A 72,089-nucleotide genomic window follows, 5' to 3' on the forward strand; every position below is an offset into this window, starting at 1 on the left:
GACAAATATGAGAATTGTCCCAAAGAACTTATGTTCTAAGGGACGAAGGAAAATAATCTAGACTACAAGAACAATCAGAAATAAAAATATAACCGTCTCCCGGGCAACGGCGCCAAATTTTGACAGGCTAAAGTCGTATCACCTGATCAAACATAATTACCTAAGTCCTCTAGCTTATGCAGATAGGGAAGTAGGGTCGAATCCATTGGGAAACAAGGCTTTCTACTCCTAATTAATTATTATAATCTAAATTATCAAGTAACCAAAATGTTGTTATGGAAAGATATTAAACTACGGAGAATAAGTTTTAGGGAGAAAATCAATAATAAAGAAGACTAGGGCATAGGTTCACCAATAATTAATACATCAGGGTAAAACATAATAATCAACCATTAACATTGCATAGATAACATGGATCTAACAGGCTCTCGTAATTTATTAGATCTAAGTCTTAATGAAAATAGCCTCTGCTCGATTCATCAATTTAATATTGCTATACTTTTACAAGCCATAATTGTAAAGCGTTAAAACAATTCAATAAGATAATGTCATGCAATATGAATAATCAATATTAGTCAATCATCAATGCATCAATTAACCAGATCATAAAGGGCTCTCGCTACGTATTACGACCACAGGATTAATCTACCGGTATTAAATCTCATCTCTCGAATCTCGAATTAATATTGTCTAACTCATGCGTAAAAGATCTGCGCAAATCTAGTCACAGAGCATTAAATCAATCAACAGGAAATTAATCTAGCATTGATAATTCACGACAATAAATTACCCCTTCATATTAATTATGGATCCCCACAAACCCTAGAAAGTAAACTACTCAGACATAATTAAATCTAGAACAATCATAATAATAAAATAAGACATGAGGAATTGAAAGAACGAAAATACTGAAATCAATATAATAGAAATCGTACCGAATCGACGGAATTACAAAGTAGTCAAGAACAAGGTAAAGTTGAGAGAAAAAAGTCTAGAGAGAGAAGAATACTAAGTAGAGAGAGAAAGTTAAGAGGAAAGAGTAAGTAAAAATAATTATCCTAAAACGTACTTAAACGAAAACAAAACAACCCTAATTAGAAACTAAGTGCTTCGTCTAACAAAGCTCTCTAGAAACACACGCCCGATCGGGCGCGCCTTTTTGCTCGTACTCCTTATGCAGCAGCTCCGCCCAATCGTGCTAAGCCTCGCACGATCGGGCGCGCCATAGGCTACGCTCAGCCATAGTTGCAGCATCCGCCCGATCGGGTCCATGCTTGCCCGATCGGGCTCGGCTTCCCTTCGAGACTTGGACTTCGATTGGGCTCGATTCCTCGGCCCAATCCGGATCTCCTCTTCGGATCTTGAATACTTGGTCCAAATGCCTCGGTATTCCAAATACCGAACCCTTAATCACCGGCTTGATGACTCTAGCCGGCCTTGGGCTTCAATGACGGTCGTGCTCCTTTCATTCTCGTAGTTGCTCCATGAAAAACCCGAGAAAATGCTCCAAAGATGCAATTTTCTGCAAAACTCAACAAAGACTACAAAAACACTAGAAAACACCAATTAGTAATAAAAGTGGCTCGAAAGAGCCAAAAACACTACTAATTATGACCAAGGGACGGGGGTAAATCACTATATAAAATGGACATATCAATTAGACGATATGGAAGCCCCATTAAACAAACAAGAACACGCTTTACCCGTCCACAAATCTGCCGTAAACTCTGTCTTTAGTGATGAGCAAGAGGATAGTGTCAATGCCGAGAGTAGAGATGACGTTATCGACCTTACGGCGGAGGTCATTTAAGAAGAAAGTTTAGATGAGGGGTACAACTCTGAGACAATCAATCAATCAATCAATCAAAGCCTTAATCCCAAAAGTGGGGTCGGCTAACATGAACCAAATTTGAATATCGGCAGCCCCTCATTCTACTAGCTGGCAGCAAAGTTGCAAAGGCAAAAATATGTGATAAGTTTAGGAAGACTGCGTTGGAAAAAGATTACTGCCGCCGTGCCAAACGGTTTTATAAGCTTCTTGACGGGTATGATCTCATCCTTCCTGCTTCTGGATCTTTAGTGTTGGATTGCCCTGCTGGTCATGTTGCTATTTTCGCTAAGCACTTTGATTTCGGGCTACGATTTCCTCTCCATCCCTTCGTTGCAAAAGTTTTGAAGGATTGGAATGTATGTTTCGTTCAATTAACCCCTCCCGCCATCCGTGCCGTTATTGCTCTTGTATGGGTTATGCTGTACAGAAATTATCTACTAACCCTTAATGCTTTTCGATGGCTGTTATTTCTGAAGAAGGATGGTCAATCTGAAGGGTGGTGGTCTTTGTATACTTCTCCTCATAAATATATTGTACATCCTAAAATATCAAGCTGTAAAGGCTGCCAAGATAAGTTTTTCGTCATGTCGATTCCAAATGACTTTCCACTCAGGAGAACATTTTTTCGTCCTCTCCCCAAATTAAATACTATTGCCGAGAGGTATCTCAACAAACATGAACTTAGGGCTGTCAATCATTTTTACATTGAGGAGTCTGATGACGACAATGGTAGGACCCGTCTAACTCCTAAGGTGTGGATGCCGAATGTGGGATACATTCTCGGCAACGCTCCCTTATCTCATGCCGGTCTATGCTGTAATGACAGTTATGGTATTAACTCACTATTTTTCATCATCATTTCATTTTTTTTAAAGTATTAAATACTCAAATACAGTTATATATGTGCAAAAAGTGTTTTCAGTTAGTTATTCATGTTATCTTCTTCCTTTCATGTCAAGTGTTGACAAGCTAGACAAAAAGCAGCTTGGGTTGTCAGCTGACGGCAAAATTGTTATGAGGCGCTGTCCTAAGGCTCCCAAGCCTAGCTACAACACCCTTCCAAACTACTGCAGCCACGTCTCCCCTATTAACCCAAAGAAAAAAGCTAAGGCAATGGCTGACTAGAGCGTTAGGAAGAGGAAGCTGACAACTCTTGGAAATTGGCGTGGTGGTGTCGTTGGAACCAACAGTCCTAGACAAATCGACAAAAGAGCTCAACGCGGGGTGCTGAGAACCAGGAGAAACGCATATCTCCAAAAGAAAACTCGGGGTGGTGAGAACCAGGAGAAGCGCATATCTCCAAAAGAAACTGATGTCCAGGAGAAGACGGTTGTCCGTTTTACCGTGTCAACTCTTCTACCCGAAGGAGTGATAATTCAAGACATCACTCACATACCGGAATCTGTTTCTCTACCCCGGCCTAACGCGGCTAGTCAGCCTGAAACTCAGGCAAGAACTACTGCTGTCGACGGCTTTGATGTAAGTGCTCTGATGAGGTCATGAAACGCTTTTCACCGATGAACCTATGCAAGGAGGGAATCTCGGTTATCGGCTTTTGCGCAATCTGGCGCCCCCGGTGGACAGGTCTGTTGGTGTCGTCGGTCCTTTTGCTGCTCAACACATGCATGACTTGATGAAGGTATTATTTTCACTTCCTTGTACTTTTTTATCCCATTTTCTTGTTTATTACTTTTCAATTGTTATTATCTTTACTTATTGTCATTTCATTATCTAAACAATTTGTTACTTGTTATTTAATGCTACGTATACTTTATGTAGGCTGTTATGTCTGGCACCGAACTTGTGGAGATGTACCGCTATTACCAAGAGCAGCATCATCAAGCATCCTCTACTCAGGGAGCCTTGAAAGCGGCCTTGGACAATGCTGATAAGGTCATCTCCAAGATCAAAGAGGCCAAAGAAAAAGATGACCTTGAAATGGTGGCTCTCAAGGATAAAGTTGCCAAGCTTGAGGGATTTGAGCAGGAGGTCCAGATGTTAAAGGGTCAGCTTGCTAAGAAGGATAAAGTTGTGGAGCGCCTTCCCTCCCTTGAGAAAGAGCTTTTTGATGCCAAGTTTACCATCCATAACCTTGAAGATAAGATCTAGAATTGGAGGCCGACAAACTTGGCATTTGGCAAAGAGCGGTAGGTCGTTATTTGGTCTCCAAAGAATTCTGCACTCGGCTTCAAGACCGATATGACGGGGGATGGACTGCTGCTCAGAGATGCATCGCTCAAGTTGCCGGCTGGAAAAAAGACAACTGGGCCAAGGTTGAGAAAGCTTTTAATGACGGAGCTCATAAAATTCCTTCCGGCTTTGAACAATAAGAATTTTCCGAGGAAGATCTTCTCAATTTTGCGCCAACAGCTGATGATGGCCTCCCGACCCCAACATTCTAGACTCTCCACAACCTGAAAACTTACAAGCTTGAAGGGGCGAGCAGTCATCACCGACGTCATCTTGTGGATCTTGTGTTATAGGGACTTATCAGCCATGATTTTAAACTTTTAATCATTTATTTTTGTTGAATTATTTTTTTGACAATGTTGTTTATCGGCATATACCCTTTTTTGTGGTGATGTCTGTCGATTGTCATCCTTGTTTTTATGTTTCGTAAAAAATTCATCTTCTACCAACATATTATATAACTGCCTTTCCTCTACTGTCTATGCCTTTTATTAATTTGTCTTTTTATTTAGCAATATTATTATTAGCCATTCATCAAAACGAATATTACTATTACAACTACATCGATTTCGTATGTAATCATCACTAATAGTTCAGCAATTACTAGCATTTAACTTTTTGGCTTGGTAATTATCATTTATAATATATATAATACTTATCGACATCCTTGTCCCTTGCCCCCCTTAGTGTACGCATTTGTGGTACAGATATGTGCACTATTGGTTTGCTTTCATGGTTCTGCTATCTTTCCAGTTGTTGCTTCAGAGTATAATGTCGACACTTACTGCACCATTTTCATAGTCAATTAAGTACCCTTCTCGGCAATCATTATCAAAGCTATGCCTCAAGTCATCATATACTTTGAGTTGATTTGGCCGGTAATATAATTTGAACCAGCAACCTCGCGAGTTAATGAATACAATTGATCAGGTTGGAAGCGCATTAACTTCACGGAAGCGGTTTTGAGCTGTCCTTCCCACTTAACGATGTTCTGTTAAGTGGAGGATACCTGTTTCACACACCAAATAGGATAATTTACATTTATTCATCACTGATATTGTTCACATATTTATACATCAATATCAGTTTTATACTTCAAAAAAGTAATTTTCACCAGTTATACATAATATTTCTTTAGCATTGCTGCATTCCAAACATTCTTCAACGGTTTCCCAACCATTGCTTCCAATTAAAACGAGCCCTGCATCACCATATCCTTAATTCGATATGGTCCTTCCCAGTTTGCTGTTAACTTTCCATCTTCATTTCCATTTCTGTTGCAGCTGCCATACGCAACACCAAATCTCCTATATTCAGACGCCGATAGCTGACCGCTGCCTGACCCGTTTGTTATATGCCCTTGACATTCTGTCTTTGTAGGCGGCTGATTTAACAACTGCTTTTTCCTGTACTTCCGGTAGGAAATCTAGTTGTTGTCGTAATAACAAGTCATTCTATTCTTCACAGTAATGCTGAATTCTAAATGTCGACAATCCTACCTCTGCAGGTACCACTGCCTCTGTCCCAAAGACTAAGGTAAAGGGTGATTTACCTGTGTCTTCTCTGATTGTCGTTTTGTTTGCCCACAGTATTTCAGGTATAAGATCAGCCCATAACTCCTTTGCATCCTCAATTTTCTTTTATATTGCCATTATGATTTGTTTATTTGATGCCTCCGCTTGGCCATTTGACTGTGGATGACATACTACAACATATGCAAATTTGACCTTGTACATTGCGAAAAGATCCTTTACCAGTTTACAGTCAAACTGAGATCCGTGATAAAAAAAACCATCGCCATCGGCAACCCAAACCTTGTGAAAATATTCTTCCAGATGAACTTCTTCACCTCAGATGCTAATATCTTCGTTCTTAGCTCAACTTCTATCCATTTTGTGAAATAATCTATGCCAACTAGGAGAAACTTTCTTCCACCCGTTGCTGATGGAAACGACCCTACTATATCCATTACCCATTGTGCAAAAGGAACTGGATTAAGTATTGGCATCAAATCATTTGGTGGCAGGTTGATAGCTGGAGCAAACTTCTGACATTAATCACACTTTTTCATATATCGAGAGGCATCCTCATGTATTTCCTCAATGAGCTTCATAGATTCAAAATATGTTATGCATCACTGTAATGGCAACGAGATCCCTCTTTTATACAACTGCCCCTGATGCATATTGATCATCTTATTGCGCTATTAGATTTTTTTTTTTTGCCTGATGCTTTTTGCAGCCTAGCTCTAAAGTCCATGTACATTTGAAGGGAGCCATCGATGACTCGATGAACATAAGGTGAAGGGGCTGCTAAAATTGGAAGGGGGTTGCTGGTGAGCACAAGGTGAAAGGGGCTGTTGAAATGGGAAAGGGGAAGGGTTTGGAGGAGATGAATTTTAGAAGTATAAATATATGTAATCTAAATATTACAAATTCGATATTACATGTATAAATGTTAATTAAATTACAAGGATGAATTGTGTTTTTGTTTAGATTAAATAATTTAATTTTGTACAAAACTTAGATTAAATTAGCTAAGTTGAGACGCTTCATTGTTCCATTAGAACCCTACATTATTTTAGTAGTAGAACCCTTCATTGTACAAGTATAACCCTGCAAAAATAATCAAAGAGTTCTACCCTTCATTACAGTATAACCCTACATTATTTTAGTGGAACCATGGAACCCTACAATGTTTTAGTGGATCCCTTCATTGTGTGAGTGTTAACTTGCAATTCACCCTATATAGTCATACCCAAATTTGTTTCAATGGGACCCTACAATGTTTAAGTGGAACGTTATTCTTGTACACCATGTCAATGCAAAACTTTGACTGAGAATATCTTTAATTATCAATAAGTAAAAATTATAACAATTGAATATTAATAAATTATTCATTTAGACGATTCCATCAAGTACCCACATGACTATATATATTTTTATGTATAATCACACAAATTAATCATAGTGAATTGGATTAATAATGCAAAACGTCAAAACATTTCATTTATGTAAACACAGAGGAAGTAAAAAAATATCATGATCGCTTCATGGAAAAGTCGCTTTGACTAATTATGCACTATTCAATCACTATTTTTGAGTTACTTTTTTTTTTTACCTAGAACAAAATGAATAAATGTCATTTGATTGCTCATAAATGTAATTATTTATTTATGTAATATATCATTTGATTACTCATATAGCTTTTTCCATACATAAGGGTACCAAATCATAGAAGGGTACGACTAACTTACAGAAGGGTACTACTGATATTATATTTGATTCAACTATTATTCAAAATATAAGATCAAATGGTAGATAAGAACAAAGTACCCTTTATTGTCACATTAGTACCACTGCATATTAAAAGGATTCCATTAGAATATTGTAGGGTACAACTGAAATACATACATCATTGAGTAAAATGAAAGTACACTTGTCATCTACGATGGTACAATTGGTACATACTAGGGTACCATAAATTATATAAAAATCATCTACAATCTACAATAAGAAACTTTTTGCAACATTCTAGCCTAATCAAAAGCTAAAGGAGTTGAAAAGAAAAACTCAGCACTGGAACAATATAGGGTACCATTGGAAAGCAAGCATCTTATCATTGGATACATATGAAACCCTAAGATTAACATTTACAATTATTTACCAATATAAAGTTAGCAAAGGAAGGAAACCACCCTTTAATAAAATTAAGGAACCATTTCATCACTCCAAGTAAACGTGAATAGAGTGTGTCCTCTAATAAAAGAGTGCAAAGAGTTTTAATAAATCAAAATTAAGGGAACCATTTAATCAAATAAAACATGTAACGACCATCTTTTGATATTACATATAAGCCATACATTTTCCACTATTTACCTTATTTACCAATTTAATTTAAGCACGGGGGACTATTTAATCAAATTTAAGGGAACCATTTTGATGAGTGACATTTATGGCACTCATTTGATTTCTTTTAGGATGATTTTCATTTCATTTTTTAGCTCTTTTCCTTAGTTTTTCTTAGTTTTGCTCTTTATTTTGTTAGTTTGTGCTTTTCGTTGTTAGTTTCTTTATTTTGTGCATTTCTTTGTTTATTTGTTGTTTTTCTCTATTATTTGTTTGTTTTCATTTGTTTTTAGGTTGTGATCGAGTTTCCAAAGATTTCTGAGCTTCCCTCCTACATTTCTCATCATATTGGATGCCTTGTGTTAGCATTTGGAACTCCAAGTTTGGAGGAACTCAAGGGGCAAGTCTAGAGACCGGTGCACGTATGCGGTGGGGGCATCATCTTTGCCACAAACCCACCAAGATACTCATTTCAAGACTGCATACTTTGATGTTCATCACCATCACCAAGCCATGCGCACAAGGTTGATCAAGGTCGAAGAAGGGGAGTAGGAACACCTAGATTGGTGCGGGCACACCCAGGGAAGGTGCGGGCGCACCCACCTGGGTCTTTGCCCGTACCCTGCTCTGTGCGACCTCCTTTCTCCCTTGTGTGGCCGCATCTCCGTGGGTCTATTTTTGGACGATCTAACCGACTTTTCCTTGTATATATAGTATTTTCCTTCTATTTTAGAGAGAGAATCATTAGAGAAGAATTAAAATAGAATTAGAATTAGTTTTTGATCAAATTAGAGAGGTTTTTAGAGAAAGAAACTCTAGGTTTTAGTGAGAGAAATTCATGGTGGATTGTTGATGATTGAAGCTTTCTTTAATTCCTTTGATCTTTGATCAATATTGTAAGATTTCCTTTTCTTTAATTCAATCTTTAGTTTAATCTTTAGTTTGATTTCAATTGTTTTGTTGAATGTTCAAGTTTGATTGAAGTTTGATTGATTTCTGATTTGATTATAGTTTGTTCAATTTGATCATGATGAATTTGTTGTTTAGCTTTGTTTTGATCTTGATTTCTATGGATTATGAGCAGTTAGATTGCTAGGGTAATGGTGAAGCATGTATGAGTAATGTATTGATGCTAACTAGGGAAAATTGATGGAATTGATGATGTGATTAAATTTGGTTGATGATCATGTGCATGTGTGTGATTAATTAAAGTGTAGCTAACTTTGATTGTTGCACTAGATTGCATTGTAATTTCACATTGATACGGACCATTGTTTTGTGGCTTGCATTTACACGATTGAAGTGTCTTATGATGTTTCCTAACTAGAGTTTATCGTAGTTGACGCTAGTTAGACATCTAGGAGAATAGCTTGATATGCTCTATTAGTTGCATGATTGATCTTCCCTCACATTGCTTGACTTAGCCAATTTAACTTCCCAATTAGTTGATTCCAATATGACTACATGTGGATCCTAGCCCTAGTGCTTATTACATTTGATTTCTTCTCGTTTATTTGCCGTGTTTGTCTTAGTATAGATTTCACACCCTATCTCTAGACTTCGAGATAGCTTGACTATAGACAATAGACAATAGCCCACCATTCCTTTGGGTTCGACCCTTGACTTACCGTTATACCTATATAGGGGTGTGTTGAGTGCTTATGAATATTGTTTGACCTTGGGTAGGGGTTATCCCCAACGACCTAGCTTCGACCCTCGTCAAAATGGCGCCGTTGCCGGGGAATGGTGTCGTGATTGTATATTGTTGTTGAGTTTATTCCACTTAATTCAAAATCACAAAAAGATTTTCCTTTAGGCTACACTTGTAGTCGTGCTACTAATAATTTCGTTTGAGATTGTGTGCAAGTGAACATGGGAGAAGCTCATAGAGTGATGTTGAAGGAGTTGGTCACGCCGGGCGCTTACAAGTATGAGAGCGAGATTGCTCCATTATTGATCCCGGATGGTGATTTTGAAATCAAACCGGCTATGATCACCTTGATTGAGAGGAAACAATATGGTGGCACAAAAAGTGAAAATCCTCTCAACCATCTCAAGGATTTTGAAAAGTATTGTAATACAATTATGGTAGCCGGAGTTGCTCAAGAATATATAAGGCTCAAGTTGTTTCCGTTCTCTCTCATTGGAAGAGCTTTAGAGTGGTTGGACAAGGAGGTAAAGCCGAGGTCCCTTAGGACGTGGGATGAAGTCACAAAATCTTTCTTGTCTCGCTTTTACCCACAAAAGAAGACGGCGGAGGCTAGAGCCTTAATCCAAAGTTTCAAGCAATTGCCTAGAGAGAATCTCTATGAAGCATGGGAGAGGTACAAGGATTACCAAAGGGAATGCCCTCACCACGGAATTCCAACCTATCAAGTCATACAAAATTTCTATGGTGGTTTGAGCTCTCAAGGTAGATCGAGCCTTGATGCCGGAGCCGGAGGGCCGATTATGAACAAAACGGAAGAAGAGGTTGTGGATGTAATAGATGATGTGGTAAGGAACTACATGGATTGGCATGATGTAGAGAGGGAATCGACAAGCACAAGTGGCTCAATCGATCAATCTAATGTCGTCAACAATTTGTCCACATTGGTCTCGGAGTTAGGAAATGAGGTGATTTCTCTCAAGACCAAGCTCGAGAGTCCTTCACAAGCTTCTAGTCTTCCCTCCCAATTTAAGGGGATAGGTACATCTTCCTACTCTAACCCTCTTTTTGCTTCTTGTTGCATGATAAGAGATTGCTTGATTTGTGATTTATGTGGAAAGAATGATCATAATGCTTCTAATTGCCCCAATGTTCCTTGTGATATATATGATGGATATGAGAATGTGCATGTGAATTGTGTTGATAATAATGATTTTGGACCTAGATTTAATGCTAAAAAGAATGTTGGGAATAGGAATTATCACAATGATGGGAGCTATAATAATTATAACCAAAAGAGTGGTAACCATAATAACTTTTGTTGTAATGATCAAAGCCATAGCCAAGAATATGAGGATCATAACCAAGGTTATGGTAGCCATAATCAAAATTCCGGCCAAAATCATGGTAGGAGTAATTAGAGTAATCAAAGTACAAGAGAATTTCATAATGATGTTCAAAGAGATACCCCACCCCAAATTACTCCAAAGACTCAAAGCCAAGGTGATGATTTCTATGATCAACAATCCCAATTGAATAGGCTAGAGAATTTCATGATGGCTCAATCCGAGATGTTGAATGAATTCACATTGTCTTGTAACAAAATGTTTGAGGTCTTATTTACTCATGGAAAGATGCTTGAGAACCAAATCAATGAACTAGCCATCCCTTTGAGTCATTGTGCTAGTCCTCTTTCTTTACCCTCACAAGAAGTTGACTCTAGGGAACCGATGTGTGCTATGACCACTAGGAGTGGTAAAGTCCTTAAGGAGAGTGTTCCTAGAAAGAGTAAGGAGAGTGAAAAGGAGAGTGATTCGAGTGAAGGGAATAAGCATGAAGAGCCTAGCAAGATGAGTGAGGATTCTAATTATAAGCCTAAGGAGAAAGAGAGGAAGCAAGATGAGGTTTACAAACCTAGACTCCCTTACCCCCAAAAGAACAATAGGCATAAATTGGATGAGCAATTTGGGAAATTCATCGAGATGCTTAAGCAACTTCATCTTACTCTTCCTTTCACCGATGTTGTAGAACAAATGCCAAACTATGCTAAGTTTCTTAAGGAAATTTTGAGCGGTAAGAGAGATTGCAATATGGTGGAACCGGTGAATTTGGGGGAGTGTTTTAGTGCCTTTATTCATAATGACTTACCCCAAAAGTTGAAATATCCCGGAAATTTCTCCGTACTTTGCAAAATCAAAGGAAAATTGTTCCACAATGCTCTTTGTGATCTTGCTGCTAGTGTTAGCATCATGCCTTATTCCGTTTTTAAGAAACTTAAGCTAGGTGAGCTCCTTCTATCCAACATGACCCTTTAATTGGACGATCGGTCTATTAAATTTCCAAAGAGGAGAGTTGAGGATGTTCCTCTCAAGATAGGAGAGTTCACCATTCCCGTTGATTTCATTATGCTTGAGATTGCGGAAGATGACCATATCCCTATCATCTTAGGAAGACCTTTCTTATCCACCTCGGGAGCCTTGATAGATGTTAAGGGAGGTCGTATTACCTTGAGAGTTAGTAAGAATGAGGAAAGTTTTGATTTGAAACCAATGCATGAGTCTTTGTCTCTTGTGAAAGGAATTATATGTGTTAATTCCCTTTGCTCCATTGATAATGTATGCATGATTGATTCTTCAACTAACTATTTTCTTGAGAATTATGATGATGTGCTTTTGAGTTGTGATTGCAAGAAGGTTAGTGAAGATAGAATGATGATTCCCAAGCTTATGGACGAGGAGGAAGTTGACATTCCTCATTGGTTTGAACTTTATCCTCAAGATGAAGGTGATGTCTCCATGAGTTTAGATGGTGAGGAGCCATCTATAAAGAACAACAATGCAAAGAAAAAAGCTCGAGATTCTAAGAAGAAGAGAAAGAGAAAGAAGTTGTGGAAAGAAAAGCTTGCATTTGAAAAGTCTTTGTATGAAATCTCGTCAAGCGACAACGAGAAGTTGCTAGAAGTTAAGGATGAATTTTCTCTTTCCGCCACTTTGAGGAAGGTGGTGTTCTTTGACCCTCCATGATTTGGAGGAAGGGTCGAGCTTAGGACCATAAGCAAGCGCTTCCCGGGAGGCAACCCGGAGATCTCTAATTTTTCTTTTTGATTTTGAATTTTCTTATTTTCCCTTCTTTTAGTTTCTTTTCTTTCACTTTTCTACTTTTTTGGATTTGTAGGTTGGATTCTTAGGATTGGATTTCATCAAGGGAGCATGAGGAATGAGAAAGTGTTTTGCGGTTTTTGATGTGTTTATACTCGATATCATCGAAATTTGAGGTAAAAGGGGAAGAATTTTAGTGAGGTAAGATAGGGAATTTTGTGCTTTAAAAGTTGAAGGAAGTTTGTTTTTGGTGGGTTCATGTGGTGCTACCATTATTTTGGGATTTTGAACCCACTAAAATGGGGTTTTGCTACTGCCTATGTTGGTGTTTATCATCATTATTGTTTGTGTACCCACCAATTACCGCGCCCACTGCCATGCCCCTTATCTTCCCCTTCCTTCTTTCTTCTTTCATTTCTACTTATTTCCTCCTTCTACCTTCGACCCCCATCACCCTCATACCCTCAAAACCGCACCAACCTTCTTCCATAACTCATCAAATTTCATTTATCCAAAACCTTTGGATTCAAGTCCCTTTGAATCCAAATTTTGTAGTCTAGTGTCTTTTAATTAGCTATTAGTTTAGTTGGTTACTTAGTGTTACTTTGTATCTTCCTTTTCTTCTCTTTTTGGTTTTGAAGTTACTAACCATTTTCTTAGTTCATAGTTTCTTTTGCTCTTCTTGTTCTCACATGGCTCTATGATGATGCTTACGATCTTGGAACGCAACAAAGGTGGTTCAATCTATCGCCTTTATTTATTATGCTAAGCATGGATAGCTCAGTGAGACCTTTCTAATTTTTTCTCTTTATTTTATTTGGATGTATAGATTAGGATTAGTTTAGGGGAAGTTGAATGGTTCGAGGATGAATGCTTGTTAACACGTAATGTGTTTGGGATCGATGACAATGTTGTCATTCGATCACTTGTTTGTCGATTGGGATATATGTGTTTAACTTGCTTTCTATTTCTCTTCTCCATTTCTCCTATTCTTCCTTTATCTATGACTTTCCTTTTTCTTTTATTTTCTTTTCTTTTCCTTTATTTTTGCTTTGTTCTTGTTTTGGTTTGTGGTTTGATTTTGAGGCTTATTTTTCACCATTTTTATTTTCCTTATGAGTTGGACTTTGTACATTGGACTTTGTCTTTTGCATGAATTTCTTCCTAGGTAGTAAAGGTATGCACGGTTTGAGACTATGTTCGGTAGACTCTAGGATAGGTGTATGCTAGGGTAGTTGGTTTGAACTAGGAGGATCATGAAGTCGGATTCTACTTGTTTGTGGCATGCTTGGTAGTTGCTCCCTATAGTCGATTTGACACCACTAGTGAGTTTTTGCTACATCCATGTGAGGTTCATCGTTTTTCAAGCCTTCAACCTATTTTATATGAGCGACGTGGATCCTTGACTTTGAAAACCTAATCTATAAAGCTTGATGTATGATTCTTAAACCCGAGACCGAGCTATCTGGGGAGGACAAAGGCACCTTTTTCGGGGTGGTATTTTTCATTTTTAGGATAGTTTGTTTCATCTTTATTTTTGGGTTTACATTTGTATTCTTGCAACCATTTGAGCCTATTCCCTTCTTTTCAAGCCACATCTTTAGATCTTTCGCCTTTTGTTTCATTTTCTTCCTCTTCTTGTTTTTGTGAAGCAATTGATCATTCTTGATGGAGTTTGTGGTGATATGGTTGGGATATGTGGTTCCATTGATGCAAGATTGTGATTATATCTTCTTTGTGAATAATGGCAAATGCTTATGAGTAAAAGTCGTCCTACTTCATAAAAGGCATGGACAAATAAATTGCATTATTGAAAAAGCCGTCCGAATTTAGTAAGAGGCAAGGACAAAGCATATCGAAAAAAAAAACAAAAAAAAAATTGAAAAGTGAAAAATTCAAAAATATTTTGATGTATTCTTTTCTCCTTCTAAGCATTGAGGACAATGTTCATTTAAGCTTGGGGGAGAAGCGTTTACGCTTTTTGTATATATTTCTTGTGAGTATAGCTTCAAATAAGCTTGGGGGTGTACGTATTTTTGTTTGGATTGGTGATTACTTGATTGTGATTCTAAGAAAGGGCCCGTTCTTAGCTTCACTATTAGGAAACCCATCAAATTTCAAATTTTAGCCTACCTTCACCCTTTATGCCTTACGTTACAACCTTGGGGAAAGACCTTTTGACCTAGAAAGTTGAGTCACTATTCGGGGGAGGGAATCATGGGTCATTTCCCAAGGAAAGGGGATGCATAGTCAAGATTGTCGAGTAGCCTAAATAAATCTCTTTTTCTGGTTCCTTCGAGGAATCATTGGGATGCTCACTAAGGGGAGATTTGAGACTAGTGGGGAGAACCCGGTAAGATCGTTTGGGATGAACGTGGATTGTGATGTATAGTTCCTACGCCTAGCATATCCTATGTTTCAGTCAACCTTAGATATCTTGAAAAGTGCATACCTTGACTACTTGAGAAAGATTTTCATTCATTTACATTGTAGTCTCTTTGTAAGTCCATTTCGCAAAGGTTTTGTTTTCCTTTTTCCTTTTCTTTTCTTTTTATGGTTTTGCCTCTTTGATGTTGGTGGAGAGTTGTGGGTAAACTCTTAGGATACCCTTACGAGACCTCACTCGTCCTCATAGGCGACTTTGGGGTTTAAAGGGCTTGTAGTAGCTAAAAACAACCGTGATTCCTACGACAGTGAGTAGTAGTGTATATTCTCGTTTTGAGTTTTTCTTTTTCTTTTTGAATAAGTTTTTCATCCTTACTCTTTCTTGCTTTGTTTTGCTCGAGGACGAGCAAAAGTTTAGCTTGGGGGAATTTGATGAGTGACATTTATGGCACTCATTTGATCTCTTTTAGGATGATTTTCATTTCATTTTGTAGCTCTTTTACTTAGATTTTCTTAGTTTTTCTCTTTATTTCGTTAGTTTGTGCTTTTCGTTGTTAGTTTCTTTATTTTGTGCATTTCTTTGTCTATTCGTTGTTTTTCTCTATTATTTGTTTGTTTTTAGGTTGTGATCGAGTTTCCAAAGATTTCCGAGCTTCCCTCCTACATTTCTCATCATGTTGGATGCCTTATGTTAGCATTTGGAGCTTCAAGTTTGGAGGAACTCAAGGGGCAAGTCTAGAGACCGGTGCACGTATGCAGTGGGGGCATCATCTTTGCCACAAACCCACCAAAATACTCATTTCAAGACTGCATACTTTGATGTTCATCACCATCACCAAGCCATGCGCACAAGGTTGATCAAGGTCGAAGAAGGGGAGAAGGAACACCCAGATTAGTGCGGGTGCGCCCAGGGCAGGGGCGGCCGCGCACCAAGGTGGTGCGGGCGCGCACCAAGGTGGTGCGGGCGCACCCACCTGGGTCTTTGCCCGTACCCTGCTCCGTGCGCAGTCTTTTTTCTCTTGTGCTGCCGCATCTCCGTGGGTCTATTTTTGGACGATCTAACCGACTTTTCCTTGTATATATAGTATTTTCCTTCTATTTTAGAGAGAGAATCATTAGAGAAGAATTAGAATAGAATTAGAATTAGTTTTTGATCAAATTAGAGAGGTTTTTAGAGAAAGAAACTCTAGGTTTTAGTGAGAGAAATTCATGGTGGATTGTTGATGATTGAAGCTTTCTTTAATTCCTTTGCTCTTTGATCAAGATTGTAAGATTTCCTTTTCTTTAATTCAATCTTTAGTTTAATCTTTAGTTTGATTTCAATTGTTTTGTTGAATGTTCAAGTTTGATTGAAGTTTGATTGATTTCTGATTTGATTATAGTTTGTTCAATTTGATCATGATGAATTTGTTGTTTAGCTTTGTTTTGATCTTGATTTCTATGGATTATGAGCAGTTAGATTGCTAGGGTAATGGTGAAGCATGTATGAGTAATGTATTGATGCTAACTAGGGAAAATTGATGGAATTGATGATGTGATTAAATTTGGTTGATGATCATGTGCATGTGTGTGATTAATTAAAGTGTAGCTAACTTTGATTGTTGCACTAGATTGCATTGTAATTTCACATTGATACGGACCATTGTTTTGTGGCTTGCATTTACACGATTGAAGTGTCTTATGATGTTTCCTAACTAGAGTTTATCGTAGTTGACGCTAGTTAGACATCTAGGAGAATAGCTTGATATGCTCTATTAGTTGCATGATTGATCTTCCCTCACATTGCTTGACTTAGCCAATTTAACTTCCCAATTAGTTGATTCCAATATGACTACATGTGGATCCTAGCCCTAGTGCTTATTACATTTGATTTCTTCTCGTTTATTTGCCGTGATTGTCTTAGTATAGATTTCACACCCTATCTCTAGATTTCGGGATAGCTTGACTATAGACAATAGACAATAGCCCACCATTCCTTTGGGTTTGACCCTCGACTTACCGTTATACCTATATAGGGGTGTGTTGAGTGTTTATAAATATTGTTTGACCTTGGGTAGGGGTTAGCCCCAACGACCTAGCTTCGACCCTCGTCACATTTAATCAACACACTCATGTATGTGAAGAGTATGGTTCTCCAATTAAAGAGTGTAAAGGGTTCCAATAAACCACTTTAAAATAAAGGGTACCACTAACAAGTTCAAGGCTACCACAACAAATTATAAGGGTACCACTAATAAGACTGATCGATAGAATCACACTTAAGAAGTGAAGGGTACCCTTGGTATGTTAAAGGGCACAGTTAAAAGCATGAAGGGTACTACTGACTAGAGTCAGACCATTGGAACCACATAGGGTACCACCATAACCATGTAGGGTACCGCTGGAACAATGTAGGGTACCATTGGAAAGTAGGCATCTTATCATTGGATACATATGAAACCCTAAGATTAACATTTACAACTTTTTACCAATTTAAAGTTACCAAAGGAAGGAAACCACCCTTTAATAAAATTAAGGAACCATTTCATCACTCCAAGTAAACGTGAATAGAGTGTCCTCCAATTAGAAAGTGCAAAGAGTTCGAATAAATCAAACTTAAGGGAACCATTTCATCGAATAAAATATGTAAGGGTCATATTCTGATATTACATATAAGCCATACATTTTCCACTATTTACCTTATTTACCAATTTAATTTTAGCATGGGGACTATTTAATCAAATTTAAGGGAACCATATAATCAACACAATCCATGTAAATGTGAAGAACATGGTTCTCCAATTAAAGAGTGTAAAGGGTTCCAATAAACCACTTTAAAATTCTAGGGTACCACTAACAAGTTCATGGCTACCACTACAAAGAATAAGAGTACCACTAAAAAGAATGATCGATACAATAACACTTAAGTAGTGAAGGGTGCCCTTGGTAAGTTAAAGGGCACAGTTGAGACCATGAAGGGTACACTGACAAGGGTTAGACCATTGGAACCACGTAAGGTACCACCATATCCATGTAGGGTACCACTGGAACAATGTAGGGTACCATTGGAAAGCAGACATCTTATCATTGGATACATATGAAACCCTAAGATTAACATTTACAACTATTTACCAATTTAAAGTTATCAAAGGAAGGAAATCACCCTTTAAAATTAAGGAACCATTTCATCACTCCAAGTAAATGTGAATAGAGCGTCCTCCAATTAGAGAGTGCAAAGAGTTCTAATAAATCAAAATTAAGGGAAACATTAAATCGAATAAAATATGTAAGGGTCATCTTTTGATATTACATATAAGCCATTTTCCACTATTTATCTTATTTACCAATTTAATTTTAGCATGGGGGACTATTTAATCAATTATCTTTACAGCTTTGGCGATCAAAAACTCTTGACATTTCATTTCACGATCCGTAAACATCTCTATCAGTAAATCTGTATATTGATCAACCTGCTCCAGGAAAGAAGACCACGTCATCAACACATATCATTTCTTTTGATGGCATTTCAATTTAAGCTGTAAGGTACATTCAAGTTCAACAACTAGTGATGAGTTGACTGAAGCAACCTGTGGATGCTCTTAATGATGCAGATAAGAAGGAAAAGATGCACAAAATTCATTATCGTATGTACTAATTGAGGAAAACTATAAGACATTTAAAAGTTAGGATTATTTGTAATTTCAATCAAACTATCAAAAACATTTTATTAGGATTTAGAATATTATTATATTTACAACTAAGAAACGACTCCCTCAGTCCCTATTTTTTTGCTCCTTGTGGGCTATGCACACAAACGAATATGGAGGAAAAGAAGAGAGAAAAGTGTAAGGGGGTTGGTATGGCCCCACCATGTGTAAAGAAGTAGGGAGAAATTTTTTTGTATAAAGAGATGGAGCAAAGAATTTAGGACAGTCTTTAAAGGGAAATAGGATAAAGAATTAGGGACGGAGGGAATAGCATTTGACTTGAAATATATATTCTTTTTCTTCAAGCAAGTTTCAGGCTATGATATCCACATATATTATGGTATTATATGGAGTGAATTTAATAGTGTAAGATAATAAAGTATTGGTTGGAGAAGTTGTCCTTCCAATTTACAATCATTCTCCCATCCCACTGTAGCTAAGCTAGAATCCCACCAAAGTCTGCCTATAATGGAGAAGATATCTGATTAAATAAATATATACTTTAGCCCTGTTCTCTACCAACAATCCGCCTTTGAAGTGTTTGAACACACTCTCAAAAGAAACAAAGGATGTTGACTTCACCTAACCAATCTTCCATTAGCCGCCACCGCTGTCACCACCATAGCTCAACCATCAGCTTGCTAACATCCAATAAATTGTGAAAACAGATGAACAAAGGCAATTTAGTTTGGATGTGATCTAGAGGTGTTACATCAACTGTACAGATGAGTATTCTTAATCCAAATAAATCTAAAATTAATGCAACAAAACAAAGAAAAAGGTATTAAAAATTTAACATATAGGTTCACTTTAATAATTTAAACATAGTAATATGAATAAAAACAACTAATACTTAGCCAGATAAATGTTTTTTTAGACTTTAACAGCCTCCAGAAATCCAGGATAATATAAGGCAATATTTTCAAATCAATCAAAAGTGTTCATACATCTATGTAAATTATGAACAGGCAATATTTTCAAATCAATCAAAAGTGTTCAATACAAAAAATGATCATCAATAAGCAAACACACTTATTAGTATTTAGAATTTTACCGATAATCTTGGACAAAGCTTTACTTTTCTGATTGCTTTCAGAATGTCATCATGAATAGTACTCTGTCATTACAAACAAGCTCAGCAAATTATGAACATAACAAAAAAGCCTGGTAGTCCGTAGTCAGCAGAAAAGCAAGAAAATCCATGCTACCTTCATATTTTCCTCAACACGGTAATACTGGGGCAACAACAAAAAACAAAGTCAATATACAGTCATACACAGGCTAAGGTTCCTATGGAAAATAGGTACACTAAAACCTTCTCAAATTCAAAGAAAGCATTCAGCTTATTGTCTAGCATCAAGTCGTATCTTACTAAAGCAATTAACCAAATCATTCATACAATCATCTTATGCACCAAGATGCGCAAAATCTTAACTGGTATATGCACATACCATATAAGGCTTCTGATATGACAAACTGCTATAATGCTGCACATTGAAAGCAAACATCAAAAGGGATGGAATAATCACATAGAAATGGTAAACGACATCAATAATTCAAAGCTTTACCAAAACCATTCTGCTAAGATCACGTTCGGTCAACAAAGAGTATCTTTCCCGGTCAACCTTTTTATAGAAAATGCACTTGCAAAACTCTAAAACTGATTCATTCTGCAAAAAATACATAATCTTGTGGAATAAACTTGCTAATACCAGTTTTTGACCAAAAGGGAAAAAGACAAAATGCACGGTACATTACACAATACACACACACCTTCTCTCCTACAGGTGCAAGTTCTTCCCAAAACTTGTTTTGTTGATCAATAACCATGCGAGAACTACCCATCCGATAAAAATCCTCCTGTCAAGTATAGATGTATAAACAATATAATAAGTATACAGTAGAAAGGAACAATGATCAGACGCATGTCATCATTCTGGTTTGAAACATCCCAACTTTTAAAGAATATAAAGCAGAGAGAGGAAAGGAGAAAATCATAGGAACTTTTAAGGAATATAATAAGTACCTTGTCATACAACAGGTGAACAAGAGTGGCAAGTCCTTCAATCAGACTATCATAAAGTAGACCAGGTAATTGCTTGCAACCAACCAGAAAATTTCCGCAACTATCTAAGATTAACTCTTTTAATGCAGCTTCCTCAATTGCTTCCAAATGCTCATCAATAGTGACTTCATTAAGGTCGCTCTGGTTATTTTGCAATCCAATAGGATTGAGTTAGTTCATAAATAGATTTACATAAAAGGTTTTCTTCAGGACAAAATCTTACTAACCAGAGTATATAATCTTATTTAATTAGGAAGCACACAATCTTATTCATTTAGGAAGCCCACCAGGAAGCTTAGTTGTGTCGCACACCTGGCTTATGGTGAGGCTCCAGACCTCCTTTAAGGGGCATCAAGTTGCTTACCATAACCCTTGTTGGTACGCAATCATTTATTTACTAGTGTAAAAACTCTCTAAATATTGATTATTTAGACAGCATCAAAAATATTGAGGAAAAAAAAAAACTTCTTAATTTTACATAGTAATTAACCTATCCAATTTGCTTACCATAACCCTTATGTTGCTTACCATAACCCTTATGTTGGTATACAAGCTTTTCCCTTTAATAGTGTATGATTCTGTGATTGAACCATTTTTATCCAATTTGCTATTTCCAACTATCTTACTAACCAAAAGTATGTAATCATAACAACAGAAATGGAGAATAATTGAAGAATAAGTAGATAGAAAAAGATTACAGCAAGTTTTGGCTTCTTCGCCAAAGGTTCATCGCCTGGACTTCCGTTGTCCGACAACGTCTTCCCAGCTTCATCATCTGAACTTTCGTTTTCCCACATGCTGTCCCATTTTTCATCGTATGAACTTTCGCTGTCCGACATCCTCATCCCAGCTTCATCTCCTCCGTCCGGCATCGCCAGAATCAAGTTGGATAAACAAATTTACCAAATTTAGGCGATTTTCGAAATTTGGAACAAATCACTCAATAATTTTGGATTGAAAATTGAAACATTAAAAGCTAAAGCAGAACAATTCAGAAAAAAAAAAAAAAGTTTGGATAATAATCATAAAAATGGAATTTGGAAAGAAATTCAACAACAATAGGTATAATTATTAGCAAAATTAGAAACATACGGACGAGAATTTGATAAGCCAAGAGGGAGAAGGTCAAGAGAATGAAAAAGTTAGGTATTTTAGGGTTATGGATATCGAGAAAGAGGGGTGTAGAACTTTAGATGCAGTGAAATAGGGGAGAACTAAAAGAAGAATTAACAAAAGAATAAGCTTTGACTTTTACACTATTCACACTCATCCTTTGACCGTTGTTTGTGAATAATATATAAGGAAAAATATATTCATGTGAGATCTTTTTGAATTCGTCTCAATAAGTACTATCATAATATGTAACTTTTGTAATTTTTACTTATGGAAAATTAAAGTTATTAATCGTTAAAATTTTGCATTGGCAAACGTGATAAAAGAAACAGGTCAAGTAAAAAAGAACAGAGGAAGTACTTCGTACCGAGTACTTATTCCCAAAAAAAAAATTAAAACAAAAAAAGGACGGAGTACTACTTTAACTCGTGGGATAAACATAGGGATGGTAGTAGATCTGCACCCGACCCGAGGGTGGTGGGTATCTGAGGGAGAGGAAGATCGTTTCTAGAGTTTTACGGGGCTAGGGGAGGTTTTTTCGGGGGAGGGAGATCGGGGAGTGGCGGCGAGGGGCGGGAGAGGTGCGGCGAAGGGCGGCGAGTGGTGGAGGGGGTGCGGCGAGTGGTGGAGTGGTTGGGTGGTGGTTGGAAATGGTGGGAAGTGAAGCAATGTGGTGGTGGTGTGGTGGTTGGATTGGTAGCAATGTTTCCCTTTCTTATTCAAAACAAACAACACAACAAAAGTGGAGGATTTTCATTCCATTCCTTGTCTTTCCCTTTGTTCATTTCATTCTGATTACCCCCGTGCGAACCAAACGGCCCTTAAAACAAAAAAAGGACGGAGCACTATTTTGCTCGTGCGATACACATAGGGATGGTAGTAAATCTGGACCCGGCCCGAATCTTTGGATCTAGATCCGTTTCTCACGTATCTGGGTCTTCAAATTTTGGACCCGTCAGATCCGGGTCCTGCTGTAAAAACAGATTTGGATCCAGGTCTGGCCCCTAGACCCAGACCAGATCCGTTTACCCGTTTTTTAATTTTCTAAAAAAAAAAAAAAAAAAAAAAAAAAAAAAAAAAAAACTAAAATTATTTGTTTTTTTATCAAAAATGTTGGTGACATTAGTACTTCTTAGGGCCTGTTCACATTTATTGAACTGAACTGAACTGAATTGAACTGATTGGAGCTGAATTGAACTGAACTGAACTGAAATTAAGTAAATATGAACAGGCCCTTTGTAGTGATAAAGATTAGCCCTTTAAAGAGATGAATTTTTGATGCTCATATCGGATACATCATCGTTGTTTTTTCACTAGCTTATTTGTTTATAATGTTTTCGTTGTTAATAATTTTTTTATTTTAAAATATCATATCACTTATATATAAAGTCGGTCTCGCAGTCAGGCCACAAGACAGCGACACTTGGCATTCCAATTTTTCGCCATGTGTCGCGCCACACAGGAGATAAATAGGTATTATTGTGACACATATGATTATAAGTAAGTGATTTTTAGATAGATTTTATAAGATGGAATTGTTGTATAGAGTTTTATTATACATTGAATTCTAATATTTCATATGTACAAAATTGATCATAACTTTTATAAATATGTACTCCCTCCGTTTCTTATTTCTTGCAACAATTACCATATTTGGGTGGTTCACATTTCTTGCAACAATTTTTTTTCCTCTTTTAGTAAATTTTTAAAGGTAAATTTACATATGTGCCCTTATTATAACATGATTACTATGCTGATTTATACTAATCTAGATACAATTACCCTAGTTAAATCTAATCAGGAATTAATGATTCCCACCAAATAAATCAACCCCCCTCCCCCCCTAAATCTCCCCTCTTTATATTCATCAGATTGATGAACACATCTGTTCATCTTCCTAAATACTCTATTGAATGCGTTCTTCACCTACCTGCAATAACTCCATGGCTATTTGCTCTCCCCCTCCCCTCTCTCCTCTCTCTCCTCTCTATATAACAATCTCTCTTTCTCTCTCCTGTTCCTTCGAAACCCTAACTCATCTTCTCTCTTTCGCCGTTTCCTTCCTCTTCCATTGATTTCCCCTTTCAGCAATTTCAGATCTGTGAAAAATTCCAAAAAAAGAAAATGAGTTCCTCTCCAACCACCGACGCTTCACTTTTCTGCTACAAAAATCTCTCCCCCCCCCTAGAAAAACCGATTGATGATATTCCTCCATGCACCACTAGATACATATGTGAGAGGGGATCTAGGAAGATCAAACCTCCGCGCCGCCTAGGTTGAGGCCATTGTACTTTCGCTGCCGCCGCGGTGCGAAGCTTACTGAGTACATATCCTCAGACAACGAAAGTGAGGTTAACACAGATCTTGCTTCAAAAAAACCCTAAAAATGTTGTTGAGGTGATAGATCTGGAAGGGGAGAGTGAAGGTGAAGGATCTAGAAAGGGGAAAGGTGTTGTGACTGAGACCCGTAACAAAAGGGAAGGGAGGTGCTTCTGGATCTGGTGTTCTGCTTCCTACTCTAAGGTTGTGGTTGATGGAGCTCAGTCTGTTTATGAGAAGAAGCAGAAGAAGGGGTCCCTCTCAGGGATGAAAAGGGTGAGATCTGGGTTGCTTGTTGATCCGGAGCAGCTTGCTGATGAGGACTACATGGATTTTCTGAGGGATATCCACCCTGAGTAGTTCGCTGGCAACTAATTCTGCAACGTATAACCTTTCTTCTCCCTTCAATTAAATTTATTGTGTTTTTTTTATTTTAATAAAAATGCGTGTGTTGTGTGGTTTGAGTCCCTCTATCATTGTTATGGTTTGAGTCCCTGTGACAGTGATGCTATGGTTGACATTCTGTATGCTATATTCTTGATTTTATGATACTCTGCTGCTGTTGATGATGTATGCCATATTGATGATTTTGATGATATATTGATGATATTGATCATGTATGATGGGTTGATGATGTTGATGGTAGTATGCTTTGTATGCTATCTTGATGATGTTGATGATAGTATGCCCTAAGGTTGTGCTTCATTTAGTTGATGTTGTTGGATCTTAGTTGTTGTTGGAGTATGTAAGGGTGACATGGTCAGGGGAATGTGTAGTTGATGAATGATGGATATTTTGCATTTGGTTTGCTATGGACTATGTTGCCTTATGGTGTTCTGAGTCCCTACATTATTCTCAATGACATTGTAATGAGAGAACACTATGGTTGTATGTTGGGTATGCCATGTATTCTGATGGATAATAAGTTGCCTTAGGTTTAATTTGTGAGTTGTTCCCCCTTCTGCATGTCTCCATCTGCCTTTTTGTGTAAACCAAATGATGAGACTCATTTGATTCATTATTTCCTGTGATAGAGTTGCTCCATCAATGGTCTTATGGCCTTGGTGTTGAGGTACATCATAGAGCAGCTTTTTGATATATGCATACCCTTACAGATGGTAATAAGTGCTATGAGTATAATACACCAACATTGATCATGCAATAGAGTACATTAAGATAACAAAGTTCACACTACATTTCAAAATACTGAGGCCCTATATTACATGACTACCTTACATGTCTTCAGTGTCATTCATCAAAATACACATAACCTAAGCATTAAACATTGATCTTGAACAAAAGGTGGTAAAAGGGTAACTGTAACTCAAACATTCTTACCAGAATTTTCAAAATACTATGAAGGTTATGTGTGGCAGTCATTGTGCATTGAGAGGGTCCCTTTTTGTGATGTCTTCACTTCAGTCAGTATCAACTTCCACGTATGCTTCTTCCTCTGTTGCATGTGGAGTTGGGATGAACATTGTGTCTAGCAATGTCACAGCTTGTTGAATGAGCTCCTTTGGGACATGTAGATGTTTGGGTAAAACACCTAATCTTTCCAGCTTCTTCTTCTTCATATGTGGTGGTGAAAAGTTGTTGTTCCCTTGCTTTTCTAGTATCTTTATCATGAATTCATGACTGATTGAAGTGTTAGCCATATGTACTTGTTGGCCTTAACTTCAAATGCATTGTAAGCATTGATCACCTCTTTGATTAAGTCATCCAAAGTAGTTGGGAATACTTGATATTGGAGGGATTGTATGACTTTGAAAAGCCCTAGGTCTAGCACATTCAAGTTAGGAGATTGTGCTGGTTGGTATACCATTTCTATGTTGAACCCATTTGCATGGCATGCAGCAACAAATTCCTCATCTTTTGGCACTTGATGAGGTCTTGCATTATCCCACTGTATTTTCACATTTTTGGGGAGTCCCTCTGGCCACTGTTGATGTATTGCTGGGATGATGTAGTCCATAAGCATTTCCCTGATTGCATCTTTGTTTACATTCTGCACAGCCTTTGTCTCCATTGTACCAGCTTCTCTGTTTTTACTCTTTTTCTTTGCCATCTGTTTTTTGACTAATGGAATGATACCATACTTTCCATCATACAAAAGAGTCCCATCTCTTGCATACAAGGGTTTCCCAATCATTGCCATGAACATGGCCTTAACCTTAAACCTCTTTGACTGTTGACACCTATAGGGGTCTTCTTCTTTTGGCAGCAGGTAGAATTTTCTTGTTTCTGGGTTCAAATAGAACCATTTTTCATCAATATGAATTGTGTCTTGCATGTCAACAAACTTTGGGTTCCCTTGACTTGGAATGGGGTTAATGTGACTTAACACCCACTTATTCTTGCCACCTTGTGATTGGATGTTAAAGTTGGATGATTTGTGCTTGTGTGAGTTCTGAGTCTTCCTTTCTTTCTTAGTTTGTGAATTGTTGAATGTGAAACATTTAATGCTCCAGCATAGCTTCTCTCTGTGGTCCTCTTGTACAGAGGCACAGATTGAAGCCATTCATCAGAGTACTCTTTTGGTTTAGGCCCTAAACTGCCTAATTTCTTTGACCTGACATCAATGACATTCCCCTGTACCATCTGCTTCTTAATGTCAGCATTTAACCTTGACATTGTTGATCTATGAATGTCAAATTTTCTTGCTAGTTGTGATAGAAAACCTCTTGACAGTTCCCCCCCCCCCCCTTGCATTTTTAGCAGAAGTGCATCTACAATCTGCCTTTTCTGTTCCATGGTGAGGTCTCTCCTTTTCTCTCCTCCCTGTAGTTGTTGCTGGTTGTTTACGATTTGGGAATATGCCCATTCTGCAGCATATTCATCATCTGAGTCACTACTTGACTGTGATGATTCACTTGAGTATGGTTGATTTTCTTCACCAAGTAACTGTTCTAATGAAAAGAATTCTTCATAATCCATGGACAGATATTAACCTTGTTTTTTTCCAGGTCTTGGGATGGTGATGAAGTGGAGGATGCAATTTTTTGGACAACCCTAACTAAACCAGCTTTTGGATGAAGTCAAAGTGAAGATGATGCCCCTAATTTAGCACTAATTAGGTTAGGTAATGTAGGATTTGGGTAATTATGGTAGGATTAGTTGTAGGTTAGTGCTAACTTTTGAAAATTCAAGCTGAAATGTATTCATTAGGAGGGAGTAGAACTTGTTGATTTATTGATGAAACAAAAATTTGTGGCTTTGTTTTGAACATTTTATAACCCCATTTGCTTGTGAAAAGTAAGTGGAGAGAAGAATTTGATGCATATTTGGCAAAATTGAATTTTGGTGAAAATTTGGGAGGGAAAAGTACACCCTCCCAAAAATCAGCCCATGTGAATGGTTTAAAAAACAAGTGGTCCCTTTCAATTCCCTTCTTTTTTAAAGTTAATAACATGGGATTAAAACTTGCTTTACTCCCTTAAAAGTTTTGACTTGGGAATTGTGCTCACCCCCTTTGTTGCAAGAAATAAGAAACAGAGGGAGTATAAATAAATTCTATTTCCATCATCAAATTCGTTTTAAAAAGTTCATAAATATAAGGTCCATTTATAGTATAATTAATTAATTACAAATTTTTATACGTAGCTAGCCAATAAAGTCGTGTCACTAACTATTAACGGAGTTAGGGTCTGTTCTCATTGACTGAACTCAACTGAACTGAACTGAGTTGAGCTGAACAGAACTGAACTAAACTAAACTGAGCTGAACTGAACTGAACTGAAATTAATATTTTATAACAGAAGGAAATTAGGAGCTGAACTAAACTGAAATGAACTGAACTGAATTGAACTAAATTGAATTGAGCTGAACTAAGCTGAATTTCAACGTATGAGAACAGGCTCTTACTTCGTTAGTGTTATAGGGGTTACTTGGTCAGTGTTATAGTGGTTACTCAAATAGCAATAATATAGATGGTTACTTAGTCAGTGTTAGAGGTTACTCAGTTAGTATTATGGGGGTTACTCGGTCAGTTTTGTACGGGTTACTTTGTCCGACCAGATTGTGTGGCTATTCGCATAAAAAATGCATTTGTACTTAATTTATTTTAAAAAAATATTAGAGAATTAGTAAAATTAATTTTATTTTGGTAAAAATGTTGTTTTAGTAATAATTTAAGTTCAATAAAAATAATTTCAAGTCAATTATAACATAGAAATCTATTTACAAACAAAACTACAAATAGTACACTATTATATAAATAATCGATATGATATTGTATGTACCTAAACATTTACATAAAAAAAAAGAATGATATAATCATATATTTAACATTCAAGCTAACTTTAGGACAATCCAGTCATCATCTGAGCACAAAACTATATCATATCATATTAGTAATAAATAAAGTCGGTCTCGCAGCCAAGTTACAAGACTGTGACACTTGAGATTCTAGTAAGTGTATAAGGTGGTTACTTTGTCTTTTTATATTACTAGGGGATCCAACGCGCGCGATGCGTGCGATATGGCTAGTTTTTTTAGAACGGATTTTGTGGTTGGTGTTATATTTTAGAACCGTTTGCATGTTTTTTTTTATAGCTAAGCTAGATCATATTGTTCTTGTTTATTCACAAACCATAAATGATAAATAAGAAGTTCTACATGCATTTGAGCATGAATACTAATGTCGTTGAGTGTTTGTACCTGCATACTGTAAACAGTCTTAAAATAGTGTACGGTACGATCATAAAAATGACTATTCTTTAACTATTTGAGTATGAGCCAAAACACCAGCAAAACAACTTTGTAAGGGTGAGAAATAACCTTACCTAAAAATGAAGTATCCATGGAAATAATATCTAATACTTTAAGCCACTAACACAAATTGAATACAATACTAAAATTGTTGATAACACTTTATACATACGAAGTATAAGAGTTTAGAGTTCTTCTCTAGAAACCGCTCTTAACCATCTTCTTGAGATCATCTCCTTGCTTGCAATCTTAACATCTCTAAAGAAACAACGTTTCCATGCCAAACTATTGACTTGAGTCCACGGTGGAGGTTAAGAAAGGGCTAGAGGTTCGTATATTCCACAATAAAAATATAAATATTGTACATGAAAAGGAAATGTTCTTTTCATGATACTTGTTATAATCATGGACCCATTATTTGCGATTCTTAGACAAACTAAATCCTGTCAACATAAATATCATGTCCTCTTGGTGTATATCAGAGATTGATTTTCAATAATGTATGGCAACTATATATCACCATTAACAAAAGACATGATTTAATGTATGAGATTTAATTAAAAGCATGGATAATGGAGCTCAATCATGCCTAAATGTCCTGAAACATGAGAATAATTTGATGCAATAAACCTAAAGAGGTCATTCTTTAGTAACATACTCATTAACTAACAACTGATAATTATCCTAATTTAATTCAAAATTTGATCAAAATTTAGCCACACACTTTATAACTTGGGTATGAATTCTAGCTGTATACATAATATGTAAATATATAGCATTATAGTAAATTCAAGCAGTTGCAAACTTGCAATGGATACATGTGACAGATTCCATTTTTAACATTGGAGCGAATTTCGTTGCTAACTTAATCCCACTATCAAACTACCAATTAAGTAATAATAAAAATCCAAATTTTTGTTCACCCTCTCATCTATACAATATAGAAATACGACAATACCAAATAATCCAATCATAAAGTACTATATAATTCAATCTTACAGTTTATTTTGTAATTAGTTTATGAACCTACCTTATTATGGCATTATGCACCTGTTATCAATTACACTACAACAATAACAAAGCCTTAGTCATTCTGAATCTATTATCAATCACACTCAAATACAGTAATTCCAACAAAAAAAAAGAAAAAAAAGACACTCCCTCTTCCTATAATGGAATTCTAAACATGATCAATCAATGTTGAATTCGATAAACAATTAATTGAAGACGAATTCCAAGCTCAAAATATATTCCTCAAAACATTTAATCCTTATCTATCAGACAAAATCATAAACTAATTCCTCAAATCATGAAATCAAAATCAATTTATCAACACATTCGATTCATCATTTCAAAGTATTCTTCTCAAATTACAATCATATACCATAAAAATGACCAAAAATTACAAATAATTAGTTCAATTATGCCAAAGAAATAAATCACAAATTTTCAACCTAGGAGAAAGAGAAATAAATTACCAGCACAAGTCATATAAGCAATGGAAGCATAAGCTCAATGTTTAATCAAGCACGGTGGAACCTCGAAAGAAGATGTGCCATCAAGCTAAGGAGTTAGACATTAGAGGAAAAGCAAATGAAAAATCGTGATTGAAACTTTAGAGAAGATTTACCAGTCAGGGCCTCAAAGCAATATAAAGGAGAGATAAGGAAAAGGTATCAAAAGTTTAAAACTTTAAATGAGGGTAAAAATGTAAATAAACTTTTTTAGGGGTATAAATGGAATCACACTATTTATAAGAGTTTGTTTCCACTAAGTTTAAAACTTTAAATAAGGGTAAAAATGTAAATAAATTTTTTTAGGGGTATAAAAGGAATCACACTATTTATAAGAGTTTGTTTCCACTTTTTATAAAGTAGGGAATTGTACTCCGTATAACTTTAAATTTGGTTGAAATTAATAACCCCCGATGGAAGTTTGAAATGTATTTTTTGACCCAAACATTTTATAGCAAAAAATTAGGCAAAATATATTGGACCCGTATCCAGACCTAGATCCGTTGGACCCGTCGGATCTGGATCCGGGTCTCCATTTTCCAAACCCGACGAATTTGGGTCGGATTTGGATCCTTGATACAAAAATAGATCTAGGTCCGATCCATTAGAACCCGGTCCAGATCCGACCCGTTGCCATCCCTATACATGAGTCAACATCAATAATCAATAATCAATCAATAACCAATAACCAATAACCAATCAATCAATCAATAACTAAATACTAAAAGACACACCAACAATGACACGTGTCATCTCATGGTGTGTCCTGTTAAAAAATTAAATCAATTATAATATGATATCTTATACAAGAATAATTTCTTACATATATATATGTTAATAACAAAATAACATATGTTAATAACAAAATAACATACTTATTGATTAGAATTCACATCAAAGTGGTGTGTATATTTATTTTTACTAGCTTAAGACCCGTGCCTTGCGCGGTAAGTCTAATTTTTGTTTGAATATCCAACAAATAAAATTTGATAAAACATACACATCAAGTATAGAAATTATAATGTCATTATATATATATATATATATATATATATATATATATATATATATATATATATATATACTAGGTTAGATCCCGTGCCATGCACGGTGATCTATAGTTATAGATTATTGATTGAAAATTAATATAATTATAAATGATTCGTCGAGGGATAATAAAAGTATGTGATAGGTTAATTTTTATATTTGTATTTTTTAATTGTCGCTTCCAATGCACAAATAAATAAAGGTAGACAAAAAAAATCGAGCAATCTTTTTTCTTGTTGTAAAACAAGTAAAAAAAATATTTTAAGTATATAATTTTTGGTTTATAGTTGACTAACCTTTTTTTAGAAAGATTTGTGAAATATTTTTATTTTAATATACTAATAATTACCACATTAATATGGAATATGTATAAAAATTTATATATTTTGAATGATTTGCTTACTTAATTAATAAGTAGATTTTTTTAGTAAAAAAAAAAACTAAGGACACACCAGGAGATAACACGTGTCATTGCTGGTATGTCTTTTAGTATATAGTATTGATATAGTTGACTAACCTTTTTTTAGAAAGATTTGTGAAATATTTTTACTTTAATATACTAATAATTACCACATTAATATGGAATATGTATAAAAAAATATATATTTTGAATGATTTGCTTACTTAATTAATAAGTAGATTTTTTTAATAAAAAAAATTACTAAGGACACACCAGGAGATGACACGTGTCATTGCTGGTGTGTCTTTTAGTATATGGTATTGATATATATATATATATATATATATATATATATATATATATATATATATATATAGGCAAGCAAAAAAAAAACAAAAATGGATTTTTTGGGCTGCCTAAACCCTAGAATTTTTTGGGTGGGGCTTGGTTTGATCAGGTCTAGTGGTCATATTAGTAAATACTTATTTGTTAATGAATTTTTTATAAACATAAAAAATTAATCAAACAATAGACTAAAATTAATTGATATTTTACCTTTTCCTAGAATTATATGATATAATTGTTGAACACAATATTAATATTACAGCTAGTTATACTATACTCTATAAGTCCTTAATTTATAATAATATATACTTAGTAGTTTAATTTCAGAAACAAAACTATAATTAATTTGAATATATAGTCATATTGAAATTGAAAAAAAAAGGTGTTTTTAAAAGTAATTCCTTTAACATCTATTATATGAATCAATTTATTACCCCTCAAAAAAAAAAAAAAAAAAAAAGAATCAATTTATTATTACTTTTTTTTTTGACAAAATATAATAATACTGCATTTGAAAGACAATTAAAAAGGATTTGGAATAATTATTTAGGTAAATGTGTATAGACTAATTATGAACACAAAAAAATAAAAGAATATATTGTCATAAAGACAATGCAAAATATTTGGAATGGTATTATTATAGAATCAAAATCAAATATTAACAAAAAAAAAAAGTTGTCATAAAGATAACATAAAATATTTGGAATTATATTATTATAAAATAAAAAATAAAATAAAATAAAGTTTAAAAAGAGAAGGGAGTTTTGGAGGAAAAAAATAGCATCAGGATGTGACACGTGTCACTTTCGGTGTCTGTTTTAGTATTAAGTTATTGATTGATTGATATTTTTTATTTTTGTAAAATAACCAATTATATTCAAAATTTGATATAAACTAGTATACTAAAAAGAACTAGTGAATAGCCCCGGGCGTTGACCTGAGTTGCTACTATTGCAGACATGTAATCGAAATTTTTTTTTACAGGTTTTTTAAAATTTAAACTGTCATTGTCAAATTAAAATGAGAAATATCATGTATCTCAAGTAGAGTTACACTGAACCATCTCAAAAAGGCACGTGATCTTTTTGCGTGGTAATGGTAAGGTTAATGTTGTAATTTTAGGTTAACCTTTAGCGCATAACTCCTATTGGTTTAACAAACATATAGGATGAAAAATGTACTATTACAAGTATAATAGGTGACAGGTGGTAAGTATTTTGAGGAAAAATATTCAAACTATAGGATGGTAAAAAGTACCACTACATAAATAATAGTACACAAAAAGTACTATTCAAATAACTTATATTTTAATAGTACATTATACATGCATAATGGTACATTAATGATACATTATAATGTATCACGACAGAGTCAGCTATTTTCAAAAGCTTGCCATATTTACATTTTTGCCCTCTATGCACTGAGGTGCTCTTGTAGTTTTGTCTTAGATTCCTTTATATCAAAATCATCCTCATCTTGGACATCTAATTGTTGGACCAAGATGGAATACAAACTAGGTTATACCTCCATACCCTCCCAAAAAACCAAGCTAGAACACTAAAGAGAAAAACTAGGAAAAAAAAAAACAAGGCTTCCACTTCAAAGACACAAAACAAAGCAAGACCAAAAGGAACAATGGAACAAGAACCAACCTAACCTTGGCACCTTGCCGATCGATCGCTTAGCTTAAACGCTTTATTAAGGGGGGTAAGCTGATACCCACCAATCTACGTGTCCGGATCGTAATCGGCCTTTAGGCTATGCTCCCCGGCGACCAGCGAAAGAGGCAAGGTGGCCGCTGGCGAGCTGCTTTGCTAGTGGGTGGTGGAACTTTCGAGAGAAGTAGGACATTCACTCTCTAGACTTTTTTGTTTTCTCAGAAACCTTTTCAACACTATATTTAAATTATTTAGTAGAGCCATTTATAATTAAAGTATTTAAACATCACACCAAAAGAAGTGGCTGCAATGAAATCTACAGAAACAAAGGTAATATAATAGATTAAATTCAAAGTCCTAAACATTGATTCAATACTTGTCAAAAGTATGGCAGAGATATTATTTCGTGGTAAACGTAATAAAAAAAAAGGCAATGGTTGCAACTCTTGATGTCCTCAACTAGTATGGTAAAGGAACATTGATAGACCACTGGATGAGATGATATTGAATGCTCTAGATTAAGTATGCTTCAGATTTGCTGAAAACCCTGAGTGGAACGTCATATACATCATCTGCCAATACAATTCAGAGGCTTGAGACAATGTTTCCTACGTTTGAAAGTAGGCACCCAAGTAGGAGGGAGTAGCAGTGATGCAGGGCTGCTCTGCTCTATTCCCACCTGACTGACTTGAGCACCCAAGTAGGCACCTTGTTCCTTGATACAAAAATTCATGGATTAGAAAATGGTTTGCAAGCAGGTCCCTTGCAATTGTCCCAAAACGAGTGTCCCCAGGCAAAACCACTGTCACTTTCTCAAAGATCTCCGCAGCCAAAAGTCTGAATAGTTTCTTGCATTCTTCAGTGAAAGCTGTAAAGTGCATTGATCTAGATCTATCCGACACATCAAACTTGAATGTTATGCTGCATATAAGAACAGTAGGTACATATAAGTATAGACAGATTCAATTGCATTAACAATACCTACGGCACCCCTCATGCAAGCAATACTTGAAAGTATGGCAGTTTACCACATTTGTTGCAACCAGGAAACACAACAAAGTCAACATCATGGACTGATCAGGTTCAGGTATAATGACTTACAACCAATGCTTCCCTACTAGGAGTGTGTGTGCGTGTGTGTGCGCGCGCGTATGTTGTGTGTGTATAAAGTTGGTATCAGAAGACAGATGCATGTTAAGTATATATATATAATGACAAATTTGTTTCCACACCACAAGGGTTAATGTAAATGAATATGAAACAGAGCATAGAGAACCTTTCTCTGTTTGATGCTTCCAATTTGTCTAATGACTTTCTGAGGATGAATTCTAAATTTCCCAAATTCATGCCATTTGGTCGCTTAACATGAGCATATTTGCTGCAACCCTACAGGCACACCAATGGTTTTTTTAAACTTCAGGAGACAATTCGGGGATTGCAAGCATATAACAAATTAGACAGAGTCGCTCATCCTTAAAAGTTGTTGAAACTGCTAGTTGGCAGAGAAAATTCTGTTTGGAAAACATAGAGAAGCACAAAGGCTCAGAATTTTTGTTTGTTTAACAAACTTAGGTTGGTGTAACATAACACCTTTGTAAGCCGATGGTTTCAAGGTGAGGAAATTTTAGGTTATTAGTTTCAGCGAAATCATCCCAAGCAGATATTGTCATCGACTGCTCTGTACTTCACAGTAAGAGAGCCTAAAGTAGGACAAATGACTATCAGTGGAAGAATTAAACTGAGCAGCAGACAAGTGGCTAACCTGTGGATTGTGATCACAATTAATTTTGCGCACTGGATGATCAACTCCATGCACTGTTGTCAAATTCTAAGCTCACTAACAAAAAAGATAACTCCCAATACATCTGCAAATAGGTTAAAGACAGGAGTAAATGGCTGTCAAAGATAACTATTTGCAAAAGATTTATAAGGAAATACCATAGCAATCAGTTTGGTTGTATGTGTGTGGGACAGCTGCAATTGAAACATACTTGGGTAGGACAGGTGCCTTATCAGTACTTAGCGTCTGTATTATGGCTTGGCCTCCAAAACTCATCTAGCAGTCATCAGGCCTGGCTGCGTACCGACCAACAAGTCAACCACTGGTCTAAGTGATGCATTGGCAATTTCATAGTCCTTGACCTTTTGCCAGAAATCTTTGTACTCCTCAATCTGGTTCTCAAACATTGTTATGGCAGAGTGTTTTTCTGTGCATTTATGGCATGCAGACAGAAGCATTAGTTGCAATGCCTTTTGCTATCAATTATACAAGAATCATGTCCACCTGGCTCATGTGATTGTTTTGACTACAAACTAATGTACCTAAGCTAGTTTGGGTTCATTCTTTGTGTATTCAGAATGAATCCAGTAAGGTAGTTCTTTCGTTAGCATGCATTTCATGTCTGTAAAGCTAATGGGGAAAAAAACAAGGAGCAAAGTGGGGGTGGATAAAAGCCAGGAATTTGTATTCAACCGGAACAAACAAAAAGTTAACGATGTACAAATAAGCAGCTTATAGAAAATCGTATACATATGTAGACCAATAAATGAATCCATTATTTTCAACTTATTTTTCCATACCATATAACAATATACATCGATGACTCTACAGAGTACAATACTACATAATAGCCTTAATCAAAGCTAAATAACTAGAAGACATCAACTTCCTATAGACAATCAAACATCAAAGTGATCAAAGTCTTCTTGGAAATTTTATTTTGGTAAAATACAGATTAATTTTTAAGCTCTTCGTTGAATGTTTGCCTCGTTTCTCCTTAGAGGGATTTGAACTATTGGTGGTGCTAGATGTTCTAAAGGATACAGGGATTGCAAAATGGTATTTACAGTAAAAAAATATAGTCTGTCACTCTGTCAGTTACAGCACAACAGAGGAGACAATTTTTAAGGGCCAAAAAATTGTTGGACAATGTTCCTTACTTGGCAATAAATCGCGTTTGTGATGTCTCGGAATAATTGCCAAAAGTTGCTGCTGCCTAAGTCCTTCCATCTCCATATACGTGTGGCACGTGAGAAGTTTCGGAAGACAAAATGATAAGCTCCAAAATATAAGATATAAAGAAAAGAAAAAAGAAAGAGATAAGTCAATGTCCTGCCTAGGGAAAACAAATAAATGGGAAATGGCAGCACAAAGCAGAATAATCCACATGGTGATGAGAAAGAAACTATACCTGATTTAGACATGTTACTTTCAGCTCTGTGTTTGACACATCTGAAGTTTGTTGCTCAAGGTCAGTCAATTTGTACGCAACAGTGCCTAGGTGATCTACAGCATTTACTAGGCTCGTACAGCATAATCTTTTAGGTTGTCCAATACCCTGTGGCATAATTCACACAAAAATCATAAAGACTAAAGAAAAAACATCACAAATAACTCAAAGAGTTGTGTGTGTGCTGTGCGTGTGTGTAAGTGTGAGTTCCAGTTCGTTTCTTTTCCACAAATAAAATGGATTTAAAACTTTACTGTATAAATATACAAAATTATGTTATCAATATTACTGTTTAAAACTCTATATGAAAATATAGGAGTGATTAGGATCAATAAGTTTCCTACTCTCTTGGGATAGGGGTAGGCACCAAATGAAAGACTACACGACTGATTAATAACACAGGTAAACTTACAATAATTATACAGTAACATTACATTTGTTTCTGCTCACTATGAAGATAAGACTTCTCGCAGTATTCAGCGGCAGAGTAAAGCTGGGGTCTCAGATTCTTGAGTTCCTGTAAAGCAATAGAACAAAATGATCATAATTAAATAGACAAGACAACAAAGAGTAAAAATACAATGACGAACAGACACAATAATTGACTTCTTAGAAATAATGAAGATTTAGGGATTACTATATGCAGAACTTCTAGTCACTACCATTCTTTTTTCTCCACAGAAACCAACGAGTTAGCTGCATTAGCAGCTTTTTTAGGGGAAGTTACATATTAAGAGTTTTCCAGAAGAAAAAAAATGCTACGTAATACATAACTAGGAATAATTACTGAACCATAGCATGTCAAGCACCATTTATCCACAGCAAACAAAACCAAACTTCTTGTTATAGGAGCTATAACAGCAAATGCAATAACTTTCCTTCAGCACTGCAGTTACTTTTCACCACACAAAACCATCTTTATAATATTGCTTCCCACTTCTCCTAAGTTTAATTGCTGCTTAGCAAAAACAGAGTAGAAAGGAAACCACATGGATCAAGCTGAGAAAAAGGTGCAGATGTCTCTCCAGCAAGAGTGCAGGACAGGCTAATTCATTCAACATTACACTATAGTTATATTTACAATAAAGAGCTAAAAAAATGTTCAGCACATATATCCTTCTATGTTTCACAGTATTCCTTGGCGTAATTATTCAACCTTTTATATTCAAAACGAAGTAGATAGATGCTAGGAAATGGGTCAGAAAAACAGAGCAAGTAAGCAAATTAGAGAGAAAAATAGCTAGAACCAGATAGATTGTATTGCAAGTCAGAGTAACTACAATACAACTCCTTTCTTTTGAGAGGAAAGGATGCTCTCCCAAGGAATGAATTCCACAAAATGATTTCTAGATAGATTCCCTCCACAATTATTCCCTTAAATAACCAAAGATAACTAACAAGCTACCATAACAAACTCGGCACACAAAACAAGGACTAACAAATTTATTTCTTAATTACTGATTTACCCCTCCCTGTAACTAACTTCCAGCTCACCCAAAACCAGCTCACTCTCTTCTAACAGCTCCTTGCTTGGGCTTCCTTCTTGTATATGGGCTGATCTCTTGCAATACCTCCCACCCAAAAAAGCACCTTGTCCTCAAGGTGGAAGTGAGGGAAGCAAGCAGCAATGTCATCATGGTCTTCCCAAGTTGCTTCAAAATCTTGCAGCCCCTTCCACCTGATCAGAACCTGGCCTGGCAGCCTGAGAACTCCTAACTCCAAGAACAGAATCTGGCTCCACATCCATCACCAAGTCAGCAGAGAGCTGGCAGGTAAAGAAGTAGGCACCTGACAATTATTCCAGGCCCCAAAGCTTTCTTAAGCTGAGAAATGTGAAAAACGGGGTGTATTTTGGCAGAAACAGGCAGCTGCAGTCTGTATGCCACCTTCCCTACACGCTCCAACACCTGATAAGGCCCATAAAAACGAGGAGAGAGCTTCTCAGATTGCCTCCTTACCACGGAATGTTGCCTATATGGTTGTAATTTGAGATAGACCAAGTCCCCTACCTCAAATTCCCCTTCCCTTCGAGACTTGTTCTCATATTGCTGCATATAAACCTGAGCTTGCACCAAGTGATACTTCAAATCATCCAAGATTGCATCCCTCTCTTGTAGTTGATCTTTCAAGGAAGAAATGGCAGTGGCTCCCTGAGAAAATCTGAGCAAACGGGGAGGGTCTCTACCATACAAAGCTTTGAATGGAGTGCATTGAGTGGCAGTGTGAAAGGCCGTATTGTACCAATATTCAGCCCAATGCAGCCAAGTTGCCCAAGTAGAAGGCTTCCCATTCACAAGACAACGCAAATAAGACTCCACCCCTTTGTTGACAACCTCGGTTTGGCCAATCAGTTTGCGGGTGGTAAGATGTGCTTTGATGAAGATTAGTGCCTTGTAACCTGAAGAGTTCTTTCCAGAAAATAATAAGGAAGATTTTGTCCCGATCAGACACAGTAGTTGATGGCATTCCATGCAACCTCACCACTTCTTTTACAAAAACTTTAGCAACCATTTGAGCAGTATATGGGTGCTTAAGGAGAATGAAGTGACCATACTTGGTCAGACGATCCACAACTACCAAAATAGTATCCCATCCCAAAGACTTAGGTAGTCCCTCCACAAAGTCCATGGAAATATCTTCCCACACAAGCTCGGGAATGGGGAGAGGTTGTAGAAAACCAAGAGGAGACAAGGTGGATACCTTGTTTTGCTGGCATATGTGACAATTTTGAACATATTTTGTCACATCCTAGCGCATTCCCTACCAATACCATTCACTAGCGAGCCTTTGGTAAGTCTTGAAGTCCCCATCGGAGAGTCATAGTATTCCCTAAGCAACCCTGTGGTAAGATCACTATGCTTGGGAATGACCACCCTTTGCTTGTATTTTAGTACCCCATTTTCCAGAGTAAAGCCCTTGGGAACTGACTCACCAGCCTGTAATTGAGCAGTGAGTTGCTGGATGGTGGTATCTTGCTTGATAAAAGAGTGGATAAGCTGCCACTGAATCCCACAAGAAGTTACCACAGAAGCACATTCAACTTGAGTACCATGCTGTCTGGACAAAGCGTCTACCACTTTATTAGTTGGCCCCGGTTTATAGTGTATATCAAAAGAGTACCCCAAAAGCTTACTCACCCATTTTTGGTAAGCTTGTCCTACCACCATCAGTACGCACCACAAACTTCCTCCCTAACAAGTAATGCCTCCACTTCTCGATGGCAAAAACAATTGCCATGAGTTCCTTCTCATAAATGGGCTTTGCTCTAGCCCTTAACCCCAAGATCTTGCTGAGAAAAGCAATGGGATGGTTGTTTTGTAAGAGAACAGCTCCTAATCCATGTCCCGAGGCATCCGTTTCCACAATGAAAGGTAGAGTGAAATTAAGAGCTGCTAGAATAGGGGCTTTGATCATTGCAGCCTTGAGTGCCTCAAAGGCCAAGGTAGCATCATCAGACCACCCAAAAGAATCCTTGCGCAATTGATCGGTTAAAGGTTGGGCAATGAGGGCATATCCTTGAATGAACTTCCTATAATACCCCGTGAGACCAAGGAAGCCATGCAATTCTTTAATGGAGGTTGGCACAGGCCACTCCATCATAGCCTAAACCTTGGAAGCATCCACTTCCACACCTGCTGCTGAAATTCATGCCCCAAGTATGCCACCTTAGTTTTACCCACCTCACACTTCTTAAAATTCGCATACAACTGATGAGCCGCCAATGTTTGTAACACTTGTCTGAGATGATCATGGTGGGACTCTTCACTTGGGCTGTACACCAAGATATCATCGAAGAAAACCAAAACAAACTTGCGCAAGAAGGGCCGAAACACTTCATTCATAAGTGACTGAAAAGTTACGGGTGCATTGGTGAGTCCAAAGGGCATCACCAAAAACTCGTAATGCCCTTCATGGGTGCGAAAGGCAGTTTTAGGCACATCATCTTTGCGGACCCTAGTCTGGTGGTATCAAGATTTTAGGTCAAGTTTCGTGAAAATGGAGGAACCACACAATTCATCCAATAACTCATCAATCATTGGAATAGGAAATTTATCCGGCACTGTGTCTTTGTTCAACGCCCTGTAATCTACACAAAAACGCCAACAGGACAGGACTAGAATAAGCACTAGTGGATGATTGAATTATACCTGCTCGTAGCATGTCAACCACCAATCTCTCAATCTCATCCTTCTGAGATTGTGGGTAACGGTACGGGCAAACACTTATGGGATTTGCTCCAGAGGGTAATAGAATGTTCAATATGTCGAGAAGGGGGTAGGCCATCAGGCATGTGAAACACTTGTTGGTACTCCTCAATTAAGGGCTGGAAAATGGCAGGGATAGAAGATGGCTCCTCCACCGTACTCTCCAAGTGATTGAACTCGAGTAAGAAACCTTGACCCTCCTTCTGCAGGGACTTAATCATGGCTTTGAGCGTGATACAAGTTCTGCCTAAGTGAGGATCCCCTTTCAAAGTGACCATCTCCCCTCCTACTTGAAACTTGAGTGATTGGGTTTTCCAGTTTGTCATGGTGGTGCCTAACTTCTCTAGCCATTGAACTCCCAAAATCAAGTCCGAGTTGCCCAAGGGTAACACCAAGAAATCCTCCACAATTGTAACCCCTTGAACATCCAAGACTACTCCCCTACACACGCCACTGCCTGCACCATATCCCCTGTTCCCAGCGTTACCCCAAAATTCGCCGCCTGAGTCACCGGAAGCTGGAGATGTTGAGCAGCCACGGAGGAGACAAAATTATGCGTCGCCCCGGGTCCACCATCACCACCACTTCTTAGTCTTTAATCGAACCGATCATGCGCATAGTTTTAGGGATCGTAATCCCCATAACAGAGCACAGGGCCACTGTCGGGTTGGTTGTGGGTTCAATTTCGGGTGGGTTAATGTTTAGGTTGGCTACAAGCTCACCGGATTCCTCCCATACCTCCTCCTCGTCGTCCACCGTGAGCAGGACACTCGGCGACACCGATGATTGAGGTTCCACTTTTCGTCGCATCTGAAGCACAATCCTTGCTCCCTCTTTTGCTGAAGCTCTTTCTCAGTCAGCCTCCTTATTTCGCCGGAGTTTCTGGGGTTGGTGGTGGTGTTTTTGGTGTGTGGGTATGTGTTTAGGTTCGTGTTTAGGCCTGGGGAGTGTTGGATCTGGGAGATCGGGTTGGTACGAAGGTTTGGAAAGGAATTTCGCCACGTGGGTGGGTTAGGGGTGGGTTTGGGCCTTGGGCTAAGTTTAAGTTTCTCCTCGACCCGCATGGAAAGATCCATGGCGTGATCCAAAGAATCCGGGTCAAGGATCCGGACCTCCACTTTGATTTCCTCCTTCAACCCATTAATATATTTTCCCTTCGCAATTTCCTCTGGAACTCCATCAATCGGAGCGAGAAGCTCGATATCGACCACCATTCCCGTCAGCTAATGCGCCTGCCATTGCTCGTGTAGAGTTCCGGTAGCGGTGATTCGAAAGCAACAGAGGATCAATTTCTTCATCGCCTCCCAAGACGACACGGGGTGACGCCTATGCTCCCACTGATACCAGAGTAAGGCGTCGCCGTCAAGTGCGACGATCGCCGCCTCCCGCTGATCTTCAGCCGTCAAACGGTAGAAGTGAAAAAACCTCTCCGCCTGAGGATCCACCCATCTAGGTTCGTGCCATCAAACAGAGGTAAGTCTCAACCGCCAAGTCGAAGACCCAGCCTGATCGCCGCCGTCTCCATACCCTAAATGCGGTGGCGCACCCGCAAAAGGGTTATCCCACTGATAGGGTGAACCATTCGCCGCCGTTGAACGAGGCGCAGTACGAGGCCGTTCCTGCCCGGCAGCAAACTGCAGTGAGGTCAGTCTTAAACACCTCCAACGCCGTCGTGATTTCCTGAGATACCCTCGCCGGAATCCCAGCAAGCTCCTGCTCCATCAAATCCATGCGTTGCGCATTAGTGAGCCGTACCATTTTCAGCTCCGATCGTCACTTCAGATACCAATTTGCTAGGAATTGGGTCAGAAAAACAGAGCAAGTAAGCAAATTAGAGAGAAAAATAGCTAGAACCAGATAGATTGTATTGCAAGTCAGAGTAACTACAATAAACCTCCTTTTTTCTGAGAGGAAAGGATGCTCTCCCAAGGAATGAATTCCACAAAATGATTTCTAGATAGATTCTCTCTACAATTATTCCCTTAAATAACCAAAGATAACTAACAAGCTGCCATAACAAACTCAGCATACAAAACAAGGACTAACAAACTTATTTCTTAATTACTGATTAACCCTTCCCTGTAACTAACTTCCACCTCACCCAAAACCAGCTCACTCTCTTCTAAAGCTTCTTGCTTGGGCTTCCTTCTTGCATATGTAAACCGGACCTTGGGACTAGGCTGATCTCTTGCAATAGACCTTAGTAAAAATATAATGAAATCACTCTTTTCAGTGTGATGCCTGTGAGGCATGAAGAGCTCTATACAACATATTAACTCAAGATTCTCAATCGAGCAACCATCCACCAACCCATCAAGATTTCTAATCTGGAGGAAGATGGAGACGACATATGTGGCTACAATATAAATATACAAAGTTTTAATTAAATAATCACCATTATATCTTCATTAGAGTAGAAGTGCATAAATATTCATAATCCCATAGCTTATTAAGCTTCAAACTTCATCCTACAATGAGCTCTGGACATCCTATGAGGCAAGGAAGCACTATTAACCATCAACTCACTTTATTACAAGTATAGCACCATGTTTGGATAGCTATTTTACTCGAGCAAAGAATTGTCAAATCCTTATCACTTTTAAACAAGAAAAGGACTTATTAAGCTCTAGGCATTAAGCCCCTCTCAAAACACACCAATACCGTTCGTTTTCTCTTTAACACTCCCCCCTTACATCTTTGTATCCCAACATTAAGCTGATAATTTTCCTCAACAACCAAAAGAACTCCTCTATCATATACATATAATCCCTATAGCACTCGTAACAGAACTGAACACGCTGAATGTAGTTTCCTGAATGCAACATTCGTCAATTCATCAAAATTTTCCCTGAATACAACAGTTTATTTCATCGTGCCCTTCCCCGAATACAGCAGCTAATCAGCTATATACATTTTTCATTTCTAGTAAAGCACTTGCTTATCTTGCAAACATAACTCGAGAAAGTGAGTGCTAAAAACAGAAATGTGACTTCCATTCACATCATCTCGATTCAAACCACAACATCAGTATAATTCTACTAATTTCCCATTCATTGTTTAATTGTTAAATACTTGGAAGCATTTGTCCGTATCAGTCCAAACTACCAGTACAATCTTTAAGATAAATAATGTTTATAGTACATTACAACGTTACAAGGTTCGTGGTACGGAGCCACGAATCGCGATCTGATTCGTGCGAACCGGAACGCGGAACAAACGCGACCTGGGTCGCTGGTGGTCGCGAACCAGAACGCTGAAGGTGGCGACTCCTAGTTGTGGCTGAGCAAACACGGTTGTTCTTCCTCTGCAACCTTTAATGGCTTGTTTCCCGACATTTTCAATGCAGTTTTCTCTCTCTTTCTTCTTTCACATGAATTTACTTATTTAATTTCTGAAGTTTTTGACTTTTTTTCTCCCTCCTCTCTCCTGATTTACCTAGCAGTAACATTTTTTTTTTTAATATATGTGCACACTAAGGGTGGCGGCTAAGGTTTTGTTTTAATTGGTAAAAAGCTTAAAAGGCCTTAAACCTATATCTGTCTATCAACAACTTGGGCTTTTTTAAATAAACAACTTGGGCTTTTTATTTTGTTTACTTTTTTTTAGCAATCCACTCACCTAGATATAAAAATCTATCAATAAAAACCACCTATATAATTTATTTATTAATTTACTTATTTCGTACCCAATTGTACCGGATTCACCACGAGTAGCGTTCCGCATATTTGTTTCCGTACCACGTTTCGAATCGAATCCCGTCCCATGTAACGTTGGTACATTAATTTCTGAAAATGTAATTTGTATGAAATAAACAATAAATATAAAAATAGAACTACGGATTAGAGGCATTAGTCTATATTTAGCAAGAACATAATGAAAAGAAATTATTAGAAAAAATATAAGATTAAAAAAATCCAATTATAGCCATTCAATGATTCATCATGCGAAAATCACTTTATAATAATTGAATCATCAAGAAAAACACATAATAAGTCTTACAAAAAAAAAAAAAAAAAAGATCAAGCTCAAAAACATGGAAATCCAGATCTAGCAATATGAAAGTGAGGTGAGAGAGAGAAATTACCTCGTCATCCTCAAAGAATAGCCGTTGGTACCATGTCCTCAAACATTAGCTGTTGACTTAATATGCCTATATCGTGGGGTGAGCTCACAAAGCAGGGCCTTGTCACTCTTTTCTGGATTCATCATCCTGAAATAGACAGTATTCCCAGTATAGATGCCAAAGAGAAGTAAATGTAGTCAAATTGGCACTCATGGCCTTCGATAATTATACGACACATTTGTAAACTGTATGAAACACAAGTACAGAAGAAACGTGCTTTTCAAGAATATTAGAAACATTCATTGTAGCAAATATGGCGAGGGGATGGATGTGGGTGTGAAAGAATCATACAAAGGAATACCTAGTTTTAATTAATATTCTTCCAGGAATCAAAACAGAAAATGGGATATATGCAAATTTAACCCTATATATCTGGAACACATCTAGACTAAAGTACATCTTATTCAAAGCCTTCTTAAAGTGGCTGGCATTCTTCACTAAATTTAGATGATTGCAGGCTGACAATTAACAAATGAATATGCTGATGAGATGCTTGACAGAATCCCATAGGCCAAGAACAACAGAAGAGACCAAAATGAAATAAGTTACCTGGTGCAGATGGAGGAGACCCAAAATGCAAGGCAGCTCTAGAAATACAAGTACAGAAGGAATAAGAAGTCTATGAGGCCTTTCAATAAGTCTGAGAGAATTGAACCCAAGGCTTTTGTATGAAGCCCCCATTTGCCCAACAAACAACACAGAGGCACTCCTTGTAGTCAATACGGATGTACTGGATAGCAGGTCGAAGGCCCAACAGTGCCCATTTCCACATAGCAGGCACTGGTTTCACTCGAGAAAGGTGCTCAAGCTGTTGGCGTTTAAGGTTAAAGAAGCGCCCCCAATGCCCATACATTCGGACCTTATCATCTTGAAGTCATCTACATGGACACAATAACGATTAATTAGAGAGCCAAATGATGTCGTGGCAGCTCTTTCAGAAGACTCCTCCATGCTGGCAGCTTCTCCACCAAAAAAAAAAGACAAATATCTGAACAATTCTCTGCCCACACATGGACACTACATTATTTGTCCGAAAATCTACAAGTTCATAGACTGGCTTAGGAAAATGAAGGCATTCAGACATCTGGGCCAGTAGAGGCGGGATTGGAATGCAAATTTTGCCCGGAGCTGGAGCCATGACCTGTAATAGGCAAAGCTAAGCTTAAGACGATATAGCAGCATAGACATAACGCTGTAGTAAAGCGTCCCACCCTGCTAGGCTATCAAAGAGAGGAAAAAATGGCAAGTTGGCAAAGTCAGGCATAAGCAGGCCAAAGAACTATGCGAGGAAGGGAAAACTAAAAAGACATAATTCGTGCAGTGGCCCTAGTTGTCTAACCCAGCAGGATGGCCTGTTCTTGTACATAGTAGGAATAACAAAGAATGTATAGATAAATAGCATATGCAAGAATACAACAGCTAAAGGTAGCATACAAAGAGCTTGCTAATGTGTTTATTTTTATAAAGAGTTAGATTACCAATAAACTTGAGAAGCAAAGTTGGTAGGCAACTCATTTTGGGACTAGTTAGGCTAGGGTTTAGGAGAGAGGAGAGAGATTAGACATTCTTCTTTGTTAGAGTAGGTTTTTATTATCAATAAAAACTAGAAATGCCTAAGCAGAACATTTTGGGACTAATTAGGTTTTGTTGTTATTGTTGTTGTTGTGTAAGCCCATAGACACCAAAGCAAATCAATTCTCCAAACAAAGTAGTCAAACTCATGTAGAAATCAACGGCTAAGCTACAACACCAAACATAAATGAGTGCTTACAATTGTATATCAAAGAAACTTCAAAAACTCTTCCAATAAAATTGGTGTAAATGTGGGAAATTTAATTTGTGTACTATTGGTTATCTTAGGTTTGTCTAGTTCTTTAGTCTCCTTTATTAAGAACACAACAGCTCTCTAGTTTAGCACATTAATATGAAAATAATGCATACCTAAAATCAAATTAACACAAAAGATAGAATAAACCTAAAGACTAAGCTTGCTCAAATTAAGAACCACCCAATTCAAGTCATGATGAGTAGAAAAAATTATACCATCATAATGGGTTGTAAGCGCCAAGAGGACTTTTCAAAGAAGGAGCCCTGCAAACATCACAATTTGATGGTAAGGACATAGCATTATAAAATAAAAACTTTGGTAAAAAACAGAAAAGATAAAATATAATAATATGATAAGAAACATACGATAATAAATCATTAACGCCGCTCACAACATCGAAAGATAATCTACTCTGCAAGTTTGCAAATTCGATCATATGCTTGGGAAACACATGTTGAAACATGTGTTGTATTTCTTCAAGCGAATGGCATGTCTGAAATTAAAATAAATAACATACAATTTGAAACATTAACTTCTCATAATCAAATTAAAATATTAACCATAAAACAATAGGCAAACCAAATCACATGACAAAATGCAATGAACCCACACCCACCACCAGTTACCTTGGTGTACGGTTGGGGACAGAAACAGAAACAACAGGTGCAACAGAACAGCAGCAGCATACAGAGCACAAGCAACATAGGCAACAACGGTTCTTTAAAATGGCAGGCAGCTTTGGATTATTAGCTATTGTACTGTAGGTAATACAGCAAGAAGACAAAGTATAGTAAAGGTAGCAATTAAGGCACTATGCCACTTATGCATTACAAGTGAGTAGTATAGATAGAACTAGCTTTAGGGAAAGAAGGCAAGCAAAATATTATTGTAGTGAGTTCTTGGAGAGTGATGGCCTAAAGCCATTTACGTTGTACGCAAGCCTTGTGCATTATCTATCAATCTAACCTTCCGACCATTTATTTTCCGTCTGAACCACCACGTTTGTTGCACAAAATGAATATAAAAAGGTAAAAATAAACCACTTTAGGTCGATATAAGAACAGATGTAGTTTTAACAAGTAAAAAATGTAAAATAGCATCTCGCTAGCATTAGGACATTAGGTTATGCCGTTATGGGGTCTAACAACTTTAACTAAAACTTGTATTCAAGTTCGTAAAATGGATTTAAAGTTAATTCACAAAGCTTATCTATACAGCAACTCTAACAGAATAGATAATTAGCAGCAAACATTAATTTCTTTGTTTGTAGTTATTCAAGCTTATATTTATAGTCTTGACTAATAATCCTTCATCCAAGCCAAAATTTAGATGTCTTCTTTATACATAAATAATAAAAATCATACATATTAAAGCGATTTATACAAGAATATAGTCAAAACTTTTAATAAAAAAATTACTTACCCCAATGTTTTTGAAGGCATGTCGATATGCGTCCCGAATACGTGTCAATCCTTGTTCTAATATATCACTCGGATTGCTCGCTAATACATGTGAACGCGAAGCACTAGGGGAAACATTCCGCAAGTTCTGCTGCCAAGCTGATAATTTATTTCTATAATCATAATCTCCTTCTACTAACAATTCCCTGAGAACGGTATTGTTTGATCTCTTCATCATTTCACGGAAATCAATAGCTGTTTTATCATTAGGATCTACAAAAGCCTTTGCACATGTTGGGTGGAGACTAATGATATGATGCTCCATGAGATCATGCAGTTCGATTACAAACATGATTCGCATCTGAACACTCCAGAATATAATATTTTGAAAAATCAAGTTCGGATTTCTGCATATCAACAAAAAGTCAAATTAGATTATCTAAACATCTCATGATAAACTAATTAGCCTATCATTAAATCATCACCAAATTTTTTTAAGATAAGAAATGTTGGTTAATCTGTTACAAAAATATTATTAATTTTAGGAAATTTTGCATATAACCACCTTTTAAATCTTTTTTTTTTTCAAAAAAACCACCTTTTAAAAAAAAATGTTGTTAAAGACTACCATTTTTTATAAAAATGGTGCAACTTACCACCAACTGCGGAAAAGTGGATGTTAACAACTTTCTCCGGCGTTTATCTAGTCACATGCGTGACACGTGACATTTTACTCTTTCGATTTCCCCCTAATGACATTTTTTCTTTCGATTTCCCCTTTAATGAACCGTAATTCCCCCCCAAATGACAATTTATCTTTCAATTTCCCTCTTCTCCTCCTATTTTTCCCTTCCCTCCCTTGTCAAGTCACAACCCCTCTTCTCCCTCATCGAATTGCCACTTAGATCTTGGGTTTTTGAAGGGAAGTGGGTTGGTTTTTATGATGGGTGGGTTGTTCTTGAATGGTTTTTCGAGGTGATGGTAGCGAATGGGTGTAGGTAGCTACTTCACTATTGATAAAGAGTGGCTTTGCGGTTGGGTTGGCTGGGTGGGCGGGTGGGTTTTGCTATGGAGGCAAGGTAGCTGGGTGGTGGGTAACTCGTGGGTGGTGAGCGGCCTGTGAGAGGGGATTGTTGGTGGTGGATAACTCGTGGTTGGTGGAAGAATTAAAGCAGCAGCAATCAACATTAATTAGGGTTCCTAACAAAAATTCCTAAGAAAACTTACCTCTTGATTTGTGAAGAAGTAGCAACAACATCAACAATGGAGGAACAAAAAGTAAAAGAAAGAGTAATAGAGGAGAAGAGGGAAATCAAAAGAAGAGAAAGAAAGAAAGAAAAAAAAGGGGGGGAATTAGGGTTCATTAATAGTCACATCACTAGGTCAATGCCAGAAAAAGTGGTCAACATCCACTTTCGGTGGTATGTTGCAAATTATTTTAAAAAACTGGTGGTGTTTAACAACATTTTCTTAAAAAGGTAGGTTTTTGCACATAAAAAAAAATAAAAAATAAAAAGGGATTTAAAAAGTGGTTATATACAAAATTTCCTTAATTTTAGTGATTATGTTGTTTCTTTAAGTCTTTTTCTCATAGGAATCATACATATAACCTATATGACATTTGTATTATTGTGGAAAACTCAAATTTTCGTATCTTAATTATGTAAATTTAATAGTTATAAAACTCAAAAAAAAAAAATACAAGAACAAATTAAAAATAAAAATTCAAGTATTACCCAAACTGCTATTTACCCCAACCAAATAGCAGTTTAAATTATCATCATAGCAACAAACATCTTAAAACTTTCGAATTCCAAAACACCAACTATACAAACAACACAAACAATGATAATAATAATTATTATACCCAATTTATTAACTAACTAACCATACTCACCCTAGAAGTTGTTGATGAGTATATTTTATCAATGATTTACCAAACGATTTGATCTCTTCGCGTATGGTAGTTGAATGTCTGGCTTTGTTTTTTCCAAGATTGTCGAATAACAGATAAAGTTCCTTTGCCTCATATGCCCAATTATGATTTTGACCTACAAAATTAAATAAATCAATCAAAACAAAAATAGATTATTTAAAGATAAATGTATACAAGTTAAAAAGAATAATTATTACATCTTGATTCATAGTAGGTGAAGACAACATTGTTGTCTTCACCTACATACATGTATCTAACATCAAGGATAGGCCGAAACGGCAAGAAAACAAATGCAACAACCGTGCTCACAATGCTGAACACAAATTTCTTTAGTTCCACAGTCATGTACATAAACTCTTCAGCCGATTTATTCTTTAATGAATCATAAGATACTAAAACTTTCTGAAAACACCAATTCGGTCTTTACTTTTGAAAATGGATCAGATTTTGCACACTTGACCATTAAAACCGGATGAACACGCTCATCGATGGTAAAAAGAGGGAGATGGTTAGGAACTATGTGGTTGTTCATAATGTGTCTTATATTTTGATAAAGGCTCTCTACTTGATTTTGAGGGTTACAATGCACTTCTCTATAAAAAAGAGTATCATTTTTCCAATAAATTGTGACTTCTCCGTTCTGAATTTGTGAATGACAATCAGGATATTCGAGCACCATGATAAAATGTTCGCGTCTTTCTTCCAAGCAAGTTTCAAAACCTAGCAAAAAACAGATCAAAACCTTGAATCCCTTAATCCACGAGAGAAGTGTAAAAGATAATTAAGATTCATAACATGACACAAATACTAATATAGTAAAAATTCATTACTTGGAAATCAAAAACACTCATATCAACCTCTAACTAATTAAGTCATGGGAAAAATAAAGCCAGACATTCAATTCAGAATTGTTTAGAACATTGTTGGCTGAGGAACATTGTCAACCCCAGAACCTAAAAGGTATAAAATTTCCCTTCAGCACCGAAAATAAAATTACTGTAAACAACCTTGATTCACCTAATACGGAGATTAAAGGGAATCATAGAGCTACTCAGCACAACTAAATCATACAAATATAGAGAATGCATTTAATGGAACACATAGCAGGCACTCAGGTAGTGTATGTACTTCAGCAGGAACATTTAACAAATGAATTGCAAGAAAACACATATTTTGCATTTTTTTAATCTAACAAAAACCAAATAAGCAAACAAAAATCAAGAATTAAATAATCAAATTAAACCCATTATCAGAAAAACCAAAACAGTCTCCAAATGACAGTGAAAAAATCAATTAAAAGGGTTTCGTGAAAGTAAATGAGCAATTTCAGAAAATAAATCAATACGAAGTATAAATTAGGGAGGAGAAAGAAAGAGAAGAGAGTGTTACCGAAGAGTGATGGAGAAAAGGAACAGACTACAGAAATCAATTCGTATTGGAACTTTTTCCAAAGTGAGCCAATTTTGGCAAATATTAACCAAAATGGTTGCGTGGCAAAAGTATTTACCAAACTAAGCTTCCAGGCTAAAACGCTGTCTCGGTCAGCGTTTTATGCCTGGGTTTTTTTTAAAAAAAAATCAACCTAAAAACGCTGTCTGGGACAGCGTCTTTGTTGTTGACCTTTTTTTAAAAAAATTTTGTAATTGCCTTTTATTTATAAAAATGTTTTTAAAAAACAAAAACAGTTATACCAAAGACGCTGTCCCAGACAGCGTTTAACTCTGGAACTATAAGCGCTGTCTCAGACAACGTTTAAGGTTATTAATCCCCCTTCAACTGTTTTTTTCCCTCCAACAGCGTATTTCATCCTTTCATTTCCTCCTCCTTCATTCTCAAACCCCTTTTTTCCCAAACTCTAACTTAATCCCCCTCTCTCTCATACTTGTGCTCCTCCGTATAGACCGCCGCCGGCGCCGCCACCTCCACCGTCGCCCGCCGTCACCTCCACCGTCGCCCTCCGTGTAGCCCACTATACACTCCCCTCACCCTGAAATAGGTATTCATTCAACTTTCTTTGTGTTTTAAATTCTAGGGTTTATGTTGGTGATTTCTAATTTTTTTGGAATTGGGTTAAAATGTTGATGAGGTTGAGTTGTTAGTGTTAAAAATGTTGAATTGTTAGTGTTGGTATTGTTGAATTATTAGTGTTGGTAATTGTTGAATTGTTAGTGTTGATAATGGTAGTGTTGATATTGTTAGTGTTGATAATAGTTTGGATAATGTTGAATTGTTGTTGTTGGTTTTGTTGAAAATTGTTGACAATGGTTGATAATTATTAGGTTTTGAACAATTGTAATTACCTACATTGTTGTGTAATAATGGTGATTTAGGGGTTCTTAGTAGTTAATTTGTATAGTATGTAAAATTTTTTTGTTTGATTGTGGTGATTTAGGGATGATTTAACGGCTTTACGTAAAATGTGTTTTGGTTGTTATGTAGAATATGGCTGGACAAAATGTAGCGTTGTTATGTCGATGGGGAGGTGAAATTTTGTGTAATGGATCAAATGTGGAATACAGTGGAGGGAATATGGACCTTATAACACTTGAACCGAACATGACTGTGACTGATCTGATGAATGAGGTTCACAGTTGTATTGGTTCAAACCCTATGACTGTTGAACTGAACCTTAAAATGAGGTGTGATACTGGTCATGGGGTGCAAGTGTTACCTGTCTCTACGAACAGACATTTGAAAGGTTTGAGGAGCATGGTAGGAATGAAGGGTCCCAATGAGATATATGTAGAAACAGTGCCTATATGTACCCAACAAAGTACTCGGGCAGAACAGCAAGCTACATATGTCTCTAATTACAACATCGCGTCCTTCCAAGAGCCCGCAAACCACATTCCATCGAATGCATATGGGATGGGTTCTTTCACTCGAATGATGCAGGACGACCAATTTCACTTGCCTTTTAGTTCTCATATAGCTTCACCAGTACATGCGGGGGGACGCGTGACAGTGTTCGGCCAGCCTGCTCCGTCGTCATCGAACACCGTGACATCTTCGCCGATGCAATTGCATAGCTACTCTCCTATGCAAGGTGATGATGGTTCATCGTTTCGAGAAGAGCTAAATCATTTTGATGATGTTGTGAATAATGAATTGTCAGTGTATGATGTGTATGCGGAAATGGATGATGAGGACGAGAACGGAGAGGGGGATGATGAACCTACACAGGTGGAAGATGGTCAGCCGTTGATTAGAACTCTCATACCTTGGTTCAGTGAGGTACCCGAGAACTATGAAGTTGATCAGTATTGGGCCGAATCGGGTAGCCACACCTCTTTTGTTCCCGGGGGAGAATTTGAGAAGGGAATGTATTTTGAGAGCAAGAAACTGCTTCAAGAAATGGTGAAGATGTATTCTATTCAGAGGAATCAATTCTACACCACAGTGACCTCGAATGATGGTGTCCTACATCTGCGATGCAAGAAGAAATGTGGTTGGATGCTACGGGGTACCAAATCGAGTGAGCACTCACGTGGTTTTACCATAGTCACGTACAAAGGCCCGCATCGGGAGACATGTGTCAATGAAGTACTATCTAATGATCACCCACATTTGGATTCGTCCGTAATAGCCGAGTATGTGAAGTCCTTTGTGCGAAAAGATCCTTCGTTGAAAGTGGAATTCATACAGGAACTGATCTCGAAGCAATTTCATTTCGATGTCCCGTATCGACGAGCGTGGTATGCCAAGGAGAAAGCTATAGCTGAGATATTTGGGGATTGGGAGAGTTCATATGGCAGACTTCCCCACTTCATGCAAGCACTCCTACGATCGAACCCGGGAACATGTGTCGTATGGAAACACAAAGCTTTAGTGGATGGTGTATACTACAGCAACATGGAAGTGTTTGAACGAGTGTTTTGGGCCTTCGGTCCTTGTATCGATGGCTTTAAACATTGTATGCCTGTTATCTGTATCGATGGGACGCACTTGTACGGGAAGTATAAAGGAACACTGTTGGTTGCTACGAGTGTTGATGCAAGCTTCCAAGTATTTCCTATTGCATTTGCGGTGGTTGAAGGGGAAAACACTTCCAGCTGGTCTTGGTTCCTAGGTTGTATTCGAGATCGTGTCACGCAACGGGATGGCCTTTGTGTTATTTCTAATCGGCATCCTTGGATCATTGCAGCAATGAATGATCCCAATGTTGGATTCACCCAGCCCCGAGCGTATCACAGGTTTTGTGTCCGCCACATAGCCTCTAACTTGAAGACTCACGTGCGAAGTAACGACATGAGAGACATGTTCAAGGCCGCTGCGTACCAAAGGCAAGAAAGAAAACTTCAAGCTGATCTGTGTTTCATTGGTGAGGCCTGTCCCAAGGCCATTGAGTACATTGCTCAAGTCCCGTTCCCTATGTGGTCTCTGTTTCACGACAGTGGTCGCAGGTATGGTATATGTACTACTAACTTCTCAGAGACATTCAACAATGTGCTGAAAGGAGCTCGGTTTCTACCGATTATGTCCCTTGTCGAGTTAACCTTCCACAGAGTTAACAAGTATTTCACTTTGAGAAGGGAGTCTTCTGAGGCTAGGTCTGATCTGGGACTTCCATACCCCCCAAAGGTCACTGCCATCCTCAAGAAGAACACCGCTAAAGCCAGATATCATAGAGTGGATGCCTATAACCGGCGATTGCATATTTACCAAGTGACAACAGAGAGGGGAGAGAGAGTTGGTAATAAAGGAGGCCACAAGCATACGGTGAACTGGCAGTTGAGAACGTGTACGTGCAACAAACCGAAGATATTCCACCTCCCATGTTCTCATGTGCTAGCAGTCTGTGCTACATACTCACTATCAGAACGGCCTTGGGTGGACCCTCTGTTGCAGTCGGCCGCCTACATGAACACCTATGCACCACAGTTTTGGCCGATCCCCTGCGAGACAACCTGGGAACAGTGGGCACAGTACGTAGGCCCTAAACTCATTACGGACGACACAATGATACGTGGAAAAGGTCGTCCAAAGTCGAAGCGCATACGCAATGAGATGAATGACAGCAACCGGCCCCCAACCAAATGCAGCCGTTGTCACCAGCAAGGTCACAACCGCACTACTTGTCCATCTAGCCCAACATAGGACCTAAGTGTATATGTGTTATTTGATATAGTAGTATGTAGTGGTGTTATTTTGATGAAACAGTTATAATTTTCTACATTATGTGTTATTGTGTTCAATTCGATGAATTTTATTTTGTACGTTGGATGTTCGAGATTTCCTGTTTATGCCTTTCAATCGAAATTAGTATATTGTGTTAGTGTTTGGTGTGTAACGTTTTCAATGAATAGATATCATGGACGTACAGGATAGGACACCCGGACCTGTTGACCCTTCTGTTCTGACACTACAGGACACCCATCGGAGCGTCGACGTATGGAACCTGACGGTAATGATTCATCTTTAACGTTTTTGGATTCTTTGATGTACTATCTTTTGTTACTTATAAATGCTCCTGTGTTTTCAGGGTGACGTAGCGAAGCCACTACAGTGCAGGCACTACAGGACCCCCTGGGTTGTCCATGATCGCTGCCTTGAGTACGTGACGTACGCTGGCTTTGGCGGTGTACATCGCTTGGGATTCAGGGAGATCGACCGACACCTTGTCACGGCGTTAGTGGAGAGATGGAGGCAGGAGACGCACTCCTTCCACCTACCAGTTAGGGAGGCGACTGTGACATTGCGGGACGTGGCAATACTGACGCGCCTTCCAGTACAGGGGACTGCGGTGACGGGATCATTTCTAGTCGATCCCGTTGGACTGGTTGTGCGGGTTCTCGGGGTGCATCCGGGTCCCAACGATGTTAGGGGCTCCGCCTTGAGGACGGTCTGGTTACGAGATACTTTCCAGGGCTTGCCTGCGGACGCCGATGACGCCACAGTACAGAGATACACTCGAGCGTACTTGTTCTTCCTCATATCCGGCGTGTTGTTCGGCAACAAGAGCGGGAGCCACTTGCAGCTTATTTACCTACAGTTGTTAGACCACGACTGGGAGCATATCCGTGGATACAGCTGGGGTAGTGCCTCTTTGGCGGTGTTGTATCGCCAACTTTGCAGAGCCTCACGGAGTGGTGCGCTCGAGATTGGAGGACCTCTGTTTGTGCTTCAGGTATACTACGTATATTATCACAAGCAAATTATGCAATGATTAATGTCATATTTAACATAGTTTTGTGTTTTGCTATTGAAGCTATGGGCTTGGGAGCACATCCACGTAGGAAGACCAGGTAGGCCTGTTGTACATCGTCCGGGGCAGCAGGACCAGGATGACCAGTATGAGCCGTACATCGCTCCGCCTCTCCCTGCAGCTGATGAGGCTTACGGTTGCAAGTTTGTAACAATTGTCATTTTTTTTTCCCATATACGATTTCATTTTGTAAACATACTTACCAAATTTGTTGCCCCAGGTGGATGGTCCACAGACTCACACAGGCACATGCGGCGACGGGTCTCCCATACTACCGAGACGCCCTTGATCGACTCACTGAGGATCAGGTACAAACTCTGAAGACATTTGTAATCATTTAGGTACTGTGTATACTGATTGTGGACTAACTTATTTAGGATGTGTTATTGCAGATCACATGGGATCCGTATGTACCGGAGTTGGTAGATGCCATGCCTGCACATCTACTGGAGCATCAGGGAGAGTGGCGTGCCCGGGTCCCCCTGATCTGTTTCGAGGTTGTGGAGAGTCACCTACCTGACCGCGTCATGCGACAGTTCGGACTGCAGCAGCCTATTCCCCAGAATTGTGACACTGTCGTGCGCTTTCACGACATTGACCGTCGGGGAAAGACGGAGACAAACTGGGCACTGGAGCATTGGAAATATCTTCAGCTATGGGAGCAGCGGTTGGGTCATGTCGTTCAGGGTTATCCCATGCAGGGCGTTATGGATCATGACGATCCATACATGGTGTGGTACAGGCTTATCACACGCCGTTTCATCAACCCCAGCTACACACCACCGTCCACCCATTACCACCCGGCACATGACGTCATTAGCGGATATGTGAGTTTCTTTTACTATACTTATCATCCTCATTTTTTAACTTTTTTAAATATCATGTACTTGACTGATCGATGATTACTACAGGCGGCGGATATGGTGGCGATGTATGATGCACTGTCCCTCGCCCTTACAGACGGACCCACCAGAGCCCAGGTCCAGCGGATGCGAGATATGTCCGCGACTTCCTTACGCAGACATGGTCACGGTCATCTCATCCAACATCGGGACGGTGATGATGGTCACTCCATCCATTCGCGGTTCGACCCCGACTAGAGTAGCAGTGGAGGTGATCCTACGTCGCACACAGAGGAAGAGGAGTACATCTTCCACAGTTCTGCACCCTTCAGAACCCAGGAGGACGCATCGTCCAGCCAGCTCACTCCCCCCCCCCCCCGCGCCGGAACCCATTCACCATTACACTCGGCGTCGTCCAAGACGAAGGGACGACAGTGAGGCTAGGGAAGGGTTACACCAAATTGATAAGTAGTGAACGTATTGTATCATTGTTTTGTCCTTTTTCCTGGAATGCTGTATATAACGATTGCATTATCAATATAAGACATGCTGGTTGAATGAATCTGTTTGTGTTTTGAAGTTTTGTTTGCTTATTTATCCAAATCGGATTTATGTCAGTCAAAATAGATCCTTCAGGGCTAATGTACATTAAACAACAGACATTTGGAATCCATAGTCGAAAATGGGGAAGAAAGGATGGCCCGTGGTGGTTAATGTGGTTGTTCATGGTGGTTTTAGTGTTGTTGGTTGTGGTGGGTGGTTATCGACGGTTGTTGAATGGTTGGAGTTGGTGGTGGAACTGGTTGAAGTGTTGTTGGAGGTCAAAAGTGGTGGCAGATGGTGGTCGATGGTGGGGGTTGTTGGTGGATTGTGGTGGCAAGAATCATGGCAGGGGGTGGTGGGTGGATGCAGAAGAAAGTGGCAGATCAGTGGCAAAAGGCTGATTCTGCTGCTGTTTTGCACACCAGCAGAGAAACGCTGTCCCAAACAGCGTTTTAGGTTGAAAATAAGACGCTGTCTGAGACAGCGTTTTAAGTACAAGGAAGTTTGTACATAAAGCGCTGTCTGGGACAGCGTCTTTGGTATAACTGTTTTTGTTTTTTAAAAACATTTTTATAAATAAAAGGCAATTACAAAAATTTAAAAAAAAAAGGTTAACAACAAAGACGCTGTCCCAGACAGCGTTTTTAGGTTGATTTTTTTTAAAAAAAAACCCAGGCATAAAACGCTGACCGAGACAGCGTTTTAGCCTGGAAGCTTAGTTTGGTAAATACTTTTGCCACGCAACCATTTTGGTTAATATTTGCCAAAATTGGCTCACTTTGGAAAAACGTCCATTCGTATTAGGTACTACGAGGCATGAGACAGCTAGGGCTTCAGCAACCCGCAACAAAGCCGACACCTTCAGGAGTAACTACAGCAAGAGGATGATGATCTTGCAGCAGTAGACGGAAATTCTGTGGCGATGGAGGTGATGGACAATGGTGGATTAATGGCGGCTCACTCAACTCTCTCAAAGTCACTCTAACAGGAGTACAATAACAATCACTCTATTTTTTTTTGAATGGGAAATAATAATGACTACTTTGTAAAATAGAGATTTTGGGTCTGTTCAGATTTATTAAATGACTAGGTTAGATCCCGTGCCATACACAGTAAGACATTATTGATTAATAAATATTATAATATTAAATTAGTCAATTAATAATAAAAGTATATGATACTGAGTACGTTGATTTAGTATTTGCATTTTTCAATTGTAGCTTCTAAAACTCAATTTTTTTTAAAAAAAAAATATGCAAAAATTCTGAGCAATATTTTTTTTAGGTAACAAATTATTTTAAGAGTTTAATTTTTTGATTTATAGTTGTCCATTTTTTTTAAGAAAGATTTGTGACATCTATTTATTTTAAATGTAATAATTACTATGTATTAATATGAAATATGTATAAAAAAATAATAATAATATCTTTGTAAGTGATTTGTTTCCTAACCTAATAGATTTTTTTTTATAAAAAATCATCTAAGGACACACCAGGAGATGACACGTGTCATTACTGGTGTGTCTTTTAGTATATAGTTATTGATTGATTGACTAGAGACTAGAGTTGTGTTTTTCACCAAAAAAAAGAGACTAAAGTTGTGTTGCTTGATTTTTTGCCATTGCTACCACTTAATCATTTATGATATTTATAATGGGGGTTATGGTTTAATTACATAAAAACATTATTAGTCACTAGTTAACGAATAGGTTGTTGCTTTATGTGGTAAATAGTAAAAATTAACGACTTACACATAATTGTAGATGAATTGAGAAGAAAGAAAAACAAACTGACTACAATGAAAAGAGTAAGAAAGCAAGAAAGAATTCAGGGGAATTATAATCAAGGTGGACTCAGAGGCTACATGTGGGCCTGCATATTGCTTACTCTTATTTTGGTACTGATTGCTTTCTCTTCATCATTACTATAGTATTTGGTATTCCTAAGTTGTGACTGCGTGTCTGCATAATCTGAGTGCTTTTAACATTTTGTGTTGATAATTGTTCACAAATATCTTGTCTCTACTTACTTGTGTATATAGTTGCAAATAGTAAGTGATTGGGAAACTTTTTCATCATATGCATCAATAATGTTGGATTTCTATTAGTATATAATATGTGTTTTATGATTTTTGACGAATTGTAATCTCTTCCCATTTAGGGGTGTAGATATATCTGCAACGTTACAATGTTCAATAATTGTATAAATATTACCTGAGCAGAAGTTGAAAACCATTGGTTGTTGTGCAGGAGAAACCGAAAAGACCAGCTTGGGGTAAATTTAAGGGCTTGTGCTAAGGCATAAAATATACTTCTATATGTGATGGGTATGCGCAGTTATTTTAAAATTTGGCACACAATTCACATATTTTATTTGAACAAAATAAAGATATTTTCACTACTTAAATAACGGTGTTGCCTATTGTATCAGATTTTCCGGAATATCCTACAACATCGAAGACACGAATGAGCCATCATCAACGGACAATTTTGGGGATTCCTAAACCTAAACGCCAAAAGCAATCAAAGACAAGTGAATGTCTCTGAATAATAAGCTACCCATTTCTCTGAATAATAACCTACCCATTTGTCTAAGTTTTTAAAAATTGTTTCGACTGAATGTTTAATTATTACTGCTTTTAGCTGGTACTAAACCCATAGAGTTGTCAGCCCCTCATTTTTGCGATAAGTGTCGTGTCAAAAAGAACTAGCCTTTGAGTCATTGCATTTTTGTTGTTGTGATGGTGAAGTTGAAAGTGCTTCTAATGCTTTATCCACTGAATTAGATAAACTTTCTACTTCTAATGATGATGATTCTGAACATTTTAAGACATATTCTCGCCTTTACAATAACCTATTTACTTTTAGCTCAATTGGTGGATCAATGGTAGGAATACTCATAAAGGAATATATGCTTTCAAGGTTCATGGACAACTCTATCATTATATTCCTGACTTGTTTCCTGATAATGTACCACCACAATATTTACTAATCAGTGGTTCCTGTAGGCGGATGCACGATCTGCATGGTGCATCAAGTGCAAAACGCACCGGGTTGTGAATAAAACGCAAAGGTTTTGTTTAATTTTTTTAAAAAGCGGAATGTACATCATGTTATATCATATTGTACATGGCTATAGAAAAGAACATATTGTTCAATTCTAATGTGCATGAGTTATTTTGAGCTTCATTTTATAAAAAAGGAAAAACCATACAAAAATTTCAAATCATTTCAAATTATATACTCTCTCTCTAGAACTTTTCTCTCTCTAGAAGATTTCTCTCCCAAAAAAAAAAATTGAAAATCGCTTCAAACTCATTAAACCCAAAGAAAAAAATCGTGAATTTCGAACTTTATGGTGGAAGATGAAAGACAAAAACGAAAGGTAAGATCAGATTCGACATTCATACTTGTTTATTTTGAGTTCAAGTGTTTGTGTTTTATAGATTTGTTGAAAATTGTAATATTTGGTTATATTTTTTGGGAGGAATTAATTTGTGATTTATGTGGTTTTGGTGTTGCAATGAGAAATATGAGATTCTTGAAGAAAACTGACCAATTATTACATTTTGAAAAGAAAAAAAAAAACAAGCAAATAAAAAAATTCAGAAAAAGTTGTAGTAAATAATACAACGGAAATTTCACCAAATGCCCCTGAGTTATTTTTTTATTCACCATATAGCCATGAAATTTTTCAAATTACCATATGCCCCTGAGTTTACAAAAATTGTTACAAAATACCCAAATGACTAACGGACGTTAACTGTGTTAGTCATTTAGGCTTAATTTGCCACGTGGCATCTTATGATTGGATGCCATTTATATTTTAATTTTAAAATAAATGTTTAATTAATTATAAAAAAAATAAAACAAATAATAAAAAAAAACCTCCAAGCACCAGCCAGTCCCCGACCGCCACCATGTACCTGCCGACAAGGATTTCGCCTGAACCCTCACGCCGACGCCACCGCCAATTCGACACCCCATCAGCCGGAACCCTTGAACCACCAATTCCCCAAACCTAAAACCGCCCCTCCTCTCTATTTTGAAAACCTCTCCCTTCCCCACCGCCGGCGCCCATACTCCCATCCCCGAGCCGACGAACTCAAACTACCACTTCCGCTGCCACCTCCATCCCCTGAACCACCTCAACGAAACCCCTAAATAAAAAAGCCCCAAAATCGAAATTCTAGATTTTTATTTTTAGGGTTTCGATTTTGGGGTTTAACGGTTTTGGGCTGGTGGTTTTCGGCTAAGGTAGGCGGTGGCGACGTTGGGGATGAGACTTAGGCTGCCAGCAAACGGGATTTGGGGTGGTTGTTTGATGTTCCTCTAAGGTGGAAAGGGGTTTTTGTGGTTCAACGAGAAGGAGAGGGTATGGTGGTTTGGGGAACGAGCGGGCATTAGCGCAGGGCTAAAGGTAAGGTGTCGCCGGCGCGGTGTGGAGGCACGGTGACGGTGAGGCTGGGCTGAGTGTCGCGTGTCAGTTTTGGGGAGATGGTTGGGCTAAGGTGGCTCGTTAGTGGTGGTTAGAGGTGGTGTTTTGTTTTTTTTTTTGGAAAATTTTTTAAGCTATTTTTATAAGATTTAATTAATTAATTTAATAATAACCAATAACATGCTTCCACGTGGCATAATTAACCCTAATGGTAAACGAAATTAAATGTTGTCAGTCATTAAGGGGTTTTATGACATTTTTGTTAAACTCAAGGGTATGTGGTGAATTTGAAAATTTTCATAGATACTAGTTTTCGACTTCTGCGCGCGCGATGCGCGCGCTCCATTTGGCAAATCGGAATAGTTTTGTTTTGCATTTAACGTAAATGTGTAATTAATTTCAAATATTTACAACTTTACTTCTATGATGCTATGTTTGAGGCAGAAAATAGACATGGTCTTTTTTCAGAGTTATGTCTGAGTGTAATTCCCTTGCTCATGGCTATTATGCTTTTAAATCCATATGCCAAGTTTTTCAAGTCTCTTCGGGAGATTGAAGTCACTGAAGAGACTGAAATCAATCTCAATAAAGACCCCATTTCTTGATCAACATGTTTACAATGCTCCGAAGTTTGAAGAAGTAGTTGTGATATGGAGTGTAGGTACTTAATCTAGCCAAAGCAACAACCCACACATTACTGTTCATGGGAAATCAAACAAGAGCCATAGGATATATCATTATTATTATCGCTGTTACGATCCGCTACAATATCCACTTATATTCCCTCGAGGTGATTGTAGGTCGCATCACGAATTACTAAAAATGTCTCACATAGGCCAGTCCCAGGTGGAAGACCTTTCAAATATTGTCATTTCAGACACATGCTCGTAGTAACAGTGTCGATAACAAAAAGGCTTCCCCAAATTGAGATTGTCAGTGGTTGTTCAGTGTTGTGTATTATAAAATGGGGGAGAAAGCACATGCTCTTCGAACATGGTAAGCAATGAAATCAACACTGCACTTACGTACCTTATGTAGCCCTAATAATTTGTACTAATTTGTCGTTTTGTACATCCTTGGATGAAAGAAAAACAAGCAATGCTTCTTGACTAGGTCACTGCACATCAGAACACCATCAAGAACAACTGCAGTCAAAACTATCAGTGAAATTGAGGAGAAAATGTAACACCAACATCCCCCCATGACTATAGATAACCAACCCCTATCTATTAACCAATAATTGCTGGAATTTAAACCTTGCAGGTTGGAAACACAATGTAAGACTAACGTCATTGGATACAAGCCACTATCCCAAATGTAGAGTTAGCAAACCTGATTGCTTACCTAGGATGTAACAAGTGTGGAAAGCGTTGCCAAGAATCTAGGGACACATCTTTCAAATGCCTACATTGCTCAAAAAAACAAATGTATTGTTATAGTCAGGTTAGACTCTATTTTAATCAAACCTATTTCACAACTACAAATATCAAAATACTAATATCTCGTTAAACACGGGATTAATTTTACCATCGATGTGAGTGACGGCTGTGACACCACAGGGACTCTTAGACTCCCTGCTTTTGTTGAAGACTGCGAAAAGCTTATTGGTCTGCCTACTTCAGAGATATATTAGAAGAAAATGGCGGTAAGAACAAAAAAAAGGTAATTATATCTATAAAATAAACTAAAGAGCCAACAACTAAAATAACATGTAGCGTCTACATAACGACTGCTTATACACATTCGATAACCATCTGCCCAAACTAAAAACAACCGAAGAAATAATCAAATCATGAAATTAATACTCAACTAACATGTTATCTGCATTATTGGACAAGTGGATTGGCTGGAATTTGAAGAAATAGCAACCAACTTGAGGACCAAGGCAAAACATTTCCAAATTGCACCAACAACTTCTCTCGCCAGAATCTGGGTCCTCAAATGGGATCTCAAAGACATTGCCATCGACTAAACACGCAAAGGCTACAATATATATATATATATATATATATATATATATATATATATATATATATATATATATATATATATATATATATATATATATATAAAGCCAACCATGTGTCCTTAAATGCCACCTTATCCTTAGATATATGTTTAAACTTATTTAGTACTGCTGCAATCTCCCATATTTTTAAATAATGTATAAATAAAATTTTATTTTATTTAATGTTTATTGGTATTTTTCCAGAATTTAATTTAAAAAGTTTCAAATTTTTAATTTGGGTCGAAAATTATTTTGATACAAATTATTATATGTACCTTCATTCTATAATTCATGTCCAAACAAACAAAGTCAGACTCGCTTTACTTATTTAATTGACCCATAATTTGCATGAGACCCAATATTCCTACATACCCTAGAATTCTCTCTTCTATAAATACCCTATACATCCCCAAAATTTTCCCCACACAAAAAGGTTAGTATTTTCTTTTCCCTTTTAATTTTCTTTTCTTTCCTTTCTTTTATTTTTCTTTTTCCTTTTTCTTTCTTTTCTTTTTCTTTCTTTCTTTCCTTTTCTTTTCTTACGTGAGTTTTCACTCACCATGATACCAACCACCGCCACCCACCGGACTCTGGCGCCGCCCCCTTGTCACCGGCAAACCACCAGCAGCCCGGCTGGGCACCGTGGCTACCTTCCTCCCCTTATTCCTCCTTTATTTTCTTATTTTTGCTTAATGTTCATATAATTAGTTTAGTATAAATTTTATATTTATCAAATTCATGTTTTTGATAGCTTAAACTTATATTTTCATATTTTAATTATGTTATAAATTTTCAGATTTTGTGATTATAAAACCTAGGGTTTTAATTTATTTAAATTGGGATTTTAGGGCTCTTATGATCAATTAATTTGGGGCTTTTGTTCCTATTAGATTTCAATTGATTAATTAAGCATAAAAACATGTTTTAAATGATGTTTTAAGGAGTTTTAATCAAATTTATATTGCTGGAAATTTGTTTAAGATTACTACTACCAAGTTGAGCTTAAGTAACACCCATTGATAACACTTTAAAATTTTTATAATTGTTCGATTTTTTAGTAACACTTTTGTAGCATTGTGGTATTATGTAACATTTTTGTAACACCTTAATATTATGTAACACTTTATTGTAACACTTTGATATAAGGTAGCACTTGGTTGTAACACTTAATTTAATATTATTTATTTTTTGAATAAAAACATTTAATTTGATATGCTAATCCTTTTTTTTTCTTATTCTTATCGAATATCTTTATTATTATTATTATTATTATTTTTTTTTAACAATCCCAAACTTATTTATTGATTTTTTTTTAATTTTTTTTAATTAAAATTGACCCTCAATCACAACGTCACAACCTTCTTACCTATTTCTCCATCCCTCAAACTTAGACTGTACGTCCCCTCTAGCCCTCTTCATCGGCTTCCACCGCACTACCCCTTCTCACTCTCGGTGCTCCACTGTAAATCTCGTCCACCACAGCCTTCCACCATCGCAAGTTCGCAACCCGTGCTCCAAAGGCAGCAATTGCCACCTCCCGACCTACATCATCGGTGGCTTCCACCTTAAAGTTAGGGTTAGTGTTAGTTTTGTTCAATTATCAATAAGAGTTTGAGCTATTTAGAATTTGGGTTTCTATTCCCTTCCTCTAATCTTGTTGATGATATCTTAATTTGATTTATATTTATATTCAAGTTTGCATGCATCTAAATTGGTGGAAGTATTTATATGAGTTTGGGATTTTTGTTTTTTCTTCTTTTCGATTACTGCTAATTTGATTTACCTTATAATTTGATCTTTGTTGACTAATTTTACCCATTTTAATTTAATCATTTTCTTTTCTGAATTGATTGTGGAGAATCCAGGTAATTATGGGCAAAAGAGATGCAGAACTCGAAGGCAATGCCAAATATAATTGGAGGAACGATGTTTGATATTTAAGCTACGACTATTGCTACTACCAAGACCACCACTACAGCAAGGTTTGATTTTTTTTTTTTTTGTTTTTGTTTTTGTTTATGTTTTTCTTAGTTATATTAAACTCTAATTATGAATTGGGTTTATATTTTTCATTATTATGATACATTTTCTGATTATTTGTTACTTTTGTAAGAAATTTGTGATAATTGCATCCCCTGCCACAGTTTCCAAGCTTTTATTTTGTGGGGTTAAGATGATTAATTGGCTAATTTTCTTCATTTCACTCATTTTTTATTTCTAGATTTTGCTTAATTTCTTTTGGGATTTTAGATGTCTGATGAGTTTATTAGCACGTCCAGGGCATTCGTTTATTGCCTATGCGGTAAGATATTACTCAAGTTGTCAAATGAAATTTGCAAATGTAAGAATAAAAATTATTTTTGATAGGTAGATGTAGTTGAGGATTAAAAAAGAGTTGCAGCATTCAGTTGGATCACAGGTGTAATGTCTGTTCATATGTCTTGGGGTGTTTGATAGCAAAGTTTATTCCGGGAGAGTACATATTTGAGGCATGTTTTTACCTTTAAAAGTTTTTCTGTGAGTTTTAGTTGTTACCGTGCTCTTACTGATAGTGTTACATTATTTCAGTTGTCAATCTCTTTCTTAATCATGTCTCCATTATTCTTTAATTATTCACCTATCTGTGGCTTAGACTGCTAGGTGTGTACCAATGACAAAGCAATCACTCTAGTAGTCCATCTTTTTAAGTCCATTAGAGAGTGTTATAGCTCTATTAAATATGGTTCTGCTATAATTTTTACCAAGTATGCTCTTATTGTTTGTTGGGTAAAGAAGGTTATTGTTATTCAGCATTTCATTACCCCTTAATATTTTACAATGAGCTTATCAATATTATATTGCAGCCTGGTAACATTTTTTTGTTTCATTGCCCCTTAATATTTTACATCATAGATCTTATCAACCAAGGAAAATACGAGAATGACAAATTAATTATTTTGTTTTGTAAGTTGAATTAGGTATAACTCCAAAGCACTATTGTGATGCTATTATTATTTATTATTAGATTCTCACATTAATTTATAATTGAAAATTGAAAAGGGAAGATAATGATATTAATCATGGTGCAATTTTATACGTAATCACCTATCCAATTTGTCAAGATTAGATAAAAGCAAGTATTGTCCCCAATTTTTTCCCTCCTTTTCTTTTTTGTTACAAATGTTTGAGTAATGCACTGTATCTTCAGTATAACTACTAATCTCTGTTTTCCATGAAATATTAATATGAATTATATATGATGATTCCTCCTCATTGACCCCACACCAACACTATACCCCATTTTGTTACTTTAAACAAATTAAAAATTGATAATCCACTCAACTAATAGGCTGATATAGGTTGTGATCTCCTTCACATTTGGGCATATATTGAGTTGTCAACTAATAAGCTGAATGATTGTATTAATACTCTCTTACTAACCACTTAGTCATTTAGTGTAGTAATTTTTTTTTTTAAATACTATTTTCTTATAAAAAATTGATTCTTTTCTTTGAAGATTGAATGGTATGACAAAATGAGGTGTGAAAAGCTATTGAGTTTCAGCAAGGGTTCCATGGCGAGTAAGATGATTATTTGGCTAATTTTCTGCGATTCACTCTTTTTTTTTTCCTGGATTTTGCTTGATTTTTTTTTATTTGGATTCATGTTGTCAGATAAGTTTAGCTTCTACTTCAGTCAGAAAACTCAGTTTTAATACTTTGTTTATCTCTTTCTCCTAGCTACATTATCAGTCACTTCTAGCCAAGCTCTCGGTTGTGCAAGGACTAGCAAATTAGCATGATAGTCTTACTTTACTGTAAAGTAGTACTTATAAGAGTTATGCAATGACTAAAGTTTGAATGAGTATTTAAAATATGCATTAATTTAGTGCTAGCAAGGCATGTGATTTATCTAAATCTCACTATATTAGTGTGTCTTTCCTGTTCATCTTAGTTATAAAAGTCGCATTTTAGTTTTGTCCATATGATCATCATGTGTAGTAGTACTCTAGATAGTAGCTAAATCATATAGGAACACTGTGATTTTTTTATTGTTAGAGTTATTGTGGACCCATGAGTCAATAGGTGTCACTGTGTCAGTGATGCGTTAGGAATTTATGTTGAACTTGTAGCCATCTATAATAAGTATGCCACTAATCATTAAAATCTTATCATGCTAAACACATACACTTTTATGGCATGACATAAAGCAAAAGAGTGCATCTAAGCCCAAACCACATAGACTACAAAATATTTCAGCTCTTTTGTATAATGTTCACCTATGATGAGAGCTTAAGGGTGTGCGAGCATGTAAAAAGAACTGAATTTGCACATATCACTAAAGTGTATATTTCTTGTGCTTCTCTTCTACTATCATACTTGGACAATCTAAACATAGACACTTTTATGGCATGGCATAGATTCATTACAAAAAAAAACCATGGCACTATACATCAACCACTGTTTCCAAAAACATCACCATAATATTATAATGTTCCAAAGTCTTAACTGTTGAATAAAAATTTGAACCAAAACTCGAGCAATTACCATACTACCGTCTTTGACTTCTTCATTAGCTTAATTTAGTTGCATAAGCAAATATTTAACCTATATGTCTCGTATCTCATCAATCTCTTCTGATGAATAAGCTTCTTGAGTAAAGAACTGCAATGTAATTAACAAAAGTAAGAATTAAATAGGGTCATGGATGTAGTGTCAAATCTCAGTTGAAAATCGAATATGTGAACCAAAGCTCATAACTGAATTACCAAACCAAAATTGAATTTTAGAACTTATTTTCATAACTGAATTTAAGAACTAAATTCAGAACTGAACTTCAGGACTGGTTTCAGGCAAGGGTAGGGCGAGGGGGGTTTTTGCAGGGCAGGGGGTGTTTGTAGGGCAGGGTGTGTGTGTAGGGGGTGTGGGTGCAGCTGCTGCCCTGCAAAGGCAAGGCTACTGCTACCTTTTCAAGCTGAGGTGGCTACTGCCCTTTGCATATATTATCTTTTTAGATTAGAAACTGAGCATCTAAATAATGTCGGCAAATTTAGAGCAGCTAAACATGTATCATTGACTTGGTGGTGGGCTGAGCTGATTGTATTGCATAAATAGCCTGGTAATTATTCATTCTAATAGTGAAAAATAGTAAGGGGTTAATGGGGGTAGGGAGATGGGGAAACGAGCTCCTAGTAATAATAGCATGTGTGACTTTCAAGACATGATACAGAATTTAAGTTATAACTTATGATCATCGCTCTGATGTCCATGACTTTGGAAATTATGCATACAGATTTGTGATTGTTATCCTTTCTAATAAAGAAAATTTCTTGGATGCTACTTTTTACACTCGCATCTTTTATTCAAGCAACTCTTCCTATTTTTCAGAGAGTACTATCATCTTGGGAGTATCTTTATGTAATAAATTGCAGCAACTTTAATTAAGAACAACCTTGATTAGGCATTGTTCAAAGCCTCGAGTTTACTTAGGTTAGTTGTAAGAAACCTGGTCGTGTCCTGCTCAAAAGTACATTTCATTTACTCTTTGACTATCATTTTGTACTTTTTAAAATTCTCATTATATTTACTGATGCTCTTCCATTTTGAGCAGGGGAGTGAGATACCATGAGTTAGAGCATTGGAAGTTTGAAGACGATGGAAAGAAATACTTCCGCCATGCTACAGGGCTAAAAAAAACACATGCTTGCATGTATGTAGCTGCCAATGTTACTGTTATTATATTGCTGCTGCTGGTACTGACGTCTAAGGCTGTTATTGATGTTTGTTGCTGCTGATGTTTGTTGCTACTACTGCCTGTTGGCCTCGTACTGCTGACTAATGTTACTGCAAGTTGCTGCTAGCTGCTTTTCCTTCTAGCCTAGTACTACTCACTACAATTACTACAAGCTGCTGCTACTTCTATCCTAGTATTACTCACTGCAATTACTGCAAGCTTCTACTAGCCACTTTTACTGCTAGCCTGGTACTGTTGAATGCAGTTACTATTAGCTACTGCTATCGATTGCTACACCTAGCTGCTGCTACTGCTGTCTATTTGCTACCGCGCGACTGTTTTAAATTATTTTGTTTATCATGTTTGTGAATTTGGTGGTCAAGCTAGAGACCAGGGTTCACTTTCTTTTTGTTCTGTTTATTAAATTGTTTAGGCAAACAAAAAATTGGTGTTTATGGATTCTTTTTAAATAAACTACGAAATTTTATCAATTCAAATTATTGTCTATTGTATGTGTTAGTTTCACATTCATAATTGTTGTACATGTTAATATTATTTTTATATTTAAGAAATAGAAAAAAGTTGCATATTAATAATAATTGTTACCTATTAATTAATAAGGTGATACGTTATTTTGTAAAAAGTGATACATAATATCAAATAAAGTGCTACAATATATAAAAAAAACTTATTGAAAAATGTTACCTAATAATCAATTAGGTGTTACATTTGTTCGAAAAATGATACATAATGTCAGATAAAGTGTTACTATATGATTGAAAAATGTTACCAAAGACAAGTAAGTGCTACCTAAGAAATAAAAAGTAACACTTTAAAATTGATACTAATATTATAAAAAGTGTTACATAAGAGGGTTTATAGTATCACTTTTGAAAGTGTTACCATACAACACCTAAAGTGTTACAAAAGACCTAAGGTAACATGGGCGGAAGTATCACCCAAAAAAGTGTTACCTATTGTCTATAATAACACTTTTACTACTTTATGTAACACATTTTGGGTGTTACTTAAGATTAGTTTTGTATATAATTTGTGATTATTGGTTGTTTTCTAGGAGGTGATTATTCCCTAGGAGACTTTTAAGTGATTAAAAGTGGCACAAAGGATTGTTTACACGAGCGAGGTACATACATGTCTACTTCATTGTAAGTAGTATCATGTTTAGGTACCAAAAAAATGAACTTAGTTTCATGTTTAGGGCACTCTTGGATGAAAATTGTTTGGTTATACATTAAATTAATTCATGTGCTTATGTTTATGAGACATGTTTTGGTGAATTGATTATGTTTGTACGGAATCATGGATACAAGCATGTCAAATTATATTGGATTAATTGTTTGTATGGAATATTGATACAAGCATGTTTTATTGGATTGGTTTGTTAACCATACTTTGATTATTGAAGGATTGGAATTAAATGGTTTAAGTGGAACGAATTTATTGATTATTCCACAAGGTTATTATTATTTTATTTATTACTCAATCATGGCTTGTTAGCATGTTGAGTAAAGGTGGATTAAGCCGAAATGTCTAGGTGAGTTGACTACGTTCAACAATTTTGGATAATTTGGAAGTTTAATAGAATTAAAGGTCAATTTGTTATGTGATCACTGTTGTCCTAAATAAGATTAAAAGTGAATTTATGTATGATTGTTATGTATGGTCTACTTGAATGAGTCGGCTATTAATTAAAATTGTAATCACGTAAAGTGAAACATGGATGAGCAATAAAACTCTGGAAAG

The 72,089-nt window shown here is 37.0% G+C and overlaps 3 protein-coding genes and 3 long non-coding RNA genes across 19 annotated transcripts; 3 read left to right on the forward strand and 3 right to left on the reverse strand.

Annotated features, from left to right (window-relative positions):
• The first annotated feature begins 9,741 nt into the window (after nt 1-9,741).
• On the forward strand, nt 9,742-10,938 carry LOC110720696. Its single transcript, XM_021899775.1, has one exon. It carries the CDS (start codon nt 9,742-9,744, stop codon nt 10,936-10,938), a length of 1,197 nt encoding a protein of 398 aa, XP_021755467.1.
• A 135-nt stretch (nt 10,939-11,073) lies between these two features.
• Nucleotides 11,074-11,832, forward strand: LOC110720798. The gene has a single exon (XM_021899870.1). The coding sequence runs from the start codon at nt 11,074-11,076 to the stop codon at nt 11,830-11,832; it is 759 nt and encodes a 252-aa protein (XP_021755562.1).
• A 6,345-nt stretch (nt 11,833-18,177) lies between these two features.
• On the reverse strand, nt 18,178-21,969 carry LOC110710744. 10 transcript variants are annotated; one of them, XM_021889277.1, is made up of 11 exons: nt 21,844-21,969; nt 21,480-21,601; nt 21,280-21,330; nt 20,713-20,892; nt 20,460-20,546; nt 20,255-20,374; nt 20,138-20,173; nt 19,895-19,921; nt 19,741-19,803; nt 19,269-19,296; nt 18,679-19,149 (listed from the first exon to the last, which is right to left on the reverse strand). In XM_021889277.1, exons 2-11 carry the CDS (start codon nt 21,594-21,596, stop codon nt 19,022-19,024), a joined length of 837 nt encoding a protein of 278 aa, XP_021744969.1. In that variant the 5' UTR covers nt 21,597-21,601; nt 21,844-21,969; the 3' UTR covers nt 18,679-19,021. The 10 variants fall into 10 exon arrangements, with proteins under 10 accessions (XP_021745117.1, XP_021745161.1, XP_021745339.1 ...); XM_021889469.1 differs by lacking the exon at nt 18,679-19,149 and adding an exon at nt 18,374-18,449 and having other exon boundaries at nt 21,480-21,966; XM_021889647.1 differs by lacking the exon at nt 18,679-19,149 and adding an exon at nt 18,432-18,449 and having other exon boundaries at nt 19,269-19,327; nt 21,480-21,965.
• A 6,916-nt stretch (nt 21,970-28,885) lies between these two features.
• LOC110692366 lies at nt 28,886-30,515 on the reverse strand. The gene is made up of 2 exons (XR_002505452.1): nt 30,372-30,515; nt 28,886-29,336 (listed from the first exon to the last, which is right to left on the reverse strand). It is a non-coding gene; the product is annotated as an uncharacterized LOC110692366 (long non-coding RNA).
• Nucleotides 30,516-34,098: 3,583 nt separating this feature from the next.
• Nucleotides 34,099-50,587, reverse strand: LOC110711315. 4 transcript variants are annotated; one of them, XR_002509349.1, is made up of 13 exons: nt 49,300-50,587; nt 48,666-49,050; nt 47,609-47,736; nt 47,459-47,506; nt 45,965-46,556; nt 45,377-45,502; nt 37,522-37,604; nt 37,049-37,195; nt 36,798-36,916; nt 35,796-36,064; nt 35,620-35,722; nt 35,134-35,243; nt 34,099-34,778 (listed from the first exon to the last, which is right to left on the reverse strand). It is a non-coding gene; the product is annotated as an uncharacterized LOC110711315 (long non-coding RNA). The 4 variants fall into 4 exon arrangements; XR_002509352.1 differs by lacking the exon at nt 35,134-35,243 and having other exon boundaries at nt 35,849-36,064; nt 49,300-50,585; XR_002509336.1 differs by lacking the exon at nt 35,134-35,243 and having other exon boundaries at nt 49,300-50,584.
• Nucleotides 50,588-65,935: 15,348 nt separating this feature from the next.
• On the forward strand, nt 65,936-70,822 carry LOC110711453. Of its 2 annotated transcripts, XR_002509369.1 has the most exons (4): nt 65,936-66,189; nt 66,479-66,595; nt 68,110-68,173; nt 70,203-70,822. It is a non-coding gene; the product is annotated as an uncharacterized LOC110711453 (long non-coding RNA). The 2 variants fall into 2 exon arrangements; XR_002509373.1 differs by lacking the exon at nt 68,110-68,173 and having other exon boundaries at nt 65,939-66,189.
• Nucleotides 70,823-72,089: the final 1,267 nt, after the last annotated feature.

This window comes from Chenopodium quinoa, unplaced genomic scaffold, assembly GCF_001683475.1.
Source record: "Chenopodium quinoa cultivar QQ74 unplaced genomic scaffold, ASM168347v1, whole genome shotgun sequence".
In the NCBI taxonomy this organism is placed as follows: Eukaryota; Viridiplantae; Streptophyta; class Magnoliopsida; order Caryophyllales; family Amaranthaceae; genus Chenopodium; species Chenopodium quinoa.

What these genes read in the sequence shown, in the direction of transcription:
- LOC110710744 (XM_021889116.1), bottom strand. Translation starts at nt 21,623, where the DNA reads ATGCCGGACGGAGGAGATGAAGCTGGGATGAGGATGTCGGACAGCGAA. An exon ending in TTGCACCTGTAGGAGAGAAG is followed by an intron (nt 20,375 to 20,459) that starts GTGTGTGTGTAT and finishes TTATTCCACAAG; the next exon opens with ATTATGTATTTTTTGCAGAA. An exon ending in GTGTTGAGGAAAATATGAAG is followed by an intron (nt 19,804 to 19,894) that starts GTAGCATGGATT and finishes TTGTAATGACAG; the next exon opens with AGTACTATTCATGATGACAT.
- LOC110720798 (XM_021899870.1), top strand. Translation starts at nt 11,074, where the DNA reads ATGGCTCAATCCGAGATGTTGAATGAATTCACATTGTCTTGTAACAAA.
- LOC110720696 (XM_021899775.1), top strand. Translation starts at nt 9,742, where the DNA reads ATGGGAGAAGCTCATAGAGTGATGTTGAAGGAGTTGGTCACGCCGGGC.